Source organism: Brienomyrus brachyistius, chromosome 19 (genome assembly GCF_023856365.1).
Source record: "Brienomyrus brachyistius isolate T26 chromosome 19, BBRACH_0.4, whole genome shotgun sequence".
Classification (NCBI taxonomy): domain Eukaryota; kingdom Metazoa; phylum Chordata; class Actinopteri; order Osteoglossiformes; family Mormyridae; genus Brienomyrus; species Brienomyrus brachyistius.
Window position 1 is genome coordinate 13,649,163 of NC_064551.1, and position 72,089 is coordinate 13,721,251.

A 72,089-nucleotide genomic window follows, 5' to 3' on the forward strand; every position below is an offset into this window, starting at 1 on the left:
GCTGTCAGCTCGGCAGAATAGTCGCCCCTGGAAAATTAAGTAACCCAAAGTCGAACCACATGTCTTTTTTCCCCATTTGCTTCATTCATTTCATTTTCTATATCAATCTAATCATTGCTTGAAATATAAGCGTGTTCATTTTTCGCTCCGGAGGGGGATGTACTTTCATTGCGAAGTGCTTCTTCACTAAAGCATGCCTATCCTTCCATCTAGCCCTTTTCATATTTCTATGGCCTCTTCTCCCATCCAGGCTGGCGATCAGTCTGGAGCATATGAGAGAACGTCCTCGGCATGCGGCATGTTCTCACCTTCAACAGGATGCCAGTCCTCTGCAATTATTAATTTGTGCAACTAGTGGAAGAGCGGCAGCAGTGCCAAAGGTAATTGGGCCCGTCGTCATTGCTGGCTTAATGTACTAGTATGTTTTTAATGAAGAAACCTTGTGCAGACTGGCCATTAGGCAGAAGGTCCCACAACAGTGAACACTTGTAGAGTGTTACTGTTGTTACTTTAAGGCGCTGTTTCCCAACCCGGTCCTCGGGGACCCACACATGGTCCACATTTTTGGTAGGCAGCTGGGAGGAAGCAATACCATGAACCGTCTGGGAGTGGCCGACAACAGGATTGGGAAAGACGGCTCTAAAGTAAGAGGAGGAAAAGCCTGCGATGTAATGATGCTGTTTGTTGTGGCTCATATTCCCTGGCATGACTCACTGTGTCTTATTGGTCTCATGCATCATCATTTAATCTGAATATATCCAAACACCAGTCTGCAGTGTGGGCAGCACTGGGCCCATCCCATTCCATCCCATCGGGCTACGCCATTGGATGATGCTAAGAGAATATGCTAATTTAAATCGTGGCTCATGACTACAGCCACCAATAGGGCAATAACGTACTAATGTATTCAGAGCAGTTTTGATAAAGTACTGTCCATTATATATGCTCGAATGTAGGCCCACATACCTGGTTTACTGTCTGAATTAATCACTCAGTTTGTCAATATTCATGGTTACTGTGACCCCCACCTGAATGAACCACACGGATATGGTGTTTTATAGTGTAATTGTCTAGTAGTTATGAAACTGAAAGGGGTGTTAATTTCAGTGCTGTTGGTAGATGGTGTGGTGGCGCGATGCTTAAGTGCTCAAGAACTCCAAAAAAAGCCTGCTGTTGTACCCTTGAGCATGAATTGCTTCCGTAAAGTATCCAGCTGTCTAGAGCAATACATGTAAAAAAGATATGTATGTTGATTGGATAAAAGCTTTTCTAAGCATGTAAATAATAACTGTGGCTCCCTTCACATAACAGTCTTGAAGTAGGTATTAATCAGTGCCCTATTACTGCCTGCTATCAATCACTAAGAGCTGAAAAGAGACAGGTGCACTCATCAATAATTTAAAGGAATTCGGAATGGAAAAGTTCACAAGCTGCTCTTCTCGATACGTTCCGTAATTATGGGATGCCAAATAATTTAGCACCCAGACCCCGAGTGACTCCGGCCCCAGAAGCTCTGCCGGAGACGCCGTCCACAGGGGGAAGAAACTCGCCTCTTGATCCGACAGCCCAGAAGCGGGATGTGGTTTGGGAGGCTTGAACGGCTTTCAGCGCTGTGGATGGACTTTCTTCGCCGCATTTATGGATATCTCACTCTGAAGGACGACAAAGTGCTTTGGCGGCTTGTGGCGAGCAGAATCCCTTTATTGGTTTATTTGCGTGAGACACTATCAGGCTCGAGCATCGACTCGGATCTCCCGGCCCACTCTAGAGGTAACTTTATGGGTCCTTCACCTCGGCCACGAATGCACTTCACAGACGGGGCCTCCAAATCCGCCACAAGCATTCAGAGATTTGGGCCTGGCTCACGACGAGAGGAACAAAAGGGAAAATTCATATGTTCTAACGGTTTGCCAGTAGCAAAGCCTCCTTCATCTCGGAGCCAGCTTTGATGCGAATAATCGAATGCATTGGCTGCCGTTCAGCGCACGGTGATAGCGGGGCGCTGCCAGCGCCAAGCAACCCGTAACATGGCAACGACTGAGTTTGGAAATCAAATGATCTGACAGAAGTTGGCTTTTCCTGCTTCTCCTGATAAATGCCACTTACACGCGACTTTGTGGTTCTAGGAGAAGATACGGAGTGAGGAAGAGCGTGGGGGTAGTGCCCCGCCACAGAACTCATAGCACAAGGTCACGGCATCTGTCAGCGATTTAGCCGTCCGTGCATAAGCGACCTTATGTCCGTTCAAGCGTGTCTCCTCAATTAAGCGCCGCATTAAATCAAAAATCGTATTTACGCCCTTAATTGCGAAGAGGGCGTGAGGAAGCTGCTCTGACCGCTGATAATGATGCAGCTGTGTGACCGCGCGGGGATGTCCAGAAAATCGATCATCCTGCCCACTGGCCTGGCTGCTGGTGCCCGATACGCCATATATACACCTTTGCCCACAATAGATAACGTAACGAGAAATTTAACGTAAATTTCATCTTCCCATCATGCATACTTCTGAAGCACATCAGCATTCCCATGTCCCTGTTACAGTGTTGCAGTTAAGACTCTTCTTTTGTATCCTATGATAGAGAGGTGAGGCTAGGGGCAGGCAAGGGAGGATCCGGTCATTAACTTTTACCATCGCCATCACCCCTCCTCCCAGGTTTACAGCTTTTACACACCAGGGGCAGCCCCAAAGCCTCCAATACAATCCGATACAACCCAGTGTACCCAAATATCCACCAGAGAATGGCATCCTGGTAAAACCACTACTCTGGCATGTTTAAATGGTACTCATTTATGTAATCTCAAACTGAGTGGTTCAGAGGCACTTTGTTCATACACCTCCTGGGTTGTGGGTGTGTGTGGAGTTTCCATGCTCTCGCTGCATTTGTGGGGAGAACATTTGATTAGATGAATCAGTGCCCCTTAGTATATTCTCTTCAACAGACTAGCATCTCATCCTAGGATTGCATCCAGGATCAAGTCAAGGCAATGTTACTTATAAAGCACAACTGTGGTTGACAAAAGTGATGTACAATTGATAAAAAAAATATGCAGAAGTTAAATTAACACATACAGATACAAGAACAACCTCATGCTAGATTAAAAGCCAAGGATTACAGGAACCTTCTACCAGAACAGTACAGAAACTTAGGCAAGATGGTTGGAAAGTACAATGTTTAGAAAATACAAAGCATTGGTGAAGATGTTGAGTATTTACTTGACTGTAGGCAATCATTGTGCAAGGGTAATGAATTTAGTCCTTTTGACCGCTAGGAGCTTTGGCTATAATGTTCTCTCCTTGCTCTGAGACGTAGATTCTGGTTGTGGATCTGATGCCACATGCACCTATCTCCACGTCCCAAAGGAAAAGCATACATCCCCCAGCCCACTGTAGCCCAGCCTGGTGCTTTCTTTACACACCGCAGGTCACACTACGCAATCCAGGACATCTGGTGCCAGCTGGAGAATCAGTGCAGCTGTCACTGGAGCCGACAGGCAGCCCGCGGGCACCTGACAGGGCTGTAGGAGGCGCTCACAGGTGTGCGGCGGCAAACCGAGCCAGCCGACGCAAAGTCCTCCTCATCACAGTGAGAACGTGACATATTTAGAGAGTCGATCACTGCAGGACTGCGCTTAGCATCTAATGCTTGGATGCTTTTGCTTGGGATGGATGTTTCAACTTTCTTGAATGTTTTTAATATACCTACCGGAGTCGGCAGGAGAGGCACTCGCATCAATAATAATGACTTTTCTGAACGACATGAAAAGGGGCTTTTGTAAATTTGCCTACCAGACTTCTTGTTTTCATTATGTCTAATCAACCATTTCAGATGCAAAGAAATACATGAAAATGTTTTCTGCTAACCCTCCCTTTGTTAACAACTGTTATTTACATTGACAGTTATATCGACACGTTATATCTAGGTTCATTATGGACTGAAGAGGCATGGATGAATCAGGCGCATCTATATGTAGAGGGAAGGCAATTTCCTATCAGGCAAAGACAATAAATTATGGGGAAGGAAATGCATAACAGTGACTTGTGTGCGCTAACTTTCATTCTGTGCCGGGAATCAGAGTACTGCAAACCCATGTAAGGGGAGGCACAGTCTCCCTCCCTCTGTGAGCGGGAAAGAAGAAATGAATGTCCATGGGCAGCATGGAGGGCGGAGGCTTTCCAAGTGTAAATATGTTTCTGTGACCGATAACTAAAACAGAAGGGAATTTTCTCTAGAATCGCTATCAACACTATCTGTCCGCAGCTGCCGAAGACACGTATCGCCACCCACCACAAACCTTTACGTTCCAAAAAACCCTTTTGTGGAACCACGTCTTGGGTGGAACGTAGGGCATCAATGACAGAAAGCCATGCGGAACCCCATGATTAAAACCGAGGGGTCAATGCGGTGGAGGACCCAGGACCATTTTATACTTTAAGCAAACTATGTAAAAGTGTAAAAGTATCATAAAACATAAATTAAGGCAATGAGAAGTAACGGCCATTTTGATTTTGTGTCAAAGGAAGGACGCGGGGCTCTAAAGAAACCAATTCCCTCTCAATAAATCCAAGTTCCACCTTCTGAACATCTTTATTTCTGGCTGTTTCTGGTTCATATTAAATCCCGGGGAAAAATGACAGACATATCTATCAACGATACCAATAGTTTTGCTTCTGTTATTGGGCTTGTTTACAGCACAGTGAGGTTTGCTTAAGGGAGACATGGGGGGGGGGGGCTCCCAGCTTGGTTCATTAAAGGGAATCCATGTAAATTTGATTTGTGACACATAACGCCCATATGCTGTTACGGATTGGACGATGAAAAATGTATCCGCCATCGTGTTTACACGTCTGCCGGGATGCACTTGCGGCCCTGCTGGGGCAGGTCTTGGGTGTTTGTGTCAAATTGGCTTTGAAGGCTTCTCGACGAGCTGGAGCTCTCTTGAAAACCACTTTCAAGAGCTTTGGGGGGGAAGGGGGGTGGCGTTCAGCCCAAGAGGTCCTCAAAATTTAAAACGATCATTTTGATGCTTCCACAGCAATGCTTATCAGGCATATTTATTCAAAGAACTTACCCAGCATGCATTTTCAGTTTTATTTAGGCGGCTGCTTATGAAGGAATTTGCATTAGGTACCTGGTTCAAGAGAGGCCCCCTCCTGGGACTTCATATATCTCACTTCCCACAATGCCATTCTCCCGTCTTTGAACAGCAAAGACAAATACACCCAAGTCCATTATTAAAATGAACAGCAATTTATAGTTATTAATCCAGCTTGACATGTTTACTGACACAGCCTGGGTTAGGTTCTTTACTCCGAGGTCAAGAATGGCAGACTGTGAAATAGGGCACAGCAGCAAACTGTGGAAATACATAAACATCGCGAGGCCTTTGCATTGACTGTCAGCCAGTTCCTTCAGCGCTACACAGTCTGCTTCCACAACCGAACGGCCTTCTACTTTCATTTTAACGCTGTATTCCTATGCCACCATGGGAAGATGCTCGCATAACTGGGGAATCTGCTTTCTGCTATATACCTCTGTATGATCTGGGCATGTAGCAGTAGAAAACCAGCTTCTGCATCTTTAAAGAGAACCGGCCATTGGTATTAGTCCAAGGTGAGGATTTCAAATACTGATCCTTCTTGAATGTCACCGAACCTCCGTGATGGACTGGTATCCAGTCCAGAGTCTCCCCAGGCACATGCCCTTTGCTTCTTGGGAGAGGGTCAAGGCTCACTTACTGGATAAAATGTTATGGAAGATGGATGCATGGCTGAGTGAGCAGGTGGATGAATGAATGGACAGAAATGTATGTGATGTATCTACACAAAAAAACAGACCTGTGTGCCAGCATGCCTATGTCATTTCAAAGCAAAGTGTCCACATTTATTACGCTTTTGCTAAGGCGTCGGTAATTCCCTTTACAATCAATGCTCGCCGTCTCTCAGAAATGAAGATCTCTGACAGGTTTTTACTTACACACCAGCTTGATGAATGAAGGAAACATCGGCGATGTGAGGACAAACAGGCACGCTTTCCCCGCTGCTGAGATGATGAGGACAGCCTTGATCAGATTTATGGTTGTAATTTCATCCAGACGAGCTCATGTTCTCCATTTACATGCGGTCTATGGCACCCTGAGGCCATTTGCATAATGCGAGCTCAAAGAGAAGGCATGTGCCGCTTGGCTAGAACGTCGTAGCATCGGCAGTAGCGTCCAGTGCCAGCACAGCTACTGAGGAATCCTATAGGGGCCGGGCGATGCCTTTAAACGCACTAGCCAAGGCAATGAATATTTGTAATTAAAATTAAAGCGCTAACCAACAGACCTGGTAACTTTAAAAGCAAGTGATGTCACCTGATAAAGCAGTGGCCCCGGGAAGCTGCAAGGAGAAGCCCCTTACGCGTAGCTTGGGGTTACTGGCAACGGCGAGAGACTTTCGCAGTGCTGACTTCACGCCACTGAATGTTTAGCCGTCAGCAGCGAGACGCCAAACTCAATCGGAAAGAGCCTCTGCCAGGCGTCAGATAATTGCTGGCTGTTCAGGCGGCCGACCCCCCAAGGTCAACGAATAACTCAATCCGCTCTTTGCATGTGTTGCTTTCATAATTAGCCACAGAGGAGAGTTTTAAAGGGCATCTTTGGGAAACACAATCCCCTCTCCTCTTCCACCAACGGCCAGTCTGTCGCCTTCGCCGGCGTTCGCGGGCATCAGAGATGACAGCTTCTTTGAAAACAAACGTTCAGCGCTGTATCCCTCAAAGTGCCGGGGTCACCATTTGTGGATGGAGAGACCGCTGGCGAACGCTTCATGCAGACGGAATTGTTTCGACATTTTCCGAGGTCTCTCAGCGGTTTTCGGAGGGAAACAGCAAATGTTAACCTTGCCCCAAACTTAAAAAAAAAAAAGATTTTAAACATTTGGGTTCATATTCTGTGAAAGCAGTGAGGGTCGAACCTTTCACAAGCTGCCTGGCACAACGTCAGCTGGAAGGACACCGATTCTCCTCGCTCTGAAACCATGCATGAGATTCCTGCAGATATTTGCAGAAAATTTCAAAAGGATTTTTCTTGTTTTTTATAGCCTAGCTGACCCATATCACAAGAATGACTCATGTATCACACAGGTTCTGTTCAGCTGTATAATCCCTCACAGTGACTGGGACAGCCCTTAGTCAGGGGTCCGGACCCTAAAACGCGGAGCCCGCCACCTGTTTCCCAGGTAAGACTCTGACGTCCAGATAGCAGCGTGTCATTGGCACGGCACCGGACACATTGACGTGATGTGCCGGCGGTCCCCGGCGGTTCCCGGCACTCTCACCACGGTTGCGGCCGCAAAACAGACCCTCATTACTTGCCGGGCGCGGGCACCAGCTGTCATGGGCTCTCGAATGGCTGCACCTACCACGCAGTGTTCCTGCCTCAGCTACATGCTGCAGCGAATTCCTCCACAAGCAGTGGGGTGAAATATCTCCTGTTTTCATCGGTGTGTCAGTGAGGAATCCTCCACAATGCCCCCCCCCCCCCCCAAATCCCCGTCAAACCGGGGAGCGACGGTGGAGTCACTTATGTCTCTGATCAAAGGGCTCCAAAAATAAGATCATACACAACAAACCTTCTTCTGTGAAAAATACAGACAAAACACTGTTTGTCTTTGTCCCAATACTAATTACTACCTAAAGTACCTGAAAAAAAATAACTAATTAAACCAAACTAGGCATCTTGAAAGCAAGATATTCATACCTCTGAAAGGAGATTCAATTATCTATTTGCTCCCATCGCGGTCTTTTTTTAAATAATTTATTTCAGAGGGATTTGGCAGTTGTTAGTCTGTGCCGCTTAATAACATCACAGCAACATATGAATTCACACACAGCAGGCATAACGCAAACCCTTCCAAATGATCGCATATTGTTACCTACTGCAGTCCCTGTCAGCTTCAACAAATCTTATTAGGCTGTTCCTGTGCCACTTTGCATAATCCCACACACCCATAATTATATAGGCATTGAGGATGTCGTACAGTGAGCCAGCATCCTGGCTATGCTCATACCTAATGTATGCAAATACCATGGAGTGTGTTTAGTAAATATAGTAGGATTCTTTTAACGCACTCACTATTTTATTACACGTGTCATTTGACCCTCCCCCCGTATACATTTCATTTATCTGCCTCCTTATGAGCCGGTTCTAAGTGGGCGTATCTCACGCAGCGTCCCGCAGAACGCCAGGTGGCAAGGCAGGTAAACGGAGCACACACCGGTATTTTCCGCTGACTAACAGCGGCGCAGGCTGGCCATCCATGCGTCGCTGTGCTTTCCTGGGAAAAACCTGACGGCTCCTTCAGCGCTGATGGGAGACGGCCGACGTCTGTGCCACGTTTCATCTTCGGTCGGTTGCCGTGCATGTCTACGACTCGCACGCGTGGGAGACGCCAAAACCTGCGGCGATTACCGGCCAAAAAACACATATATTTGTACATACCAGATATATATATATATATACAGTTTCAGTCACGAAAGGGAGGCGTCTGCACCAGATCCTCTCAGGACAAATAGGAACCCGCTCTCCAAATGGCGAACCACGTGCTGGGCTCCGTTTTCCGGAAGACGGGAAAGCGAGCGTCGGCGAGACTCACCGCAGCTTATAGTGCTCCTGTCCGCGGGCTTCAAGCAGATGGCGAGCGGCGGCGGAAGCTAGCCTGCCGCTCGTATGGCCCGCCGAAGTGCCCGCATGCTAGGGAAGAGACGTGGACGCAATCTGGAGAAGGCTGCAGCCAAGGCAATCTCAGGGCGATAATTATGCGCAGCTGATAGCGCCTTTAAATGCATTTTTAGGGGGAAATTAAATCGAATAAAATTATGACAAACAACATGAGCGTGAGTTTATCTGTCACTCCGAGGAGACGTGTCTGTCAGTGTTAAAGATTTTAACAGTCAATAAACAGCTCTGTGAATGTCGCTAAGCAAAATCGAGCTTAATTAATATCACACACCGATATTGTAGTACAAAATACCTAGTCAAGTGCTGTTAAGATGCTGCAGCACCTCCTCCCGCGACGTCCCTAAGGTTGCCGCGGGACTAAGCGACTGCAGGCAACCTGAGATCCAAAAATCTGCACTTCCCTCCCCCATCTGAAAGGGCCGATATCACAGGGTACATTATTTGGTAACTTGAATTAACTTCAGCTTGTTTTCCGAATGTGGGGCTTGGGAACCCAGAGGAAACCCCATGACCAGATCATGCAAGCTCCACACACATGGGGCCATGGCGGAGATTCGAACCCTGGTCCCAGAGGTGTGAGACAACAGCGCTAACAACCCTGACCTCAGCCATTAGTCATTATCAGTAAGTAAGTACGCTGATCCAGTACAGAGATCCATCATTCTATATTAGAACCTCTGATTGGGTACGTGGTTGTGGGGGAGAATGTAGATGTTGGATCAGTAAAACATCTGAAACAAATGGCAAGTGATGAAACATAATAACTCAACAGTCAAGAGATGTGATGTCCTGGATCTTCCTTACTGATTTAATTTTTGTTACTTTATATGTATATAATGTATTGAGCTCAACATGTTTAACATTGTAATGTGCTGAGACCTATCATTACGTATAAGCCAACTGTATTTTAAGAGTACGTAGGCTCAATGGGTGTCACTCTTGCTTCCCCTCCTAGGTTTATGAGTTTGAATCCCACCTCCTTTGTGTGTGTGCAGTTTGAATGTTCTCTTTGTGGCATATAAGCCTCCTATGGGTTCTCCAGGTTCCTCCTGCGACCCAAAGACACATTGCTCACCGTGTATGACTGTGTAGGTGTGTACCTGTACAGTTTGCGGCCTGCGATGGACTGGCGTCCCAGCCAGGGTCTACCCAATCCTCATTCCCTGTGCTGATTGGATAGGCTCCGAGTCCCCGCCTACCCGGCCCCTCTTTGTGACCCTGCTCAGGATAAGAGCTGGTAGATGCATGTATCACTGGGGAAAAGATCTGATTTCTAGTAGTGAGCAGAAAAAATAAGCCGGGGAAGGGGAGATTTAACATTCTCACAAAATCAGCTTCTCGCCACAGACCGACTTAAACTCGGCAGCAGAGCTAAAATCCTGAGGAGCCGTTTCCATTCACCCGTTAAAAAAGGATGAGAGGCTTGCAGCAGATGATAGGTGCAGGAGGGGCAGCATCAAGCACGGGCCATTATTAATGTGTCGCTTTATTCGTGTTTATGCTTGTCATGTGATACCGAGAAACGTTTTCCAGGTTCTGATTGGCCACACTATTCATTAGACTCAATGAATCCTCGAGTGGAGCATTTTCATTCTAGGATTATTCCAGCACTTCAGCTCTTCCTGTGCATTGAGCCGAGCGTCACTGACGCCCCGCATTAGAAACCAAGCAGAGAGCAGAAAACAAATGACTTATTTCCATATTTGTGGGTGTTGACATCCTGAATATTGAAATTTATGTACAAAATTGATAAAAATCCTGGTTATTGCGAGCTTTTTTTTCCTGCTTGTATTGAGCATGATCTACACGCAGTCACCTCTCCACTTCGCAATCCGGCTACCTCCCCAGGAGTGTACGCTCTCATTAAGGTCTGGTAGATGTTTCCATGGTCACAGGAGACCCTAGCACTACACGGATCTTCATGTCTACATGCGTGTTGACACATGCTCGCTGGAAACATCACAAGTGACTGCCCCGCTGTTTATGGAGAGGGCTATCCTCAATCTGACAGCTCGGCAGATATGCTGAAACATCAGATACTGGCCTGCACATGGACAGGAACATGCATAAGGTCAAAAATATCCAAGAAATATACCTGATGTTTAGCTGTAACATTGTGCAATACATGTTGTCTCAGTGACTTGGACACTACTCTGACCCAAAAAAACCTGTGCCACATCAAATTATAAATACTTGTGCTTTAACAGACTCTCCTTCAACGAAAATATTTTCTTAGACAGGTTGTGAGCCATATTAATCCCAAAATCCCCAAGGATATAACATGTACTTTGCCTGTGTTATTTATTTGGCAAGTAGATGTCCCTATCCAGGTATCCGTACCTAGCTTACAACCTTTATCCGCTTGTACACCTGGATATTCCCAGTAAAACTGACACCGCCTTGCTCAAGGCTTGAAGTAGCACCTTCAAGATTTAAGTCTGTCTCAGCAACTTGTACAGTAGAAAAAATTATGCAACTCAGGTGCATCTGCACGTCTGGAATCGTCTGTGTTCTCTTTTGTTCCCCTTATAAGGCAACCGTAGACGAGACTGGAATTATGATACCACATGGCACGCTGTACATTGCTCCCCATACATTAATGGTAAAATGTCGAAATAGGTAAACCGAGGGGCTCTATTTACATGGAAATAGCACATCCTATTAGCAATACTTATCTGTATGAATCCTTAATGTCATTTATCGTCCCCTAAGAAAACAACAATAAATTCTTGCGATGCAATACTCTGCAGGAACAAAATAGCCATCTCCCGTGAAAAGTTATTCCTTTTAAGACTTTTTCCTTGCAAAATGTACAATTATTTGCTCTGTCAGAAAGATGAGTTCACCCTATTAGCAGAAGTAAAAAATGAATTCCATTATCTAGCCAATTCAAATGTTCTCTTCTCTGCATCTCTCTGCAAGCATTTTGCCGAGTCCAGAAAGAACATCTATTATTATGTATTTATTAAAATTCTTGATGCAAAAAACATGTATATAATCAAAACTGAAAACCATGTACGTCGATAAATGTTTTATATAAACCAGTTTCAAATGCATCCAAGCCTACATCAGAAAAAGAAGGAAGCTACTTATACACTTGTCTTTCATAAAAGCAATTTGCTAAAAAAATTACACATATACATTCCTAAACTGCATAACTGATGTTCCTGGGAGATATTGCCATTATTTAGAACCATTATTTAAGATGTGTGGGTATGTTTTCAGTCCCTGTAAACAGAAATGCTTACAGCTGTGGGAAACCTATGGTTACCTGACTAACTGCTTCAAGGAAACATCATAGTAATGTGTTTGTACACATGCTGCATGTATAGGAACACTGGCTACAGTCATTTTGCAAAATAGTGATCACTGAGATACGTCATCCATCCATCCAGCATGTGTTACAGGATTGCAGCAAATGATTTTTCAGGAAGCACGGGTCAAGAGGGGTGGGGGGGCTGCCTGGATAGGGTTTCACTCCATTGGGGGGGTACACACTTACACATGCAATCTCACGCTAAGGGCAATATAGCGACACCAGTTCAGCTAAAGGGCGTGTTTTTGGACTGCTCGAGAGCACGAAAACCGCAAAAGATAGAGAGCCAGCGACCCCCCAGCGTCGGGGATGCGAGAGCTACCCACTGAGCCAGTACCCCGCCCCCAAATATATTTCAGTCTGATTTAAATACATAGCACTTTGATTAGCCTGAAGTGCAAATCCCACTGATGCAATCACGTGAACCTGGGAACATAAAGTTTGCATAAACGGTGTCGAAATTGAAGCATGCGAGGAGTGCAGGCTCTCTGCAGTAATGCTTTGGGGGAATGAATGATCAGATTAATTATTTAAGAACTATATGTATTTAGGTTATTGCTATTCCTTTCTAGCAATAATTCCCTGTGTACAAGTAGAGGCATCAGTAATGTTAACATACACATGGGAGGGAATCCAACTGATATTATGCATTAAATGAAAATGAAAAAAAATATGCTTGTTAATACAATAAGTCAGAGCTGACGCAGCACTGAAAACAGCAGCACATTCTGCAGGAGTAAAACTGGAATTGATGATGATCTTGAAGTTTGAAATGCCGCAAGTCGTATGTTGGAAGATGTTAGTCCCGGCTAATCTGTCCCCGGAGCTGCCAGCTCTGACCCGTCGCTCGCCAGCAGAAACACCTATCGCATCGTCAAAGGGAAGTCAGGGAGCCCAGCTCAGCTCGCTGCATTCGGCTGCGTCGCCGACGATATTTTCAGCCACGTCTCCAGCTGTGTGTGCCAATGTGGTCATCAAAATGCATGACAGGAACCCAAACCCACCGAGCCCGGAGCCCCAGGCGGGCCATCGTGGAGCAGGATACGGTCCATCCTGAAATGGGCTTCTCTGCCGGTTCTGAGGTGGGACGACTGGCTACCTCTGCGGACTGCCTTGACAGAACCACCATGCCAATTGTGTTACACATTTACTTAAGCGATTCACAGTTTAAGCAGAAGGATCCTTTATTGGTCTAAATCAGGTTAAGCACCCGACTCAAGGGTACAACAGCCGGTCCCTTTTGTGACTAAAACTGGGCGACTCCAATTTCCAGCCAATGTCCCAGATGACATTACTACCAGCTGGCTGTAAGTCCTTAATCACTACCCTCCCCGGCTGATGGCTAAATCCCCAAACCTCCTATTCATCATGATTACCCCCCCTGCCCACACCGCCACAAGACCTGGCCTGATTTCTGTCACTATCTGAGCTGCCTATGCTGCTGTTGCCCCTATGAGTTTTAAGGGGACTGATTATCCGGTTATTGGTTTTCAGAGCGGAGCTGAGGGTGATTGGCACTATATTCTACAGGCTCAAACATTCCCTTTCCAGCTCCTCGCTGAATGTCTCTCTCAGGCGCACCGGCCTTAATTATACGCAGGCTATAAATCGTCACCTCTGAACTTTTCTAGCAAGAAAGGTAATATTTCCGAAGTACTTGTGAATGTCAAGGAGACCCTTCGGATTTCTCCTCACTGAAAACAGTTTAACAGATGCCTATAGATTTAATATGTGCAGATCTTCACGGCGGCGCCGCTCTGCTCAGCTTCCGACATTCGCTAATGATAAATTAACTGATTCTACGGGGCTCTGATGTAAGAGTGCGACATGCTCTCACAACAAATGACACCGTGCTCGCCTCTCTCACGAGCTATAGGGGCACGATATTTTAGAAGAGATTGTTTTCCATTTTTAATCTGCTCCGATTCCCTGTTTTGATGTGCGCCTGAGGAAAGTGGGGAGAAAGTGATTTATTTTTGTCTCCTGGAGAAACTTAAACCCTTCGGAGATGAGTGGCTTCTCATTCCGAAACCTCCTGGCACATTCATCTAGGAGCATCCTTGACTGTCCTAGCAGATGCTTTCTCTGTGGCAACATATGTCTATCCATCCAGAGCGAGGAGGGGCCCAGCTGCTAACGCAAAGCCACCTCTCACTCCCTTTCAGCCAGGCTTTGAGTGTTGCCCGTGATAGCCCCAAAGAGGCAGCTTGGAAGCGCTTTCAGAATAAATCACCTCAGTGAAGCAGTGTGCACGTCGAAGGAGGAATAAGCTACAGTGGCAGGGAAATGATGGGTAGCGACTGGCTCTCTGATGATTGGAAAGGGCAGCGACGCAGCATATCAAATGGTAACAAGAAATACAAAGGACTGCCCCACTCTTATCATTATCTTTCTTTTTTGTATTTTTGGAAGGAAAAAAAGAGATTCACAGGTCTTGCAAAATCTGTGTAATAACAAGTATTAATTCACCAGGCGTATGCCTGTGGAGTGGTTTGGACTTTAACATCTCCACAAAAGAGGAAGCATACACACACACACACACACACACACACACACACAGATTAAATATCACAACCTTGTGGGCACTCTCCATTCTTTTTAATGGATATAACCTTAATCCCATATTTGTGTGTGTGTATATATATATATATATATATATATATATATATATATATATATATATATATATATATATATATATATATATATAATGAAAATATTCTTGTCTAAAATTTTCTTCCTTGCCAATTTTCTAAGGTGAAGAAAGGCCAGGGATGTAAAAGGTCACAGACGAGCAGACAAAGATGTCAGTCGCTGAGTTTCTTTTTCTTTTTTCCATGAGGAAATGAAAAGCTGTCAGCAGCAATGGAATAGAAGTTCATCCTCAGTGCACATCTGCACGGGCCGGCGGGCGACGCCGCTGACCGGATGCGGGCCTCCCTGCATCGCCGGGGCTTCCCTCCCACACGGTGTTTCCGACAGGCGCCTGTTCATTCACGCGGTGTCATGACGCGATCGCTCGCGGCGTCCCGGTTATATTTGCATATAGAGCGTCCTTAAACCAGCAGAGAGGAGTCCCACTTATGGCTTTTCATACTGCAACAGCCACCAGGAAAAGGCACAACTTATCAAATGTGTCAAAAAAAAAACCATAGAGATAACTGTCCATGAAAGCCCCGATTACCATCGATACTAACCAAATTCTGAGCAGCATATACATTAGACACCCAGTTACCCACCCTGTCCTTGGCACCGAGAAAGAATCAAAGTGTGGTGCACAGGCTGCTAATGTTCCACTGAGCAGGAAGAGAATGCCACTCTCCACATCACACCCACACGTGCCGGCACACATGTATGTGCACGCATAAAATATTTACAAACACAACTGACATTTCAGCTTGTCGCCGAACAATTCATTACCTTTCCAAAACGTGCCGATGTGTCACTGCCATGCCGTCAGCGGGTATATTATACAACAATATCAAAAACGAGCCCCAGTGCACCGTCCAGACATCCGCCATGATTTATAGCTTTTGTCTGCTGCAAAATATTATATTTATCTGTGCTGTAGCGAGTTATTTACGGTCATCTTATCTGCTTTTAAGCAGACACTGAAGCAGTCAGCTGGAACAGTTTGAGAAAGTGGCAGATTTTAAAAATAATAACATGGCAAACATTCTCTTACTCAAGGCCTGCAAAGGCATGTTAGCTCCTAAAGAAATAAATAAATACATAAATAAATAAATAAATAAATAAATAAATGCTAATGTTAACTATGACAATTTTAACCCCCACCCAACCATAGCCATAAGTAAGCAAGTGAAATACAAGAGTTTTTCTTTGCAGTTTGAAGAAGTTTGTTCTTCATTGCAGTCACAAATTTTTATTAGATTAAGGAAACTGGTCCCTATAAGGGAAACACACATATAATAAAAAACAAAAACCGTGGACTAAATGTCGTCCAGTAGAATTACTGGAGGATATAAAAATGGACATACTTCTGAATCAGATCAACAGATGCTAGCAAGGGTCGCACCTTAAGGTCTTATTTGTAGCTGTGCTTAGCTCTGTGACGGAAAAGGATAGCATACATATAACTTGATGAGTCGTGTGATAAAAGGATAGAAATCATTATTTAATAATGGAATCCGTCTGTTCTATCCTCTGCGGATTCTACAGTGTATTAACCACCATGGGAGAACCCAAAGACAAATATGTGTGGCTATTCAAATGGATTAGCCTTTAGCCCCCAGAATATGTCCTGCGAATTTAACCACTCACTGCGTGCCTGCAAACAGATAATACATCTATTATATCGATCTCTGAATTCTTTAGAGCCCCTAATTGCAGCACGACTTCTCGCCTTCTCGGACAGTAGCACTTTACGGGGTAGCATGAGGATGCACTCACAGGATATTGATCATGAGGAATCCACACTCCGTGCAAAATTAACGAGACATCGCTCAGCAATCGATAAAATATTCCCTGTCCCTCCAGGAGTAGTTTTTATTTTGGTCATCTAATTAAGATTATCCTCGCCCCCATGCTGCCACCACATGATCTTTCACATGGGTTTGCATCTACATCCACCATCTACACGGCTTTCTTACCTTACAGGATAATTTACTGTTAGGCAGACAGCACTTGAGTGAATCTATTAAATTTAGACCACAAAAACATCAATGTTACATAACAATATATATAAATCGAAAATAGATAGAAACTGCTCCCCTTCTTCCAATCAATAAGAAATTATGTATGCAGACCTACCACAGTGTTGCAACAAAGCAGTAAATCACAGTGCAAAATACACAGTTAGGGTTTATTCTTGAGAACAAAACGTGAAAATGGTAAGACCTATTAAATTATATCGAAGGCCATTAATGATGAGGTTACACAACAATCAGCGCACAAAATGTGCTGTGAAGTCTCCAGAAATAGGCTCCATACCTGGAAATCGCAGCATACTTAATCAAATAGCCATAATTCTCACTGTGGGCATTTAAAGAACATTTCCCACGTCTTTAAATGGTCCTCGATGAACAGAAACAGTGTCACACTTTGACAGTTCTTTGATTGACCTTGTACGTGTAATACATTTACAGTATATATTCAGCAATAAACAATTAAGAATGCAGAATCAGCCAGTCCTCCCTGAAACAATTGGGGTTAAGGGCCTTGCTTAAGGGCCCATATACTCACAAATTATTCTTTAGAGTAGAAACCTTAGATGAGATTGCGTATCTAAAGCTTTGTGGGGACGCTCCATTCTTTTTAATGGATGCAACCCCAATCCTACCTATGCCAACCTTAATCCCTACCCATCCCTTATCTTAACCATAAGAAACCTAACAAAATAGAAGTCTTTTGGTGTTTTTAGTTTTGATGGCGTTCACAGATTTCTGTAAAGTTGAATTTCACCTTGTGAGAACTGAGAAAATGGTCACACCAGACACACACACACACACACACACACACACACACACACACACACATGCACTGTAGTATATGCAGGTCCATGCACAGGGGCACAGCTAGAAAGTCTTGGTCCCCTGACAAAATGTCACCTTGGGTCTAGTTTTATGTATAATTTTAAGAATTCAAGGCCCCTGTAAAATGTTGGGGCCCCTGAATCTACCAGTGTACCTACAGTACTGCACCACTCCCCATACAGTACACATATACTACCAGTGACACAGGCATGTGAACACATATGCAGGTTATTACGGTAATGGACTCAAGGCAGTCTGCTTGGTAGCTGTGAATGCGGGAGGCTAAAGCTTCCCTACCTGTTGTTGAATAAGTTTCACAGAGTATACCGTTCAGCTGTTACCTTGTCTCCAGCTAATTCCCATACATAATAGATACGACACACATGTCCAGTCATCTGCACACTGACTGCACGTGAATCCTTAAACGTCATCAAGCACTACAGACCATAAAGCTCATCACACAGCTACACCAGAACATTCCGATACATCCATGGATGGAGTGCTATTTCACTAAGTAGTTCACCTCAGTCAAAAGCAAGAGCATCCCATCTATGTGACTCTCATTACCCACACAGGTGAGCCTGATATCTCTGAGTCTCACGTGTGTAAAATGCAGCACTGAATACAGTTAAATGGTGAAATGGAAAGTGCCACGTCTGTGTTCACCCTGGACAGCTACTATGAGAATAGTGTTAGCATAGTGACCTCATCACAGCCCTGTTAATCACGACTTTCCAGTTTTTCTGTTTCTTTTTTCTGTTTACTAACATTATTCTACACATTTTGTCAGTCCTAAGTGATCTTATAAATAAGATTATAATAAATGTAATTAATCTGGAGTCTGTGAGCAATTATGCCTCACATAGATTTCCAGACATCAGAATTTGAAGTAAGCTTCTAACTACATGCATCCATCCATCCATATATCCATCCATCCAGGGGCGTCAGAAGCATTTTGAATGTGGGGGCGGGACACACTGGCATAAAACTGATATTTTATGTTAAATGTGGGGGAGGTCTAACAAATAATTATGAAATGTGAGGGGAACATGTCCCATCCATCTTCCATCCAGTTCTCCTGGACAGGAGAGGCTGCAGCTGGTAGGGAGCAAATCTATCTATCTCTGGGTGAGATACGTTTGGGTGGCAACACCAGCTATTCAGTCTATGTGTGCCTTACTCCTAATCACCATGTAATATTGAGTTATTTTTCCTTTCACAGACCTTAATGGTAGACTCTGCACACCTTCCTGAGACCCAGTAACAAGTTTGCTTTTTTATGTGTGTTTGTTCCTGTTCTGAGCCCCAGATACCTTCAGTTCTGTTCCTATGTGCTCCCAACCCAAAATAAAGTCCGTATCCTTTGCCACTCGCTTGTAATCACCATCCTGCCTGGAGCAAGTCTTACAACTACATGACCAAAATTAGGTTTTTTTTAGACCTAAGGAGACTTAAATTTCCATACACCAGTCTCAGAAAACTGGGTTATCCTTGCAATAATCAGTGTTAAACAGAACATTACTCTGCACAGTAAGTTCAGATAGATCTCTATCAAAGGGCTTATGCAAGGAAAGATAAAAATAGTTTTGTTTTCAAGATCAATAGGAGTCAGAACTGCCACGGTCGTTAAGCATGCAGGAGATGACAGGCTATTTACATTCCAGCAGCAAGGACAGCACTAGAATTAAGGAGTGCGGCTTCAGTATCTTGGTGAGGAAGCAGCGCGAATCGCCTACGCAGCACGTGGAAAGGCACAAAGAGCGCGAGGGTAAGCCGGATCCTGAAAGCTGCAGGACGTCCCATCCCGCGTGCCATCAGTTCACAGGCGTAATGCGCATGAGCAGATCAAACCTAATCATATCATCCTATCTAATTACGGGACGTGCGATCGTAAGTATATAATTGCACATAACACATTTCACAGCAGCATACACCACAAATTGTCATACTTCTATGTAAGACCTACGCGACTGACACAGAATCTGTGATTGTACAGGTTATCATAACGAGGGTTCAGGATGCTAATTCTCACATTAATACAAGCCTGTATGTACCGCTCACACTTACGATTTCAACTGCTTGCCTTTTTACATGAATGATTGACCTATATTAACTGGATTAATTGCACAGGGCGGTATGATCATGGTTATTGCTGGAGGAGGGAGAGCCGGGCACGCACAGTCACGGAGGTGTTTTAGTTAGACGGCGAACACCGGCATTCATGTGTGGGAGTCTCTGCCTTTGATATAGTCCATGTTACCATTTGTGGACGAGTCCGATCTAAATCACGGTGCCGAGACCTCTTAAGATTTCATCTCCATCTAAATAAGGGGGTGATCCCCGCATAATCTGCCGACGGATGCCTTTGCACGAATCACAAAAAAGCGCACTAAACTGAACAAGGCAGTTCTGTTTTTGTGACTTGTGTGATTTATCTGGCGAGCTGACATTTATTGCAAATAATACTTAATCAGCCGAGGCGTGAGTCAGATATTTTAATTAAAAAAACTAGACAACACTAAAGAGTGCGCTGTTTAACCTGACATGATACAGATATAAAGGACTGTGCTTCGTTCCTTTTTATTTATTACGATACTTAGACACACGCACATTAACTAGAATTTCTCCCCTTTTCATTTCCTGCTAAGTGAATCAGCACTGCTCCCCCCTGTGTTAGAAGTTATTGCAAAGCCTTCCAAACAATCTATTCATTAGCTTATCTCCGTGCTGGTCCCTTCAGAAGCGATTGGGTATAAATGTGATGTGCTGTCACCACGGAGAGCCAGCAATTGGACCATCAAGTCGCTGTTAACAGCAGTCATTTCTGGTGTGCCGACCATCACTCTCGTCTCCTGTAAAACTGTGACGTTCAGATGGCATTTTTGATAAGGGTAATAAACTTTATCAATACACCCCCTATAGAACACAACAGGGTAAATGCTATACAATTTGCGGACATAATGGACAAAGGTTACTGCTTAGAAAACAGGTCGTTGATATTGCAGACAATAGAATCTGATCATACAATTAACATGATTACAAATGACAAAGAGATGTCATGATAGCGCATCTAAGAAGTATGCTAGCAGGTAAAGCCTGAGAGATTTGCACCTGCAGGTTACATGTCAGTTAAATGGAGCAGCACTGTGTAGCAAAACCAGAGATTAATTGTATATCAAATATTCCATTAGAGATCACGCACACACACAAACACGCATCCATGTTTATATTTAGACCTACTTAACAAATGCTGTATCGGAACAATTCTTTTAATTGAAAGAGCGTGAAATTGTATATAATTTATGTTTATTCCTAGGGTATTGCAGAAAAAATATTGTTTTACTGTAGACGCTTTAATCTGCATGAATGCTGCGGAATCAGTAAAACATAATTAATAGTTAATGACTAACGGCCTTCGTTTAACTTTTATTCCCACCCCCTACTATGCTCAGGGGCTTCGGCTCAGAGGTTTGGTTAAAGGGTAATAAAAACACACACACACACACACGTCACAGGAAAACCCAAGCTCGCGGAAGGTCGCAGCTGGCGGGTGGAGGCATTGATAAATGTTTGCAAGGCGTCCGCACCTTCTTCCTGCCCTGGCTGCCGCTCCTTGACCGAGAAGAGGCACGCAGCGGCCGATAAATGCGGCACGCATTTTCCGCGTTGATTATAATCTATATTTATGCATTTGCTTGGTGTGAAATTAAAAGAACGGCACGCCGTCCGGAGCAGGGCCCCCGTTACTTCGCGCTCTCTGCCGTGCTGGAGAGAGCCTCGGCGCTCATTAGCTTTACACTAACGTTCTTTAGCCCCGTTCCCTACAGGCTTCGCCAGCGCCTCTGAAATCATTAGGCGAAGCAGCAATGTAATTTAAAACTGCCCGGGCAGACTGATGGCACTGAAGCAAAAGCCTGTTCCTTTTTTAATTAGCATTTTTCAAACATCAATATCCTTTTTTATTCTCCCAAGATTAAACTTCATCAAATGAATTATTAAAACCATCTCTCTCTTTCTGTCTCTCTCCTTTTTCCTGTCTTAAAAGCCCTCATGGTACCTAAACATGTATGAATGAATGTTAGATATATATTAGGGTGTGATCCAGAGGACAGCTCTTTGCTTAAGTTGGCTTTAATTATGTTTAGCTTGTTTGTATGTAAAACGTGCCATTTTACAGCAAACTAATCACATCAAAGTGCTGGCCCATTTTGTATATGTGTATCATTCCAGGGGTCTAAAAATGGCACACAGACTCAAGTACTTTTTAAAGGTACTATTAGCTCTGGCGTCATGCAGCAGGAAAACAGCAGTTGTGCATGAATACATATCTTCTGGTAGACGCGTAAGGATTTAAAGAAGGCTGCTTAAGTAAAGTCAAGGAAAGTGGTCAAATTGTGATTATATATATAGTACACACACACACACACACATATATGTGTGTGTGTGTGTGTGTGTGTGTGAAATCAAACAGCATTTGTTGCATGTCTGAGTCCTCTAACAAGCCATGTTAATGTTGTCAAGTAACTGTCGGATCAATAATTCCCTTTCATTTTACCTTGAAGTTTTTTTTGGGTGCTGTTCTTATGTGACTATAATGCTTTGAGACTGAAGACAGAGTTGGTAGTTACTGCATGACAGCTTAAATATTTTCCCACACATACTAGAAAGCCATTGCGCGTTTCCAAGGGGATATTCGAGATAAATGTGAACGAGAGGAAACTTGTGTTGGCAGAAAACTATATGGTCCTATCCTCAAGAAGATCTGCAGCCAGTCATCCATCACGGGGTTCGTGGGGGCAGGACTCAAACCCTCTTTGAATGAGAGGCTACAGTTCCACCCCCCGTAAAATGTTGAAAAATATGCTTCCTTAGCTCTCCCCCCACTAAATAAATAGAATCCTTTGGGGTAGAATGGGGCACCTTTTTGTGACATTTATGCATCAGTATGGTTGGGCAACTGCTTTTGACCAGAACCGTTTTCTAGATCCTTCCATATTCTGTTATTATACCATTGTATTATTATATTTTATCGTGTTTAATATATTTTATCATTTAAAAAAAAGTTTATTGTCTTTCATTATCTGCCCATTCCACCTCCATTCTCTGTCCACCAAACGCAAACTATGAACCGATAATGTTAAACTTTATTTAGTGAATAAAAGGTCCAGATTCCCTTAAAATTCCTGCAGGCATCTTAGACAAACATGGCACAGGATTCTGGACGTGCTGTACAGCGGGCAGTGCATGTTCTGCCCCACAAATAAACCCGGTTGTGGTAATTATAGCCTAACACCACATGTGTTTAAGGGAATATAAGAATAAGGATGTGGTCACATGCATGTATTCCACAGTAGTGCCTGATTTCCTGGCTGTCGGTATGTAGATTGCAATCTGCCCTAACCCTGGTGTTAATTACCATTCTTTAATGGCGATGCAAGAGAAGCTACCTCTCAGACACTATGCTATGCAAGCAAGGGGGTTATCTGGGCATTTCTGATATGCGATTTACCACTAAACATGCATGCTTGCTTCTTACTGAAACACACAACATTTCAGAGGCAGTTCAGAAATGTACTAACATTATAGCCTCTTGACTTTCAGTCGGCCCAGTGTGGTGTCTTTGATTCTCATTGCTGTTTGGGTGTTAATGTGAATATGCACCCCGACAGGCACTGGAATCCCGTCCAGGGATGCACTCCAGGCTTACCACGACCCAGTATCAGGTAGGCACTTCATGGAAATCGATGTATATTCTTTCCTCATTTTACTTATCTTTTTAACTTTTCCTAAGCCCATGGATTTTGCGATATTTCAGTTTATTTTTTCATGCTAGTCATTTTCCCTCAACAGTTATCACTGTATTTTCTAGATTTACATAAAGCGTGAATTTCCACTTGCTGTGCAGCAAAGTGGTTTCACTGCACCATTCCTGTACTTTGAAGCAGTAGCTTATTTTCCTACTTCAGCCAGCAAAAGAGGAAACAGGCTCTTTTTTCTGTATTTATCTGCTCTATTATGGGATTGACATACTTATGTAGCTTATGAGCCTTTGTGTTTTATATAATGTATGACCAATAAAAAGACACTAATAATAATAATAATGAAATACTTAAAATGAGTAGTTTGAATATTTCCGCTTTTCCTTCAGATTAGTAATCAAATGATGATGAGGTAGATGATGCTGATATAAAACAGTGTAAAATGACCCAGTTTTGTTGCGCTACAGCACATACCCCTTTCATTCCTTTCATATTCCTGAAGCACAGAAAAGCACAGGATCTGTGCAGGGGCGCGATTCACTCCCCTGCCTGAATCTTCTTCCTTTCACCTGGGACTTAATTACTCACAGCAACATTAAATAAAAAGCCGGTGTCGCTATCAATTATTTATTGAATCGTTTACTTTAGTAATAAATTGTCTGCGAATACAGTTTTACTTTGTGTCATGAGAAGAAGCGGCGTGTTGTAAAAGACCGGCTTCCTTCCTCTTCGGGAGACCGCTGCAGGTTTTACCTCTCTGTAGCCATGCTCATACGATGATGCAAACACAGCCCCCCCCCTCTACCCCGCATGTCTTTATGTCCATTTATTCTCCTGTCTCCTACCTAAACTCACTCCTTTCCATGCATATATGTGATTTTGAAAAGGCACAGAGTTGGTGGGCTGCCACCAGGTTCTTTCCAGAGTCCAGTCCTTCTGATGCTTAGCAGACTGTAAGCAACTCACCCAGGTTGCGGTTTAAGCCTTTAACATCCTTAACTAGTACACCATCTACTGGCAGGAGTAAAAGACTAATTCTGGTGGAACGTCTGCATCGTCCGTACCAAAAAAAGTATGACGAGGAGGAACACTGCATATGGGACCATTAGATTCATAAATACTAATAGCACCTGTGTGCAGACCCTGAGCGATGGGATGTGCTTCTTCCACTTCTGTCTTTAGGGTTGTTGTAATAGATCGACTCACTTATAATATAAGGTTCCTTATAGTTTTCTGAGGCAGGGGCACAGAAACAAACTAAAAGTGTTGGTAATTATATTCAGCAAGCGCTCCATGACGTTCAGCTGTATCTGAGTACTATTCTCTGTGTGGTTGCATGGTGGTGCAGTGGGTAGCACTGTCGTCTCGCACCTCTGGGACCCAGGTTCGAATCTCCGCTTGGGTCACGTGTGTGTGGAGTTTGCATGTTCTCCCCATGTCGGCATGGGGTTTCCTACAGGTACTCCGGACCCCCCGTGACCCAGTAGGATAAGCAGTTTGGAAAATGGAGGGATGGATGGATTCTCTGTGTGCAGAGCCACATTACTGAATACCAGGCTAGTCCCTTTGAAATATTATTCACTCTGTTTTGTCTCAGTGGGGTAATCTACCTTGTCAGTCAATTATTTCTGCCTTCATTACTCTCCATGATCCATCCGCACAGCTGACCTGTCCATCAGGAGATTGTGTGCCTGGCAGAAAATCTCTCACCCACATGATGGAATACGGAGCTGTAGTGACCATCACCCCCCCCGATTCCAAGTCCACTACCACTTTACCAGGCTTAAATGAGCAAAGAAATCCTCCAATCGCTACTTGCCTCTCATTTACCCCGCACCTTTTCCCAGAATTGCGCACTGGGAAAAAATTGCGTTCCCGTCTTGATTGCCCTCTGAGTCGAGGTAAATTGCGGTGGAGGGCATGCGGTAGGGAGCTGGGAGCTAGTCGCATGGGAGCTCGGCATGATGTGGGGGCTGCTGGGTACGTGCAGGAACATGGCCCTCGCCACATTAGGCAAGATGGAGCCATCCACACAGCGAAATTGCCGTTTGACAGCCTGATCCAAGCAAGACAAGATGAGACATGCAAATGTGAAATTATAGTATGGCTGTTCTGTTACTTTTATGCACTTGATATTGTGTGAAGTTTTTGGCCATTTTGGTTAATCTGCTCCTCATTTTATGCGGCAGTTAGCTAGCATAATACAACTTGTTAGCTACGAATAAAGAAAATCAAATCCCTGCTTTCCAATGAAAAACGTGTATTTCCAAAAACTCATTATTTCACAAGTGTGGGAAAAAAATGCATTTTCTCATAAGTCACCCTTATCAAAAGAAATTGAAACCTTTTCACGGCCATCAGGGAACGGTTTAGATTTTAAAATGAACATAGGTAGATTGTTGTCAAAGAATCAAATATGTCAGTATCAACAAGATACAAACTAAATTTGCTTTATACGCTATATTGCCAATAGTAATGGGACACCCAAATTTAGGTTTTCCAATCATTCCATAGCCACAGGTGCATAAAATCAAGCACCTAGGAATGCAGACGACTTCTACAAACATCTGCAAAATGAGCAGTTAATTCAAGCGTGGTACTATGGAGGCTCATATGGGCACTCATACGGGGGCAGCGTGTGGCTCTGTGGGCTAAGTCTGTGTGCCTGTAATCAGAAGGTCGCAGGTTCAAACCCAGCCTTAGCCTGCGGGTCCTTGATCAAGGCCCTTAACCCCCAGCTCCCTGAGCACTGCTACGGGTGGCAGCCCTTCGCAGACAACTTACTCTACGAAAATAAAGCAAGTTGAGGGAGGCGTAAAGGCAATTTCCCTATGGGGATCAATAAAGTATCGATTATTATAATGGTAGGATGCCACCTGTGCAATAAGTCCATTCATGAAATTTCCTCGCTACTAAATATTCCACGGTCAACTGTTAGTGGTATTATAACAAAGTGGAAGCAATTGGGAACAACAGCAACTCAGCCACGAAGTGGTAGACCACGTAAAATCACAGAGTGGGGACAACGCATCTTGAGGTGCACAGTGTGCAGAGTCAATAGCTACAGATCTCCAAACTTCGTGTGGCCTACAGATTAGCTCAAGAACAGTGTGTAGAGAACTTCATGGAATGGGATTCCAGCTGCATCCAAGCTTTGTATCACCAAGTGCAATGCAAAGCATCGGATGCAGTACCTTAAAGCACACCAAGTAGTGTGGACGTGATCTCTGGAGTGATGAATCACGCTTCTCTGTCTGGCAATCCGATGGACGAGTCTGTGTTTGGCAGAAGCCAGGAAAACATTACTTGCCTGACTACATTGTGCCAGGTGTAAAGTTTGGTGGAGGGGGGGTTGTGGTGTGGGGTTATTTTTCCAGGGGTTGGGATTGGGCCCTTAATTCCCGTGAATTCTGGAGAATTTCATGCTCCCAACTTCTTGGGAACAGTTTGGCCCCTTCCTGTTCCAACATGACTGTGCACCAGTGGACAAAGCGAGGTCCATAAGGACATGGATGAGTGAGTCTGGTGTGGAGGATCTTGCCTGGCCTGCACAGAGCCCTGACCTCAACCTGACAGAACCCCTTTGGGATGAATTAGAGCGGAGACTGTGAGCCAGGCCTTCTTGTCCAACATCAGTGCCTGACCTCACAAATGCTCTCCTGGAAGAATGGTCAAAAATTCCCATAAACACACTCCTCAACCTCATGGACAGCCCTTCCTACAAGAGCTGAAGCTGTTATAGCTGCAAAGGGTCAACTCCACATTAAAGCCTATGTATTAAGAATGGCATGTCATTAAAGTTCATGTGTGTGTAAAGGCAGGTGTCCCAATACTTTTGCCAATATAGTCTATTCTCAATTAACAATTATGTTTGTTAGCTAACTATCAATGTTAAATTGTTAAAGTTTGCGGTATAAAGTAATGCATACAAATGACCATTATGAATACAAATGTTAACTAGTGCCCTGTGAATGGCTGGCCCCCCACCCTGGGTTGTTCCCTGCCTCGTGCCCATTGCTTCCGGGATAGGCTCCGGACCCCCCGCGACCCAATAGGATAAGCGGTTTGGAATATGGATGGATGGATGTTAACTAGTATAAACACAAATATTAGTTAAATTGATGACTTCATGAAACATCTTGTCATTGGTCAATTAGATATCAAACAATATCAGTATACGGAGGAGAATGGGCTTATTCCATCTATAGCTAAAAGTCACAATCATCAAAAAATGAACATTCATAGTTTTTATAGATCAGTGACAAAATCTAAACTTGTATTTTTATTTGTCTCAAGATGATACACAACCAAATCTCGCCAAAATTCTTCTCATCCAAATATTTGAAGCAACACGCTGTTTCCGCAGCAGCTCCCCAAAGATGACACACAGGCCCATTGAGAGTGATACATTTTAATCTTACTAATAGACTCCAGCTGTCAGTTCCAATTAGGATTGATCCATACCCATTAACGGGCTGAGCATCATAAAGCTACTGTGTCACGCGTCCCGCATGCTTTCAGAGGTCGCCTTTCAAGTATATGCTTTTTCCTCTTGCTTTTCATCATTTACAGTAGGTCTCGGTATTTCATCTCCTGCTGGAAACGGCATCATACAGACACCATACATTTTCTGTGACCTTTCATACCCACTGCAGTAGATATTGGTTGCTGTTGAAGATATTGCTTTTCGAAGAACCTGATTCACTCTCGTGGTATGTTGTCAGCATCTGAGGACCTCAGAATATCAGTAATAGTTTAAAAAACATGGTATCATGAATGTTTATGATGCCAGCTGTATATACTTATTATTACGTTAAAGAAAATTTAAGCTAATAATTAATATGCATCCTGAGAGTGGAATATAATCTTAAGCAGAAATACAGCCTCCAAATTGCACAGTATGGCCGCGTGCGACTCCCAAGACTGATTTAGTGCCACAAAGTGACTCACAGAGGACAGGGTTATGGAACTTGACAAGGTCAGGTGATCAACAAGCTGGACCCAAGACAGAGCGCAAAACAAAGAGAAATGAACCGAAGTTGATCAGAACCAGAATCAAACAAAACCAAGGAACCAAGAGATTGAAAACAAATTAAAAATGCCAAGAATGCCAGACCAAGAAAGCAGGACATATCTGCTTTTTAATTTTAATTAGAAACTAAAGTAGAAATAGTAAATTAAGTTAATTTTAAAGAGCACTATTGAGAGGGGCACCTTTTGTGCTCTTTTATGAAAAATGTGTTTACAACTAGCAATTAGTATGGATTACACATTTTACACATCGTTGGATACTCTTTTTTTATCATGTTAGACGGAAAACTACTTTGACATCAACATTAATATTCAGTTTTTTATTTGAAGGCTTTGGGTAAATAAAAGCTGATTTTTACTGGAAACACATTTTATCTCCCACATTTTACCAGCTAAATCTGTAAAAATATCCCACATATTATTTTTTGTGGAACATACCGTATTAGGATTGTAAACTAAACAGTCCTCATTTCTTTTCCGAACTAATAAAATTCACATGTTACCATCTTTTTGGCATGGGTGTAAGGATAAGAGCTGTTTTTTTCATAGATTCAAGGTGTCACCAGAAGCTATGGATAGCCAACTAACGGGATGTATGACTATGGTTTGAAAAAGTAACCATAAACTAATATTTTAATATCAAGGGAAGAATATTCAGTGGATAAATAAGTATTAGTTGAGCTGTCAAGGATATTCCATGAATACATAATAGGAAACAAACCTTATTATATCAGGAAGGCCTAAGAATCCGGATAAGAGGATGGTAGCACTGTCTAACGTTGGCTTCACAACCTTCAGGACAAGCAGAATACAGTCAAGACGGGCTAATCCTACTCAGCTGAATGGCATTCCTCAAAGAAGCTACTATCTCAACACTGCAGGTAGGCTGAGCCCGAGAAGAGATGGAAAACCAAAGTTTTTATTCCCCCCAAGACAAAGCCAGCAAAAAAAAGTCATTGCTACAGCTCACAGGGGCCTCGACATTTAAGCGTCTTGTAGCCGGCGGCGAAATTGGGGGCACGGAAGCTGCGAGAGCGGTGGTGAGGGCCACATTTCATTAGGCGGCTCGTGTGGGGCATGTGGCTGGAAGGAGGTCCGGCGTGTGGCCATCTGTGCGCTGACTGGACCCAGCACGGTACGGCGACATGAGGTCACGCGGGCTTCTGCCGCACAGCAACAATCTGCTCTCGGAGGGCCATGATCGGCTGACGTCTCCCATACTCATTATTTTCAATGAAGCATGGACAGTCCTCCGCAGATCCCTGGGCCTTTATTAGACTAACGGCGCTTTTCCACTACCACCAAGAACCAAACCATACTGCAAAGAGACGGTTTTCCATTGTAAATTATCTGAGTCCTACCTGACCCGTACCTGAGCTGACATGGCCTTGCTTACAGGTACTAGCAGGGCTGAAAGAGTGACTAAACTGAGCTGGTTGCCTCACCATCATCTTATCATCTGATACCAGTGATCTGTGACGATAAACAAATACAGTTTAATCCACTTTTAGTGATCACATCTGTGTGTGTGAAATTGATCACTATAAGCAGATGATCATTATAACTAATAATGCAGACTACTTGATTACTATAAGCAAATTGTTTAAACAATATCTGTACGGGAATGATTCTGTCCCAAGCTTTTTGATCCATATAAACAGTTGATCACTATAAACGTGATTACTATAAGTGCTTTCCACTGTTTTTATCTGAAGGAAAAAGGGCCATATTCTATATACTGTATTATTAATTTTTAGAGGAATCACATCACAATGTATTGATGCATTCCAGATAATTCACAACCTAAAAATTCCCATCCTCCTACTTAAAAAAATACAGGAGAATGGATTTGTAATGCAAATATACACAGGCTAATGCTAATTCCACTAGTTTTGATGGTAACATAAGACAGCGATTTTTAGTGGAAATTAGCACACATAAATCATGATGTACACCACATGAAGAGTAAATAAGCATCTCTACGGCTTTATGTCACTGTCGCTGTCCAAACCTGACAGCGGCTTCACCAAGCCGACGCTTCTGCAGTAGAAGATCGAAGTAAGCTGGACTCACGCTATAATTAGTGTCTCTTTGCGGTATGGGTCAGGTACAGCCTGGTTCCTGTTTCAGTGGAAAAGTGCTATAAGTACACCATTTGACCTAGAAGATCATGAGGGAGGGAGGAGGCGGACACCGGTACTGACTGAGGTGTTACTGCTTTTCAAGAAGGGCTGCTCAACAGACAATATTTAAACATTGAAGCCATTTTCCCCCTGCATAAATCAAGTCCCCTGCCTCATCTTTTTGCAGGTGATGAATTTCTCAGACACATCATAATGCCACAATTCTTCTGCAGAACTTTCCTGGTACTGTGTGTTTCTTTAAAAGCTCAACACTGTTGATGACCACCTAGTATTAGCAGAGCCAGAACACAGCATGTCCTCTTTATCAAGCCCATTCCACGGCACCTTATCCAAGTGTCAAAGGAGATAAAGACCAGTCAAGAAGTAAGAACTACAGGACAAATACCTTTCTCCTGCAGACATTTCTGACGTTTTAAGTCTCCATTTACTGGCAGCTTAGTAACTGCCCGGGCTAGAGTAAGTATCTTACAAAACGCTGTAATGGGGGAAATTGACAAGGATATAACTGCATTTCTGGAACAAAAGTGAAAATACACTGGAAGCCATGGACAGAGAACAGCCATAGGACAAGCACAATTACAATCCTGAAATGAGTACAGGGTGTATTTATGTCTTCTGTGATGTCTCGTGTTGTGTCCTGCATGGTCCGTCACTCAGAATTTTCACTTTTCCTTGGGGAAACTCATACAAAAGAAGGAAAAAAGACATCATTACAAATGGAGTGACATAGAGGCTGACATACAAGTTTCATAGGAATACGGGGAGCTGCTTTTAATAAGATTTCTTGGCACGGTGCTGTAGTTTGTCAGTCTGACTGCGCCACAGCTAATGAATTCCCAAAAGCTAGGATGCATAGCAAACTCCCACTGTTTCCCGCTGGAGATAATCACACTTTTTTTATCATATCTTTTTTGAAAATCAGCAACTGCTGAGGGGAATACTGTGATGCTAATTGAGATAGGCCGCAGAACCCGGATACGCCTGTCCTTGTGCACACTCGAGTCGTCACGGATTACACGTTTACGGTGGCTGCTCTGATGTTTTGGATGATTTCCTTTGTTTGTTTGCTTTTATATGTATATAAAATCTTCAAAAGACATTGTAAAAGCGATGGATAACTAAAATGTTTTACTAAAAATGAGATCTGTGCATTTCCCAAAACTGAGATCAAGGGGATTATCAACCTTTTCCTGACATAAACAAAGGGTAACCTCATGTAGCAGAAGTACATTTTAACTGTACATTGTCTGCTTAAAAATTGCCCCAAACCACAACATGTTAACATCCATGTCAATAGCCAAAATTCTTAGCCAAAGGAGCCTGTGACTTCTGAGGAGAACAACCTGTGTTATCCCTGACTGTGTGCACTCTCTCCAATTGGCCAATAAATGCATCCAAGTGAGAAGGGAATGGGAGAACAGAACATGCCCCTAATTTGCAGTATAACAAAGCAGGAGGTGGGGGCTGGGGAGGAAAACAAGGCAGCCATTTTGGTTCAAGCAGAGAGAAGCAGGCAAAGAACCAAGACAGGTGTCAGAACCACAGGCGGGTGCAGGTCCAGACATCAAGGTCTAGACACCACATTTGCGACATGGGAGGCTCTTTTTTTATTATCAGAGATTAGCTACAGGTACATGGAAGAGGTCGGCACATGACTTTGTGCTGCTCTACCTCTGCCCCAACAGAATATAACTGAAGCTCTATTTGTGAATCGCTCCCTGTTACCCAAATAGTAAGCAATGTAGTGAGTCCACCAAATCTGACTCATTATATAATGCACTATAAAATGCCTACAATGCACTGCAAATTGCACAGAGGATATACACTAGTGTGCTGTGTGAAGGTGATGCCTGCTGTCAAGTGACCTTGAATAATACAAAAAAAGTGTATAAGCACATTTATTTTAATTTTAAAAAGTAAGTTCTGATACTAGCAAAATCTACAAAAACTGACATTTCATTTTTAAATAATAACAATAAAATACAGGCTTACTCATCCATATTCACGTTATCTCCTTTATTCTGTTTATGTTGTCAATATAATTTGCTATTTTCAAATGTCAAGTTGCTAGGATACCAACATAGAGATCGGAATGTAGTACCTAGAACCATTTCTGTTTTCACTGAATCATTTTTTATAAAGTAAGCTATGTAGATTTTCCTATATAGGGGAAAGTTAGTGAATGAACTATTTCAAAGGCAGGGTTCCCCTTTTAGTTACCATGGCTAGTGCCCTATGAACTAAAAACGACCTTCTTTTTTAACACTGCTAGTTGACATTTCCAGTTCAGGCTATTGACAGCTTCAAAAATCCAGCTGAACAAAAGAAAACCTTACAAAGGCTCTGCTTCAGAAACAGCTGGCCAAAGGACCTGCAGCACAATAGCAGTTACTCAAGAGAGAATGTTTATCGCCTCTGCAGTGATAAATGCAGTTGCTGCATCATTGCTGACATTGGTGACACGCTATTCATTACGGTCCAACAGCATACTACCTCATGTCTATATGCAGCTCTAGAGTGGTGTAGAAAAATAACATGTTTGCCCAAACAAGGTGCAGTAACTACTCAATGCCCACTGAATGGATTTGATTAAAAACAATTATCCAAGAATTAAAAATATTCTGTCATATGATTACTAATTGCGCCAAGACTACTGTTAAATTTGCAGCACACTTACATTTGTGTCTGCTACTTGACAGCAGTCTGGTTAAATGACTGAGGAAATCTAGTGGGAGTTTTTTTTTGCATGCAGATTGCATTGTGGGAGTTCATGCTCAACAGAAAAGCTGACTGTTAGAGGATGTTTACCTATAATTGTAACTTGTAGGGAGCAAAGTATATTAAGCTCTACATGGCAAGAGACTCCTGTACACTAGAACGGGGTGAATCACAAGAGATCTTTCACTTAGATTACTTAGAAAACCCTGTGTTCTACCTCGAAGTATTACATGGAATTTGGATAAAATGCTTAAATTATGGCAAAATGACACTGGGATCTGGATGGACTAAAGCAGTGTTTCCCAATCCAATCCTCAGGGACCCACAGTCGGTCCATGTTTTTTTCTCCATCCGAACTTCCTGCCAGATAGTCCACATTTTTCCTCTATGGGTCTCCTAGGATGGGATTGGGAGACACTGAATTAAAGAATTTGTAAAATTCGAATAGGGAAGCCTGTGATATGTCGATCCATCTGTCTGGGATTCAGTTTGCTACAAACACAAATGCTTGGAAACTAAATAGCTAGATAATAAGTATATTTGTCTGAACAAATATTTTTAATTAATACATCGTAATAAGTGACATCTTTCGCTTCTATAGGATCACTGTATCGTAAAACAAAAGAAGATTCAGTAATGCTTAACATTAATTATACCTTCATAATGCATTCATAGAACATTCATAAGCAGCATGTAAGTGCAGTATACCTTAATATCCTGACATAACAGCTTTACTATATATTAATAACAAACATTACATGATTATACAATTATAATGTTTCTATTAAAATATAATAATGCTGTCAAGTTATATTAGGATATTAGAATTAGAAATATTAGAATTATATTTGCATACTGCTTATGAATGTTCTATGAATGCATTACTACTGCATTTTGAAGGTGTACTGAATGTTCTATGAATTCATTAAAAAGATATTATGAAGGTGCAGTTAATGTAAAGATTTCCGAATATTCTACCAATTTTCGGTAACTTTTTACATTAACTGCACTTTCATAATGCTTTTTATGGTCAGGACCATAAATATCTGGACAGAGACGAAGTTTTTCAATTTTTAAGTTCTGTACATCACCACAATAAATTTTAAAACAAGTCAGATGCAGCTGAAGTTCAGACTTTCAGCTTTAATTCAGTGAGAAAAACAAAGAGATTCAATAAAAATGTGGGGAACTAAAGTACTTTTTCTACAAAATCCCTTCCTTTCAAGGGCTCATAAGTAATCGGACAAATTATTATAATCGCAAATAAAATGTTCAATCCTAATTCTTAGTTGAAACCCCTTTGCAGGCAATGACTGCCTGAAGTCTTGAACTCATGGACATGAGCAGACGCTGGGTTTCCTCCTTTTTAATGCTCTGCCAGGCCGTTACTGCAGCAGCTTTCAGTTGCTGTTTGTTTGAGGGTCTTTCTGTCTGTAGTTTAGTCTTTAGCAAGTTAGATGCATGCTACTGTAAATGGGGTTGAGATCATGTGACTGACTTTGCTTTTTGGCTTGCTTTTGCTGTGTGTTTTGGGTCATTGTCCATCTGTATTACGAAACATCGCCTAATCAATTTGGCTACATTTGGCTGGAAATGAGCAGACATGATGTCTATGAACACCTCAGCATTCATTCGGCTGCTTCCATCCTGTGTCACATCATCAAGAGACACTAAAGACCCAGTGCCACTGGCGGTCATGTACGCCCAGGCCATCACACTCCACACCATGTTTTACAGATGATACGATGTTCTTTGGATCATAAGCTCTTCCAGCCCTTCTCCATACTTTATTTCCATCATTCTGATGCAGGTTGATCTTGGTTTCATCTGTCCAAAGAATGCTGTTCCAGAACTGTGCTGGCTTTTTTGCAAAGTTCAATCTAGCCTTTCTATTCTTAAGGCTTATGAGTGGCTTGCATCTTGCAGTGAACCCTCTGTATTTGCTTTCATGTAGTGTTCTCTTTATGGTAGACTTGGTACACCTACCTCCAGGAGAGTGTTGTTCACTTGGTTGGCTGTTATAAAGGGGTTTCTCTTCACTATAGAAATGATTCTGCAATCATCCACCACTGTTAGACATCCCCGTGGACATCCAGGTCCTTTTGCGTTGCTGAGTTCACCAGTGCTTGCTTTCTTTCTTTCTCAGGATGTACCAAACTTTGGGTTTTGCTACTCCTAATGTTGTGCAATTTCTCAAATAGTTTTGTTTTCTGTTTTTGCAGGCTAAGAAAGCCCTACATACTGACCGCATGTTGTATGTTCACATCTCTATCTTCCACATGCAAACAAGATACCTCAAATCAACTCCAGGCCTTTTATCTGCTTAATTGATAATGAAATAACGAAGGAATTGCCCACACCTGTCCATGAAATAGCTTGTTCAATGTCCATGAAATAGCTTGTGAATTGTTCAATTACTTTTGGCCCCTTTAAAAAGAGGCTGGAACATGTTAACGAGCTGAAACTCGTTCATCCCTTCATCCAGTTTGAATGTGGACACCCTAAAATTAAATCTGAGAGTCTGCACTTTATGTCCATGCCAACTGTATAACTTCAATTGTGATATATTTCAGTAAACAGGAAAAATAGTTAAACTTGTATCAGTGTCCAAATATATATGGACCTAACTGTATATTACATTCATAAAATGTTCAGTGCACATTCATAATGTATTCATCAAGCATTCATAAAACATTCATAAACATCATGCATGTATACTTTAACATCCTAATTTTCCTTAACAGCAATAATAAACATTAATAACAAACATTATATAATAATAACAAACATTATAGTTGTATAATCATGTAATGTTTGTTATCAGTGTATATAAAAGTGATGTTAGGAGTTTAAGGTGTACTTGCATGCTGCTTTTGAATGGTCTATGAATGCATTATGAAGGTGTACTGAATGTAAAGCATTACCCAATTTTCATTATCATCAAGGCTATGTATAAAGATTTTTTGTTTGGCCTCTGCACCTTGGAAAAGAGAGTTTTAAGAGTATAAAAAGCATGCATTAGTTCCACCCTGAACACTCTTTCTTAACCCTGTAGCTGCTTGCAGTCAGAAAGTTTGTGCTCATCTGTTTCACATGCAGCTACATTCGACAAGATGTTTTAGGTTAAGATTGCGTGGTATATTGAAAACAGAACCACCCCCTAGTAGAGATGGAAAAATCTTCATATGTATGGGTTATAGAGAAAGGGTGTGCATAGCTTGGGGCAAGGGCATTTTTCCAGTGCACAGGAAAACCATTAATGGAGGCTCTTCTCAGGGAATGGGAATAATTATTCCAGATTATGTTCTACGAAATGCGGTCGCAGTCCTGAAACTGGACTTTTTTGCTGTCGATCGGACTGGCTGGCTCTGTTGTAGGGACACTGGGGGTCTGTGGTCCTCCTTTACTGAAAGGCATTTCCCTCGGCCAGCTTAGAAATCTGTATTCTCATCTCACCTCCCACACTTACCTCTTTATTCTCAACTTGGAATGAGTCACTATAGAGGTGACTTGTGGATCCAGCTTAAGAGAGCTACTAATGTATTGTTCATGCAATATCGAACTTCAAAGACCTATACTGGCAGCCTAAGACAGACCACTGAGGAGTGGCAGTGACTGAGAATAGCATTAAATGTAGATAGAACTCATCCCAATCAGTGCCATGTTTGAGTCATTTTCACAAATTCCTTACCATGACATCAGTTTTCTCTCATTTTTAAAATTAGTTTAAAGATCCACTCATATGATACAGGTTCATTGTCTAAACGGATCATTTTGCTTTTGGGGGTAATCAATTTTATTATATTAACATTGATTAGGTGGGGAAAACAGATTAAACAACATTATATTGGAGCAACAAATGACAATTTTACTATACATAAAACTTAAGGTGTTGTTAATTGATCTTCATGAAAAGTAAACACTGTATTTTATTGTAGCTTTTTTGGTAAAAAAAAATTCTCACATTCATGACTATAACCCATTCATATGTTCTTTGGCAGTCGACAAAGCTGTTTTTGACTGTAAGTAGTACCATAGTTGTCCATTAGCTCTGTATACCGTCTTTTTGTTGTGACAAAGCTAAAGCTGATTCAAACTTGAATGTATAGCAAGGATGAAAACAGAAGCTAAAACACCGACTTGGTGCACTGTATAGTAGCTTTGTATAGCTGTCCGATGGCCAGATACAAGGTGCCAGGTGATTCACAGATCTGGCACACAAAGCACGCACTCTTTACATCCCATTGTGAGAGCTTAGCATTTGAAATACTGCCACATGGACAAAGGAAGAATTGTGTGATGTGTACTGCCTTTTACAGCAGAACCTGCTAATACTATCTTGTTACCAAATCGTGCGTCCTTATCATTGGCTGAAGGCCCTACTAGAATAGGTTTTTCATTTGTTTGTGTGTTTTGAACATATGAACTTATATTTTAAAATTAACTAGTATCGGTATGTATTTCCATTTGGTTCTCTATTTCACATTCCCTGTTAGTGTTTAGTTAAGTATTTTGTTTTATTTATGTATTTCACATTCCTGTTTTGTCACATATTCCACTTTAGTTATGTATTTGCATAGTTATGTACCATTCACTCAAGGTAGTCTCATTCCTGAAAAACAGACATTTCCACAGCTAGTTTTTTGTGTTTATAATCATGTATTTTAATATGTGCCTGAATACATCTAACATTTGTACGTAATCCAAACAAAATAAGATGGCAAAATGTAATAAAAAAAGCAAGAGAAGTATCATGTGTCCTTATTTCCCAGTTTCCTTCATGCCAAGAAACTTGAGTAAAAATATTGTCTACTCTCGATCTGAGCCAGACGTGTAATCAATACATCAAATCTAAAGTGAAGTAGATTTATTCATATTAAAGTCAGAGTTGAACATATGAAGGAAAAAGGGGTGAAAATCTACCAACAAACCACGGAAAATGTTACTCTCTCGAGAAGAAAACAGTCAAACACAATGGTCGAATGGTAATAACAGCTATAAAAGCAGTTTTCTACAGGAAACCCAACCCATGATGATCTCCAAGATACAGTATGTATAGTCCTTTGGTGCTTCTTCGAGAAAAGACCCATGGACATTCAACTGTGGGTGACAGAACATGCTTACATGGTTCTTCCTGAGTTAGGAGAACTTATTTTGGTGCTAAGAGTTAAAGGTAGAATGTTGGGTGAACATATAAAAGGATTATGTGAACAAGAATTGGATTATGAATGAACAAAATAATTGCAGTCCCAAAGGATCCATTTTTCAGAAACTGTTACTGTACATGTCTTTAGGTGGTGCTATGAAATTTCGCACTCAAATATTATTAGCATATATTGCAAGCACCCTTTTGAATCCAGTCAACGGGTTTTATCGTTGCCTGCAGAACGTTCCATAAACCATGTGGAAACTTGCACATTGCTGGCTCAGAGGGGGTGTCCATAGATTGTTAATGAGTTTGCTTTCCTTGAAAGTTTGGTTCACGGGTACAAACTCATATATTTGCTGTTACAGCTTTCTGCTGTCCCCACTTTACAATGTAGAACAAAATTTCAGTCTTTAAGTGCTTCCTGCATAATGAAATCAGTTTGTCTGAAAGCTGGATCAGCCTTGCCCTCACATCTACCTTTGCTTAATATGATCTTTAATGGGCAATGAACACAGAAGTTTTACTTACACCAATATTTTCTGTGGGCAGAATGAAAAATGGTTCAGAGAGAGAACCAGTCAGATTATAGAGGAGGTGGGTCTAAGCAACTAGAGGAGGCAGGACTAACCAATCAGACGTCTTGGTCCTGCCTCCTCTAGTTGCTTTCATCCACCTCTTCTACAATCTCTCTCTAAACCAATCATTTTTCGTTCTCCCCTCAGAACATGTTTGGGTAAGTAAAACTCACACAAGCCTCCTCACCAGCAGAACTCTATGCCATTGACATACTAAAAGTTATTCTGAGAGTTGCCGCCGCTTTCAATCGGCTACAGCACTTGATTAGAAGCCTTATTTTCATAACCAGACTCTGCATTAAATGAGATGGTTTCTCTATGGCTATTTTAAATTTAGGTGCTAGAGATATTAAAAGACTGCTTTCCACATCAGGAAATCAAGTGCATGTATCCTCTTCCCTTTATTTAACTTCCACTCATTGACACAAAGTCTCCAGTGAATAGACTCCTTCTTTAATACTTTTTTTTTATTGATTTAGAACATACTGGTGCAGTGGGTGGGGCGGCATGGTGGTGCAGTGGGTAGCACTGTTGCCTCATACCTCTGGGACCCAGGTTTGAGTCTCCGCCTGGGTTACATGTGTGTGGAGTTTGCATGTTCTCCCCATGTCATCGTGGGGTTTCCTCCGGGTACTCCGGTTTCCCCCCACAGTCCAAAAACATGCTGAGGCTAATTGGAGTTACTAAACTGCCCATAGGTGTGCATGTGTGTGTGAATGGTGTGTGAGTGTGCCCTGCGATGGGCTGGTCCCCCATCCTCGGTTGTTCCCTGCCTCATGTCCATTGCTTCCGGGATAGGCAACGGACCTCCCGCAACCCAGTAGGATAAGTGGTTTGGAAAATGGATGGATGGATGGATTTAGAACATACAATAGGACATGGAAGATAGACAGAAAAGTAATTATCTCCCTTAGACATGCTGTACACAACTAAGTAAACTTCTGCAGTATGAACCTGCTAGTATGAAGCCATAATTATGGCTGCAATCTGGAGAACTTTAACCATGTTGTACTCATAGACTGTCACAACTGAATAACAGTCCATGGGGTACAGTCTAAGTCCATGGGGTACAGTCTAAGTCCATGGGGTACAGTCTACCTGGGATAGAGTACAGCTTCAACTGCATTGAGCTTTTGTGAAGGAGCCCATATTTAAGCTGGGCTCCTTCATCTGCAAATGTAGTTGCACAGAGTAAAACCCCTCTAGTCCCATTTTGGGAACAAAAAAGGTTGGGGGGCCATTAGGAACAAGGACTCAGCTATGAAAAATTAGAGGGGAAAAAAATCATCTACATCCAGTGTGATCTTCGCTCTCCAGAGTGCACCACCTTATGAGGATGGAATGTGGTTTGAGACCAGGGAGTGAAATCTGATTGTTTCAAAGCCATGGTTGAATTGAGAATAGCTTTTAACCTTTGCAGATATCCTTAATTTACCTCAATATGTCTCCATAATACCAAAGCAGGCAAATCACCAATGCCCAAACGTAATACTTAAAATTGGGTAAAGACCCGTCTCTTACTGACCTCTTATTTCAGGCTGGAGAATCTGGGATACCTTTCTGCGTGGAATGTTGAAACTGAAAGATCAATGTTTTTTTTTTCCAGTATTTATTTAGTGGATCAAGGTTACAGTGCTGAGAAAAATGTATACGTTGGACAACATTACTTTTAATAATGTGAATGCTGGCAAGTAGTGAATTATGGAGAAACAAACATTTTGAAAGGTCAGCTTCTATGTGACCTGGAAACTGTTTAAGTCAATGGGGGGTGGGAAAGGAGAGTTAGTCATGTCCAAGCTTTTAAACTTTCACCAAGGGAATATATGCGGATATTGGGGAGCATTAGTGCCAAGAAAAAAATAATTTTTACCAATTAAAGGTGGTACATGGGTGGCATCAGCATAGGAGTGTGTGAAGCCAAATCACTTACCTTTACATACTGTGCATCTTCCTGGATTATAAGACGTCAATCTGAATATTATTAGATTTCAGGAAAAACAATGCAACTACTAAACTTTTAGGGTTAATAGAGAATAACACTGGAAAATTATTTGGGCTCATAATAAAGAATGTAGCAGGCGCAGGGTTAAATGTGCATTGTGTAAACTTCCTGGTAAACAGAAGAACTGACCCACATTCAAGATGTGTATTTCTGAGAATGGGCTAAAAAGCTACAATTCCCAGCGCAAAACTCCTGTCTCAACCTAATGGGACATATTGAAATTAATTGGAAGATAGAATCAGGGCAGGACCACGGTGCCCCTGTTTGAGAGTTTAGGGGCACCTTAATGAACATGACAGCACCAACTTTCCAACAACACAACATAACTAGGACTATTGGAGTTATAAATTAAAGCCATTAGCAAGCTAGCATGCTACTGGCTGCATGATTATTCATGAAAGCATGTAGTCTGTTTACCTCTGCTGTTAGCATCCAAGCAGTTAATGCAAAAAAATGTTAGGAAATGCCATGTGGTCGAAACCTTAAGAACATAATGCGTGCATGGGATTTCAGATTTTCCCTGGCTTGCTCCCCACCATAACCACAAATATTACCCACTGGCTGAGATGGAAGTATTGGAGAGCGCGACTAAAAAGGCACCGTGAAAGAAGTGAGACTCCAGTCCAAAACCCAATTCGCCCTAAAGAGAATGTTGATCTACCTAAAGCTTAAAAAGAAGGTTAAACGGAATGTCGTCATCCCCTGTGCCTGTGCATAATTATTAACAGTCAGTGAGCCCGATTAACGGGGGGGGCAGAGTCCTGATTCTCCCAGAGACACTGCCAGGCTAGGGGCCTAAGAGCTGTGAAATTGGGGGAAGTATGTTTTAATCGCATTGTGCTATCTGTAACATTACAGAGTGAAAGCATATAAAATGTGATTGTTGAGGGAATGCTGATATTCCAGTGAGGCGTCCAGGTGCTCTATGGATGTCATCTATAAATCTATGGATGGAGATGTCCCATTCTGACCGGAATGCAATCTGTATAATGTGGATGTATAAAGCATTTTTAAACTTATATAGCACTTCCTGATTAAAATCAGACTCTAAAAATCAGGCAATATGTATCATTTGAAACAAGCATTTTCTTACATTATATACTTGATTATAACTGGTTATGCATTCCTGTATTTACGTCTCAAAAAATAAATATTTAACTGTAGCTTTATTTTCCATTTATTCACATATGCCCTTGCAATGTCAGAACCGATTTCAGGCGGCTGTGGCAGTACCAGGGCAGCAAAACCATGCTGTTATTTCATTTCCGCTTTTAGGTTTTGAAATGCTAATTCTGCATTTAAATGAGAAAAACCAAACAATACTTTTTATCGTTTCCTCTGAAGCTTTTGCGGCATCTAATATATATGCATATTTAACGTCCGCTGTCCTCTAATGCTTTTTTTTCTTCTTCTTCTTCCCACTGTTAATTTTGCTATTACTGTATTCATAGTTTTTTTTTTTACCAAACGGTGACTTAGAACCATCTGGGTCCTTTGATGTATAAACAATACACTAATTGGAATTTTGTCATCTTGTATTATAATTGCTCTTTATTATGCAAGATCATTCTCCGCGTGCCCTCTCCTTACAACCATCCAGTTTTTAATTCCGCATTCTGTCACGGGCGATCACGGCTGACATGGACACTGGGTGCAGCCGGGACGGGCTCGTTTTGGCGCCGAGTTCTCCTCGCTGCCTGAAGTGCCGACGACTCTCACGTCAACAAAGGAAATAAAAAGTAGCGATTTTGTCCTTTAAGGGAATGAAACCCTTTCCTGTTAGACTCATCAAAGAGAAAAATGCGCTGAAAAATACAATTTTCATTTTGAAGAGAATCTGAAATGCCCTAAAAAATGAATTAGTCAATGATGGGACTTTTTTTTTCCAATAAGGTTATTTAAACAGAATGCAAACCCATGGCTTATAGCATAAGTCTGATTTCAGAGTGAATATTTAGCTTTTAATCAATATTGTATTAGGCTGCAAACCTTTTTTCCCCATTTCTCTTCAAACAGATACTGGCATTTATTTGCATATTCTTAGATATTATCTCGGCTGTCTGATTCTAAAACATTTGCCTGTCTCACCACTGGATAATGGCACTCCTTTCTCATTTTTAGTTTTAATGAACGGGTGGAGATATATGACTGGTGATGCAACTATTTCTGTGTATTTAAGCCAACTCAGGGTAACAAACAGATGTCCACATTTGATTAAAATAAAACAATCTGGAATTATTATTCAACAACTCGGCGACATTGCTCGATCTTTAATAATCCGTGTTTTCGTGCCATTGCAGCAATAAAATAATTTTAGCGGTCGCCGTAGCTGTCAGAATGGTGTTGATGTTTTATATGTGTGGGGAACAGAGAGGGTCTCGATACACAGGATGGAAAACAATGGACTTCTGTGGACAGAAGCTTTCAGCACTGTTGTGATTGGTGGCTTTTTTTTTTTACAATCCTTCACCGCTTCCCCCCCATCTCCATCCTGTCACAGGTGCGCCTCTGGCCCTTCAACATTTGTCACAGATTCAATGCCATCTGCGGCGAAGAAAAAGCAGTTTACGCTCAGTGTGTGAATGTCTTCCTGGGGGCTGTTCCGTCATCACAACAGGCAATTAAACGGCGGCTGAAGGATGCCTCAGACGACTCCACCGTGACTACGCCCCAGGAACGATCTGCGGTTCCGCACGGCGTGGCCGTCACAGGTGACGGGCCGGTACATTCAGTCTAGGACTCCTGACTCCACGGACTCTGCGGAGTCCAGAGATCTGGTGTGCCTTGGCCCGTAACGGAAAACCCGGATTAACAGGGATAAAGTCCAAAAAGCAAAGGCAGCCAGACCCAGCTTAAAGTAAGGTCAGGTACAAAGTACCATCAGAATTCCGTTGGAGAGATGGGCTAAAAACAGTCTCTACGTAGAATCAAGGATGCACGACAAAACTGACGGTAACACTTACGTGAAGCAGTTATATAAAAGCATTATAGATACCCTCACAATGCAATATAATAGTCAGTATAATGCATTATGAAGGTATTTATCATTATAGACAAGAGCATTCATAATGCATAAATAAATAAATAAACTTAGATAAATAAAATCAATAAACTTAGATAATGTGCATTGTCTTATTGTAAATATGTATATATATTGCTGTGTTTATAATACTTTTTGAATGCATTATAATGCACTATGAGGGTATGTATGTATAATGCGTTTATATGACTGATTTAAGTGTTACCAAACTGACTTTAATCACCAAAATGTGCACATGAAGATAATACAATTGGACACATTGTACTATTGTTACAAATAGATATTATTAAATTATTTCTAACATTACAGGTACCGCAGGTGCGCCCCATGCTGACAGATGTACCTGAAATCGCTGCTGTTGATTCGTCTCGAACGACACGGAGTACACACACCACCACACACGTATTCTCCACCATATATGGCACCAGAATCCCAACAAAAACATTCTCATTTATACAGTCCTCCAGGCAATAAGCCCCTGGCTTGTCAATAAAGCACTAATGCACATAATTAACTCTGTTCTACTGGTGCGAAACAGAGATCAAATTGAAGAGAGGGACTGAAGTCATTGGGAATGAAATTACTGATTAAATCATATTGTATTGCCTTGCTTGCATATAATAACATCCATCAAGTGAAGAACATGCCAGAAGCCTTTCCACTCCCCCAAACCCTTTCTTCACCCCCCATACTTAGACTGCTAATTTCTCTCGTGTACGAAGATGGCTTCAGAAACGTGTTCCCTGCAAAAAGAATCATAAAGGAATGCGTGTCTGACTTTCGTGTGTGTGAATTAATATGCTAATAAGATTCATTATTTTCTGAGTGGTGTACTTGGTTTAAGTGCCGTGCGCTTGGTGTCACTATTCTAAAAATCCATCAGCGTGTCATCGATATCTCACTGGAAGAAAAAGGTTATGTCCACGGCGTTTCATTCAACTGTCACGCAAACAGAGCTGCAAGGACGCGTCCGTCAGCTATAAATTCCTGCTGCTAAATGTTTATTGTGTATCTCGCATCGACTTGCTTTGACTATTTAAAGTAGGAAAGAAATGTAGTATGCAAACATTATATTAGCCATCGGATTATTATTAATATGAATCTTTTAGCTTGGAATTAAAATATTTCATATTTTAATTTAAAAATGTTCCATTATGTTTGTCATTTTATTTACCACTATACAGAAACATGGTATAATTATAAAAATATTTTACATAATTTTACAATATTATAATATTACAGAATAAAGCAATTACATGCCAGATAGGCAGTTATTAAATAGCATGAGATGTCTATGAGGTATTAGTGCAAATATCCACCTATTAGTCATAACCACTTACCCACAGCAAGCTTGAAACCTATCCCAAAAAAAGCCTTAGATACAAACCATAGAGGGATTTAGAGACACCAGTTCAGCTAAATTGCATGTATTTGGACTGTGGGACAAAACCCACGCAAACCCAGCAAGGACATGCAACCTGCACTCAGCGAAAGTTGGGTGGGGAATCGGAGTCCCTGGCTTGCAGGTGTGAGGCTGTGCCGCAACCCACTGAGCATGTGCAGGCAAATAACAGTATTAATGATTTCGGTGAGAGCATGAAGAACAGCAAATTAAACCAGAGGCCCACCACAGGTCTGACAGATCGTCCCAACATATTTCCGTTTTTTTCCACCTCACCTTCATTAAATTACGGATGGTGTAACCACGTAGTAGCTGCTCAAAAAACTTAAAAATTTACGAGGACAGAAGGTAAAAACAACAGTTTATTTAATGCCACATTTTTCACAATTAATGGCACTTCTTGAGACATGCGGTGACATTGCCCAGCGGCGGATCCGGTCAGGCAGAGGCCCTTGAGAAGTCAGACAGATTGAACATCACAGCAAAGTCTGTCCTTTTAAAGTATGACCCATCTTCACTCTCTCTCCATTTCCCAAATGACTGGAATTTTATTTGACTATTTCATGACTATTTGTCTAACTCCTCTTGCTTTTATCTACCTGCCATGAATTTTTTTTCCCACAACTTACATTCCATTAATCCTTTTAGCTGGACATGGAGTGCAGTGCTTTGCCCTAGGAAACATTTCTGTAGCTTGAGTGATGGTCCCAGTCTTAATGTGTGTAGCTACTATAGCATCTCTGTAGCATGACGGCGACAAAGGACACCCTGTCACAAGGAAGATGCGAGTGGAAGATGAAAGATCAGGTGCACACAAACAGGAGCTGTGTATTACAGCATCACAGCAACGTGGAAACACACGACCAGCCAGCATATTTTGTAAGTGGGACAAAATAATATGTTTGTGTGATGCACAATGTGCAGATCTCTTCAAATATATTCCATCCATCCATCCATCTCCGGTAACTGCTTGTCCTGTTCAGAGTCGAATAGATTTGAAGTTTTTTAAAGCACTCATTATAATGCATCATAGATACCTTCATAATGTATTATAATGCATTCATAATGTATTATAAACAGGGTGGGACAACAGTTATAGGTAATCCCTTGGTCAAAATTATATCCCTCAAGCAGCTGGTGCCTAAAAATATAATCTTCCTGTACCTGAAATCCTCAAAACACAATTTATAGAATATCAAAGAGTACTTTAAAGCCAGAGTATCTAGTTCAAAGGCTAAACATTTGCAGGTGTTTTCTTGCTGGGTGTTCGGACTTCTGCTCTTCGCACGGACACACCCAGAGAGGTACAACCCCAACACCACTAAATGTCAGCAATGACGGAGTATAGATTCCGAGAGGAAACCATGAACGCATACTTTAGAATAAATGATCACTTTTGTCTAATATCAACTGGGGTTTCATAACACAACCTTTGAAAGTCTCTGGTGTTCTGTTATTTTAAGGACAAACACCTCCCCTCTCTACATAGTGAATAGTATAGTGAATATTAGAAAGCTCGCAAAGGCCTCATTAGCACAAAAATCCCATTAATCACTGTCTGGTTAGAAGGTGATAGTCTCTGTTCACTTCTCTTTGTGAATCTGGAAGGGCTTATCGCATAACCAATGACATTTGAGCAGGTATGACCAGCCTGCCAGGTGCAAACAAGCCCCAAACGCTGCATAAAATGAACCCAGCACTCCTGTTTATCAGTTCCAGCACTAGCTGCTTACTTCTGTTCAGCTGAAACACTTGAAGGTTGGAAACATAAAGACCCATCTCAGATATTGTTGGTAGTCTGCAGTATTCAGTCATGTCCTGCTAGACTCATCTTCTGGCCCTTTGGCAGCTGATAACTGGATGAACAGGGCAGAGATATCGATTGTGTATAACACTGATGGCCAAACACATTGCAAAGCGTGGAACCAGGAGGAGAAGGATGAAAAAAAATCAGGGTGTTTCAACATCCTCCATTTCATGTATCTCTAACGATCCTGGAGCAGCCTGTGGAAGCTCCAGTGGAAACTCATCTCCTGAAGAAAAGGTGCCTTTCATGTGGAGACGGGGAGCAGGGTATGGGTGGAGCGTGAAACATGCATGAGAGATGAAACGTGGAGAGAGGGAGCAGGAACTGCAGTCATCTTGACAGAGGGGGTGTCATGGCTTAAAGCTGCATATGACTACCAGTCAGAAGATGACTTTTAATTGTTTAGGTGATGGCATTCAAAGAAACTTACGTAAAGCACCATTAACTGCTCCCTAATCACAATTTTTTACCCACATATTGTATATACATATACACCCAGGTATTTCTATGTACACACACACACACACACACACACACACAGAGACACACACACACACACACACACTGCGACAGCATTCAGCTACACAATTCACCTTTGTAATGCATTAAACTTGCTTTCCTGACAAGCAAATCTCACTTTAAAGAACATTTCATTTAAAAGAAATCACTAAAATAAGATACAGTGCAGGATAGAGCACGTTCCAGATAGATGTAGATTTACAGTTACATTTACAGGGCTGAAACAAAGACGGATGTCAGTTTTACAGTTTGGAAACCAAACTGTTCAGTGATGCTAAACGTAGATCTATCCACAAATTCAATTGCCGGAGCTTAAACTAAAATGCTTGCTTCCGGAGAGCTGTAAAGCCATGCGTACTGAAAACTCATTTGATACAAGCTCCTGATTGCGTTACCTGTGCGTATGTTAGACTTAGCCAGCCAATGAAACACTGCTCAATGAATCTACTGAAAAGCTAAAACTTCCCTTCAGGTATTCAACAGAACATTCATTACTCTCCTGTTCCCCAGCTTCCTATAATATTGCGTCAAGTCTGGAATCGGGTGCGTTTTCTTCAAACATCCTGCTAGTCGCTCACCTCGCTTCTGACCATAACTGGGCATAAACAAACACTTTTTCCAACCCTGAAAAGGTTCCTGCTGATTAAGGCGCAGCAGATGTGTCTGTGCGCCGGGTCCCTGCCGTGTATTGATGTGACTCTCGGCGGCGGTGAGGGAGAACGGAGCCCAGCATGGCGGCCGCAGCGAGTGAACAGCGCAGCGCGTCGTTCCCCGTGCAGCGGCTGCGAGGGGGGGGGGGGGGACGCGCTAAATTTAGCGCTCCTGGCGACCTCGCCGGCGTTTCCATGAGAACTCACTCCTGTCCGTCAGACGACGGCGGGCGGCTTGCTGGCACCAAAGGCAAGGAAGAGCACGCCGTGAGCACACATACGTGCGAGCGTTTTCGCGGCTGACATCGCACGTCGACGGCAGCACCGCTTCGGATGTCGGCGTGGGGCTCAACTCTGATACGTCATTACATAACACCAGCTTTTGGACATGATGTCTATTTTTTTGTTGATTTGCTTTCGTTCCCCTGCAATGTAACACTGCAACTGCCAAGTCATTGCAGAAAACTGAAGAACTCTATGAAAAATACAGCAGGCCCTTATAACCTTAAATGGATTTGTTTACAGGGACAAGGGTTAGCAGCCCACAAAATGTCTCCTGAACAGCTGGTGAGGCCCTGTGCATAATGCTGTAATGTGAACATATGTACCTCTAACTACCTCTTTTTGTCAGTAAATTGGGACAAAATGTCCAGGCCCTAATGCCTGATCTTTTCCATATCAGTCAGGTCAGAGTTACTTCTAATGTCTGGCTTCTATTCTATCAGAATGTCAGCCAGGTCCTGCTCTATTGTTCCCGCAATGCCCACTAAGGATAACCTACAAACTTCCGGCAGAATAAAAAACTGAGGGCTTAGAATAAAGATCATATCTTTTAATTACATTTCCTGAGGGGGGGGGGATATAATACCGGGTACCCCTCAATCCCTTGCCCCCAGTATTTTATCAGTGGGAACGCGGGGAGTGGGAAAACTGCTTATTGCATCTACAGCATTCCTCTGAATTCCTGGACCTCAGTTTCTTTCTCTAACGAATATAGAGGTGGGCAGTAAAGGTTTTAAAAAAAAAACCAGCTTAGACTGCAGAATGCAGAGCTAAGCTAATTAGGCTAGAATATAATATCATAGAGGAGTAGTATAAAGTGAAACACAGGCTCCTATCAGGCATATATATATGAATATGTAAATGATATGATTTATTCTTCCTGGACATTATAATGGCATCAGGCTTTGATCTTAGCTTCAGAACTTCCTTCAGCAGCAGCACCGGTAAACCTGACGCTGGCATCCATATTCTTCACGAGCCGCAGGTTGTTTAATTCATGCGTGTAAAACTAGAACCACTCACCCCCGATTTCTCCAGGCTGACGGCGTTTATTGCTGCGAGATATGGCCGCCTTAAGGAAAGTTCACGGGTTAGCCCAAAGTATTAGCTCTGGCTGGGGGGGGGGGGGTTCCTCAGTCAGAATATGAGCCGGAAGGTACCACACAAAGCTTCCATAAAGGCTAATATAAATGCATGAAGTATATAACTTTTCTGTTGACGCGAGTGAGCGGCTTGCTGTCACTTTTCCCTCTGTGCCCTTTTGTCTGTGATTGCCTCGGTCACAGCCTGTCTGCTTTTGAGAGGTACATATTCAGAGGGGACAGATGAGCACTCAGTTTAAAGCAGTTTGATCTTCTCCCAGCTTAAAGTGGCCCGGTGTCAATCTGCTCCTAACGGCCTATGAGGCTTGAATAACTTCAATAGTTATTTTAAACAGCCCATGAAAGAAGCGAAATAGTAAAAAATTCAGCAGCTTTTGAAGGTCTTACTCGCTCCCTCGCTCCCTCGCTCTCACTCTGTCTTGCTCTCTCTCTCTCTTGTTGTCGTTCTCTCCCGCGTATGAATCCTGAATTAGCGCCTATTCAAACATTCGCCGACTTTTAAGTTGCTGTTCTGCTTTCATGTCATCTCAGGTGAAAGACACCATGTTTTACGTTTGTGGTTTTTAATTGCGTGTGTTTTTATTATCATCTTCATGCCCATTAGTCGTCGTTTCTCTGCCCCACTTGCGCTTGGCTGAGTCTAGCGCCTCCCTGCCATATGTAGCAGGACGCGCGGGGCAGCTGGCCCTTGCTCTTCTAATTCACACCCCTGCTGCCTGGCTTTCTTTTCCTGTACGGCGAGTCAAAAGGGGGCGCAGTGTGGGAAGCCGGAGCGCCTCTTCAGCCGCTACGTGGACACATAAGTACCTGGCACGTCCCGGGGTTGGGCTGGCCGCACAGCAGCCCAGCAGCCACCTTGGCTGGCCTCGAATCCCGGGCAGGGCGATGACGGAGACGTGTGCCAGGTGTGTGATGCGAATGAGCGATTTCATTGGCCGAGTGACTTCTGTCGCACTGCAGGGAAAAAGCATTAAAAGGCACTGACATTCATTTAAAACGAACTGGTGTATTACTCTGCATTATCATTTTCAACAACATCGATTTATTCTTCGATTATATATGTATATATATATATATATATATATATATACCTTTATATATAAAATGTATCAGGGTATTTATAATCTAATAAATATTCTGCATGCACCACCCAGAATTTATTGTCCATTTATTCAAATGACTCTGCAATTCCTATTACGTCGAAGCCTTTGAACTGCAGGGTGATCACTCTCGTTATTTCCAGACTATTACTTTCTTGCATTTTAATTATCATTCTCAAACAGATTAATAGTGGGAATCTATCCATCTCTGGGTTTATTTCATTTACTGTGCAAGAACAAAATCAGCACATTGAGCAGTTAGACATTATAGATACGAGTAAAGCACCATTTTCGTGTCCATCCCCCATGTAACATGGTAAAGGTTCGCTGATGATACAGTCTTAAGCTCGTTAAAGGTGCAGTTACAGTACGAGTTAAGACACACATACTTATGTATGTGTGTGTGTTTAAACAGACATAAAGTTAGAGAAAAACAATTTTAAACACAGTATTCTAAGAGGCACAGGGCAGGAGACTTTTGTATTCCGTACAAGTTGCCCGTCAGTCACAGAGCAGCCCCTCGCACAATAGGAACTATTTAGAGTCAGGAGTCCACCTAACGCATGTCACTGGGAACCAACCCACACAAACACGGGGACAACATGCACGTACTGGGAACCAGTGTGGCACACCAACCCAGCCAGCCACCAGCCTCTCTATTATTAATGCCGGTGTGCCACAGTGTTACAGAAAATGACAGTATATTACATTAAATACTAGTGCATTATATTTTCCCACTCTAAACGCTTTATTTATATCAATGGACATACCGAGTAGTGGCTAACTAATTAGGAAGAAGACTATGGTGCTTCCATTAAATACCATTAAAGGCGAATACTTGAATGCGATAAATATTTCGCTGTACGAATCGTTTATCGATGACAATCTAGAGATTTCAATGAAAACAATCGGTCCTGTCATAATGACCTTGCTTCTATCCCATGCTTTGGACTCACTGGGTGCCTCATGGGAGAGCTGGGGGTAAAGACTCACCGTCAGTCCTGGAATACAGGCCTTCGCGGCCGTCCTCCATGAGTGACACTCAGGCGGCCCTCGCTCCCGGGTCTGGCCCTGTAGGCAGGCTTTTGGCAGCTTCAGAGCAAAGCTTTTGGCAGGTCGTTGTGGAACTCCACAGAGGAAGAGATTTCACTGGGGATTTGCCATCCTTTCCTATTTCCCTTCAGACTGATAATACAGATAATAACATGAAACACCCGCTATATTTTGTATGTTTTCTGTGAAAGTGGGACGAGCCCTGGGACTCGAAATCATGCCCTTCAGTCTTTAACCACCAGTCTATCTGTGCTAATCTCCTTATTTTATACATGCACAAATGCTTATTGCTTGCTTTGAAATAAAATGTTGATACTTTCCCTCCTGATATCCTAGACGTAACTCAACACCTATTTCATAAATTTCAACTCTTTCACCTTTCTTCATCCACATGGCTATTTCAGAGATTATTTTTAAGGCCTTTTTTTTAATGAAACTGTCAGCACTGTTTAATCATTCAATCATTCAAGCTAAAGTGTGACTAGAATGTGTAATGTAACATTTTAAGACGTCTGAAGTTTGAAAAAAAAAAAATTGCAGGTGACAAACTGATGGAAATTTGCACCGACCTTAATTCCGGCTCTGAACACTAAGCTTTTATTTCGCCATCGCACTTTCTCGAGAGGCCCAAGCACTGGGGAACATTATCTTTTCTTGGTTACCTCTGACATTTTGCATTTAGAGTCTGTCACCCATCTGGCATGGCTACTAGTCTGCTTCAAAGCCTAGCTTCAAAGACCAACAGAGGATGGTATATAAAGAAGCTCAGGGGATACATAGCGTCAACGCAGCTACGGCGACATGACGCGATTTTAACTGCAGAAAACCAAGCAAAGATTAGCTAGTTCTTTTGCATGGGACTGCGGCAGCATTTCTACACATACACCAGCGTTGTGATGCGGTGGTTTTGTGCAACGCCTCAAAAATCACACTCCACGTGGCTCTCTGGACGATAATCCAATAGGTTCAGCTCTGCGGGGAGCGGGATCACGAGCAAGACAACCGGGTAGGTGTGCAGTTATCCAGATTAGCAACCTGCCAGTCTCCCCACGAGGTGCTTCTTCTAAACTCAGAAGTTTGTGGCCAAAACTCCCCTAGCGCATACTACAGACCATTATGAGTATGTGAGGAAATGTAAAAACACGTATGAGGCCTCTAAATATATGGCATGATGTAAGAGCCTGGTGTAGGTGCTGTGTTCATTTGTCTGCATCTCCCTCACGAGACATTTCTTTCAGGACCTCGTTATTAATCTTCATTATTAGAGCAGAAATACGCCTGTTTGTCTGAAGCCGTGCGACAAAACCATGAGACGACAGGAAAGTCAGTCTGCATACGTCTAGACGGAAAGCTTTGTCACTCAGCTTTATGCAAGCTGACTTACCAGGGCTCGTAGAGAGGAGAGCGGGCGAATTACACATCTTCTGCGAAAGATCAAAGTCCGTATGGTGGCGCAAGGGAAGGAAACATTCGCTGTTAGTTACGTTGACTCAGAATTTATCATCAATCGGTATAGGATCCTCATAGAGTCGTCTCTGATGAATCAGATCGCATCATTGCTGCTGGATCTGCAATATTTGTTCCGCATGCACTTTGATTACCGTGATTGTTCTAGACAAACAATGGAGAATCACTTCCTACCGAAAAAGAATCGTATTAGCGCTGTTTTCCGGTTGGAAACCACATACTTAACAAAATCGAGTCAACATAGGTGAGAAGCAAAACTCGAGAATCCATGTGCAGACTGTGATTATCAAAAATGTATCCAAGATAGTAAAATAAAGACGTTTGAACAAAACAGCAGCAGTCACCTGGGAAAGCTCATAAAAGTAAGTTTTGAACTAATATCCTGTTTGTGTCCAGCGTGTCCTGTTTTACTGCGCCTTTCCCATACGGCACGAAAGCGGCTTGGGGCTATCATTAAAAAGAGCCAACGGGGGCAGAATCTTTCAAGTTTTTTCTGAAGACACCATTCTGAGGATGGAAAACCTACAATATAAAAATAGAATCTGTTAAGACTCTCTTACTTTATACCCTCATTGTACAAGTTTCTGGGAAACATTTAACTTAAAGCTGTCATCTATACTGTACTATAGATACCTTCATAATGCATTATAATGGCAGGGATAAGAATTAATAACGCATTACAGCATCTTCTATTGACAGTCATAAGGCATTATAGTGTTGATTATAATACTTCATAAGCGTCAATGAAGGTCTCATCTATAACGCACTATAGAGACCTTCAACATGCATTACAATGATCAACATAAGAATTAATAACACTTTGTACTGCATTATAAAGGTATCTGCAATGCATTATTGATGAGAGCTAAGTAAAGAATTCATAATGCATAATAAACATGGTTGTGTTATTCCTTTTTATAAATAATTATAGCCATGTTTATAATGCTTTATGAATGCATTATAATGTGTTATGAAGATGGTTCTTATAGACATGGCATTCATAGCTTTACCAGCTTTTGTTATGTTAAGCCTCCACGACAAGCAACTGATATTTAATGTTTGCCAGGAATAGCAAAGAACTAGAAAACTGCAATGATTGGACCTCCTTCCAGAAGTACTGCTATAATTCTTTAATGGATGATCCACCCATCAGGGAATTCTAAACATAGTTTATAATTCATGATTCACAGAATGACCATATTAAATAAGGACAAGAAAACTTTGATGTATATTTATTTATTTAAGTACCAATTAGAGCCCTGTTTCAGAAGGACCATTTAGATCTAACATTTATACCTACTGCCAGTTTATAAATTAGGATATTTACTGATCCACTCAAAGTGAAGCACCTAGCTTGGAGATCCTACATTAGTTGCATGCAGTTCTGTTTTGCAATCCTTTGCTCAAAAGCCTGGCTCCCTTAGCAGTAATCTAATTCATCAGCGAGCGAGTGACCTGCCAAGATAGCGCAAGAGGCTTAGGGACCCGTACTGAAGGCAGCTTACTTTGCTCCTTCCTTATTTTTTAAGGGCTAGCTGTGTGAGATGAAAAGATCCATTCTCTTGGCTAATCTAACAGAGGGAGAGTGCATCAGCCTTTGCTTTGATGAAGGGCTAGGTTCCATATTTTGGGGAAGAATTCTAAGGAGAAAAACAGGTTCAGTGAGATGTGAAGGGAGAAGATCAATGCGCAAATAGGGCTAAATTGCTCTGATGGGTATGTGTCATCCGCAGCTATCTTCGCTAATGTTAGGGAGATGATGCTATTTGCCGACATACTTAGCCAACTGTATAATCTATTAAATGCGCTGCTAGCTATTTACAAATTATTACCCTGTGGCATTTTAGCGGGCCGCATCCTCGTCAGAGGTAAAGACGCTCTGCAGTTTTGTAATAAAGCCTGCCAAATCTCACAAAAAAATAGCAAAACCGCAAAATAAGTACAGTATTGACTTCCAGGCGTACTGGTATGAAAATAACCTATCGCAGCAGTGCGTTAATAATATGATCAGTAAGCGCAAGCAAATGAAACAAGAAATTGTCATCTCATTAAATATAACTTGGCTTCAGCTCAGACTGAGTCACCACTGCCACAGAAGTGCTTTTCTGTAAGTGTTTGATATTAATCAGCACATTTCAGTTCTGGAATCGAGGTCAGCAAGGTAGTTGGCATTCCTCGCTGGAGTCCCAGTGAGATTGTTCCTGATTTGATCGTTCCTGGTTAACTCCCATGGCCAGAGCAACCCATTCAGAGCAAGTGTTTCAAGCACATAAAAAATTTATGTTGGATATTCTTCCTAAAATAGTCATCTATATTATAATTTACATTTATCTTATGCATATAATATAGATTAAGTGGGTGTGAGGCTACTGTGAGATCTACTGTGGCATCTAATATAAATATATATAAGGGGAATGTTAATTAAAATATAAATAAGAGGGCAGCATGGAGGCTCAAGCAATAGCCCTGCTGCCTCAGACCTTCAGGGATGGAGGTTCTATACATGTAGAGCAGAGTAGGGTGGTCCACGGAAGTACAGAAGGTGATACCTCATCTATTTTTGAGACTAAATTATGAAATGAATAACTCTGCTAGAATTCCGTTGTCATTTAAAAACACATTTTCATTCTTCTTTTGGGAAAAACTACTGTAATATTGTAAAATGCATAATCTTCTTACCTTCGCGATATTTTAATTCACTAGCAGCTCCTGCAAGGTTTCGCTGCATCTGCATAAGTTTCCTCAAGTACTCTGGATAGCTTCTGCCCTATAAAAATGTGTGGTTAGGGGAAGCTGTCTCTAAATTGCCCTTAGTGGTGCCTGTACCATGCAATGGACTTGAAATCCAGGATGTGCAATGTCTTGTGCAGTCTGCGTATAGAGACCCCAGACTCACTCTTCCGTTATACTTAATATGCATTTGGATGATGGACATATATTTTATATATATATATATATATATATATATATATATATATATATATATATATATTCAGCTCATTATGGAAGATTCCATAATGTTCCCAAGCTAGCTGGGAGAATTAATGCTTACAGCATGCCCTGGGTCATCCGCATGACCTCCAGTCTGTGAAACGTGCTTAGAAAAGCTCTCCTGGGAACCAGCAGTATCCAAACAACCTCATTTGGCGCCTCACAATCTGAAGGAGCAGCTCCTTTATTTTGAGATCACATCAAATTTCCAAGTTCCTCCCCCTGTTTAGGAGTCTGGGTCCTGCAACCCTGAGATTAATCCTTATTTCGACGACTGATACTCACAACCTTGTATTCACTACTCACCACCATAGGTGAGGTCAGCCATATTGATTGACCAGTGCATCGCTAGCATTGTCTGATGACTTAACTCTCTCCACATAACCATAGACATTCCATGTACCTGCAAAAATTCAGTGACTGAACCAATCCTCCTGTCAGTCTCATAGCGACATTTTAGTGCTGCTAAAGTGTAAGTTTTAAAAGTGTATCGACAATAGCTAACGGATCATCAAACTGTAGCATTACGGTGAACCCACAAGAGGTTAGCATTGCTAACGGATAAGTAAAAAGATGCCCCAGTAGGCATGGTGTGCACAACATGTAAATGTCCTGGTTGGTGTTTCACTGGCATCTTAACATGCCATGGTAGTAAGACTCAGAATGTGACACCCACAGACTCTGGCTGACATCCTGGATGACAATTAGATTTCCTGTACAAAGTATAAAATTAAAAGGGCTTAATTACCAAAAACCACTGTGCTATTCTGGCACTGGAGTTCAAACCAGCCAAAACATTCACAGGGCAGGAGTTTGCTATGTATGTAGGCAGTGGGTCTAATTGCTCCTGAGTCCCCCATAGGAGAACATCAGACCAGGCCTTGATGTATTTATTTGGACTAAGAAGTTCTGATCAAAATCAGACCTTTGCTGCACCAGCTGCTGCCAAAGCGAGTCCTTTAAGGCCCTAATAACCATTTCACACTCAGTAGTCCATTGAACTTTGTGAGGCAAGTGTTTCTTGGTCAGCTCAGTATTTACTGCAGTAAGAGGCTGAAAGGTTAGGGGTAAAACATGAGGACTACCCCAAATATCGTAAGCAAGAACAAACCTCTCATAAAAGCTTCAGCTGTCCTCATTTGTTGCCGGATTACACTCTGACACATCACAAAGAAAAGGCATGACACCTTCTCACTGGCACACTTGTCTTGGTGAATTGTTAGTCCAGCCCCCTTGATTCAGGTCAACATCTACTTCAGGTGATGGAGGTATTCATCCCGCCTGCTGCTCTAGATAGTAACGCCATCAAGGTACACTGCTTTAAAGGCTTCTCTGCCCCTGAGAACCTGGCACATTAGTCTAAAAAAGGGTAGCAGGGGTCTCATCCAAATGGTAGAACTGTGAATTGGTAGCTTCCTAAATGCAGTGACCCCCTAAATCTGGTGGACTTTCTGCAGCAATAAGTACCTACCAGTATCCTTTACAGAGAGCCAAGATACTCCACTATTGCAGCCCTAAACGTGGGTTAAGGGTTGAACTTGGATCATGCATTGACTTTACAGACGTACAGACAGAAGAGCAAGCTTCCATCTTTGTAACTAGAATAATTCTATCAGTGATGCTTCAATCACTCCTAGTCTTAGTATCATGTCAATTCCACCCCTAAATAACCAGCAGGAGGTGTTCAAGCACCTTCTAGAATACTTTCCCAAGTAGCTGGTGATTCTTAATTTTTTTTATGGTGTTCCACCAAATTTGTCCATCTGGTTGTTCCAGGAAAAGGCAGTCTGGAATGGCATGACAAAGCTCTCCTTCTTCCTTCAGTGACAGGTGATATCCAACTTCCTTCCCTTCTGTATACCTGAAAAGTACTGCACCAGAATGATGGCCATAACATCCACTCACTTAAGTCATACTCTTACAGTACCATTCGCAGAACAGATTTTTCAGGCATAAACAGAGCTACTGCAGGGTCTTATCTGTGTTTACCTCCATGAATATATCTTCTGTCTGTACATCTCTGGACATATCTCATACTTCCTAATCAGAGCTGTTGGGCTTTACCAGATAGCTAATTCTTTGCTCTTCCCTTATCCCTCAGCATCTGACTTTCAAAACATCTTTGCAGTTGAATAGGAACCACATCACCCAAGGATGGTGTACTCACTACCAAGTGTTGATCAGGTTATAGCTCAGGCCCTCTCCTCAAAATACAAAAACCATGACCTAATGTGAGATTTTCATTTAAAAATACATTTAGATATTTAGCAGATACTTTAGTCCAAAATGAAATATAAGTGAGGCAAATTGTCACGATCGCCGTAGCTGACACAGGCGATCGAGCGTGCAAGGCGGGCAAGGAGTAGGGAGACAGGCGGAATACGGGGTATACGGGGATTTAATGGCGAATGGGGGATCAGGAAACATCTGACACATACGAACATCAATGACAGACAAGGGAAACAGGTAAGACCAGGACTTAAATAGGACAGGACTAATCAAAGTAATCGGACACAGCAGGAGACGATCAGGGAATCACACGTGGGTAATCAGGGGGTGTGGCACACACGAGGAGCGGACGAGCCGGGCATGACACAAATAGCATATTTTAAACATTCATGTAGATGATATGACTACAGAGTTGACTTAGCGTGCTCTACACACTACTCGCTCGTGCTCTACTTGCCCTGGAGACCAATAACAACTCACCACTCAGCCATGGATCTGTGAGGCCATTCTTCCCAATCAAGCCCCTTTGGCTGGACATTCTCAAATTGACTTCTCCAGCAGGATAAAACTCTAGCTGCATAGCCCTCAGTCTGGGACTTGTGAGACACCCTCTGCTATCTTTCACCATGAGGAACTCCAGCCTAGAAGAGATTTCACCCCCAATCCAGAGGTCTGGCTCCATTTCCCTCCATGTATGCGGAAGTAAGGCCAGTATAATTTATATCCAACGGTATCCAATACCTTTCTGTCTCTGCACTGAGTCAGGCTCTTTCACCACCAGAAAGGTCACATTCCACATCCCCAAAAGCCAATGTGCTTTGCCAAGGTCTGACCCATCTGGGTCCATTGCACTCATGACTAACGCCAAAATAATGCTGCACCCAGGGGCGTCGGAAATGAGGGGGGTGGGGGGACAAACCTGCCCCCCCCCCACCCACCCAAAAAATTGGCAGGACCTCCCTCACAAATAAACAAACAAAGAAACAAATAAATAAGAGCATGTTCCTTATCTTTTATGATTAATTTGCACATTACTGAGGCCAATTTCCCTGCCCATGCAGAGCATGATAATGAAACATATACCTAACCAACTATAATATACCTAAACATATGCCTAACCAACCATAATATACATAAACATATACCTAACCAACCATAATATACCTAAACATATACCTAACCAACCATAATATACCTAAACATATACCTAACCAAAATTGTAGTCCTGGATCAGGCAAAATTATTTTATCATATGGATCAGTTATTTTCTTAGTTATGTTTAGTTTTGAAACTGTACCCTAAACAGTGTTGGTCTTATTTAAAATGATGAAATTATTATTTATAAAAATATCACTTTAAAAGCTCTTCGCAATGTGAGTATACAGTATGTGCCAATTGCGATGTCAAGATATGGTGAGGTATGGTACACATGTTCTCCTTGGTTCCTTTCATTGGGTTCCAGATTGCAGTTAGTCTGGCATCTCCCCACAGAGGTGTTCAGCAAGTGGGGCTTTAGTTCCAAACAACATAGCTCTGTGGATCATAAAAATCACACACATGTGTGTATATTTAAATTCTGTGTCACTTTAGTAAGTATACTTGCCTACTACCTTATGCTTACAGAACAGCCTAAATTCATTGCTGTTTAAAGATATAGAAGCTATAGATATAGAGGCAGTTTACTCAATGACATTCTCCTGCTAGTAGCATTCCTGTTAGCCTTCATCAGTCTGGCCACTCCCCCTCTGACTAATTTCACTAATGTCACGTCTTCATTCTCAGAACTGTCACTGACTGTGCATTTCCTTTCATTTTCCTCACCATTCTCTGTAAACTCTACACTGTGTACTGGGTGAAAATTTCAGGATGCAGGAGATGCCATAATCACCACGTCTGGCAGTAACAATCATAAGGCGTTTAAAATCGCCAAGGTCACACCTATTGCCCATTCTAAAGCTTTTGTCAAAAATCAGCTGAGTCTCTTGACCCTGTCTGTGCGCTTCATGTATTGTGTCATAGCCACAAGATTCTTTGCTTGTAAACACGGGTTGTTGGTGTTAACAAGCAGGTGTACCTATTAAATACATATACATAACAAACTGTCATATATTCATTTATCTCAGTGCGCACAACCATAATAACTAGCTGTAATAAATAAACTAGCTAATTTAATACGTAAGCTAGCTGTAATAAATAAATAAAGCAATTGTCTGCTTGAAACAATAGAGGGATGCTAATTTGAAGGGCGTGCATATATGGGTTTATTGAAAAAAATATATTAAATATATTAGGTTTCCCTGTCTAAGCATTAGATTGCTATCCACTTACAGTACAGACGGGAGTCTACTTTGGAGCGAAGAGGGCATTTTATAGTCCAAAGTGTCAAATAACAGGTGTTAACTCCACTGCTGCTGCTGTACAATTCAGCTTTGCTAAAACTCTTGCTTTTAGATGGATTTAAACTGTTCACACATTTCATTTCACTCACTGTTAAACAGAGGTACACAAAACCAATATTCTAAAAATTTTACAGAATTGCAAATATCAATTATATAAGGGGAAAAAAAGCTAATATTGTTTAAGTGCTGTTTATAGTGAAATGAGACAGTCTCCCTCCGTTATCAGCTCTATAGTCCTCAATTTGCCATTTGTTTTCCAACCCATTACCTTCACTTCATTAATTCCATCAGCTAATCATTTCTAGCGATTCAAAGGCAGGGGCAGCTAGCGAGTGACAGAGGAGGGTGCAGATCTATGATTTAATGTGTTCTTGGACAGAAACATTGTCCTGGGTTGTGAACCAGAAGAACAAGCTATGGCTAACAAAGGGTATTGTACAGTGCAGGCCTGTTCATTACCTCTTAAATTAATGAATCCTTCTTGGTATTCCAGTCCAAAAGCTAGCGCTAACAAAGGATTTTAACAAATATGTTATCAGAAATATTACATTTATCTATGTTTCATGGCCGGCAGATCGCGGGGCTTGGAACACGTCCATTTTGTACACTTCATCATTAAGCAGTGTTGACTGTTTACATATGATAACATAATAGCATGTTAAATAACAATACGGGGGGGGTGGCCCCCAGCCATCTGGTAGAGGCGACAGTCACATGACCAGTTTTATAGGTTTTATTTTATTATTTTATGGTTAATCTGTTATGTTACATTTTAGTTTATCTTTTAACCTTGAGGTCCAGGTTAACGCCTAGCCCTCGGTACAACTAACCTACCCATGTGTCTTGGCATCCTTGTTCAGCTCTGAAATGTCCAATTTTGGTATCATTTTCCTATTTTTTATTTTTTTTTGACTTTTGTCTTCAAGTGAATGTTGCGTTGACTCCAATGCCAACGAGAGCTCATCCGTTCCCAAAAAAGATCTTTACAATAAACCTGTTTGTTACTGCTAAGTCTAGAGTTCACATGATTCTCTCCACAGTCCTGTCTTACATATGCATTTAATGAAAACTAAACACAGAAACCTGATAGTATCTTTGATGATATTACCAGTCTGCATGTTTTAACTATGCAGTCTGCTGAGGCAACAGTAACGCATTGTTTTTACAGTATGAACTTAACTTATATTTTATAAGTAAAACAGGCGAAATCCGCACAAAAAGCCAACACAGCAGCATATCTAGGAAATGAAATGCAGACTGCAATCAGTGATGTAGCGTGTAATTAAAGCAGTTTCAGCCAAAGAAAATATATTATGTTCATTTTCACATTTCACAGACAATGTATTGCATATCCAACGCAACACAAATAAAGATTTTGTTTTTTTTATTGCAAGTCTGGAGAGCAGATTCAATCAACCGTGCTGTGGTCAGTTTTTTTTTTAACAATCTCAGAATAAGCACTGTCAGTCGATGTGTTCAGCTTTTGAAAAGAAGTCAAACATTTCACTGTCTGTGTTTAAAGAGGCCAGTAGTCTGCAAACCCACAGCTGGTGGTCTACATTACAGCACCATGGCGCAAAACTGCCAACACTCATTAAGTAAAAGACACTCGGATCCCACAATGTTAATCTTTTTATTTACGGACGTGAAATCTAATGTTTTTGGGATTCTTGCTCTAGTAAACATGCATAGAAAGATATTCAATTAGAAAAATATTGGTGAAATTCCCCATTTTAATGAACACTGCCAGCAGCAAGGGAGATGTTGAATTTAACTATGCTTCGTAACTGCTGAAGCACATTCAGTGCCACGTAACTAGATCAATAAATAAAATTATGAAAAAAATGCATAAAGTGTGGCGAAATGTGCCAATTTTTAGCAGCCGTTTACGTTTCATTAGAGTATTTTTTGCCTCATTTGATAATAGCATGCAGATACTGTACTTGCAATTTCTGTCTTTTTACTCAGAGATGTTTTTCTTATTCAAACCTGCAGCTCTCAAGTTAAATGTCAAAAAAAATAATCTTGAAAGGTATTTGTGAAGCTTGAATTTATCAACATATCACTAATAAGCACTATAGTGTTTGCCTTCCTTTGAAAAAGTCTGAAAACAAAAAAGTTAAAAGATGTGTGTGACACAAAACTACATGTAAGATCACCGCCTGTGGCTAATCTAAAGTTAAAATAACACTTTAAACCAAAGTTTTGATCCAGCAGGTATCTCAAAACCCTGAATTCATTCTCGTCAGGTATATAAGTCAGAACTCAACAGCGTTTGGTGAAGGAGACGGAATCTTGACTGCCTAACTAAATAATGTGTTTGGGTTATTGGCGGCCACCAGTTCAGCGAAGCAGAAAATGGGAAATAAGGGCAGACCAGCTTACGTGAGTAGGAGGCACGGGCATCCATAGACACCTTGAGAAACCTCAATGAAGCATCTTAGAACTGAGGAACAGAGCCACCTAGCTAATTATAGCTTGATTAATCGAACGAGTAACCTTGTATTTACTTTCATCGTAAGTGTGTGTGTGTGTTCAAATACAGAAGAGGGAAAGGGGATGCAATGGAGAGCCTAGATTTCTGCCACGTTCAGGAAGCTGTGCTTATTCACAAGTGAGAAGCATACCAACACCTTCATCACTAGAGACAAAGTCTCACAGCCTGACATGTCTGTAATCCATGGCTCTGCGAGAGGTATCTTGTCGGAAAACTGCCACATTCGGGCAATTTTTAAGACTGGCTTTCTTTCCACCATTAAAATTATCGAATGCATGAGGAAAGGAACCAGAAATGTGGGCTTTCACTGAAGGCGAAAATTTGCATCTTCTGATTAATAATTAAAAACGAATACACGGCATTAATACCAGATGGTGCAATGTTTATGCAATGTAAATGTCTTGAATAAAAATGTCCTCCACAAAGACAGGGAACAGATAACTCAATGCATTTAATGCAGAACCTCTTCTCTGCAAGACACTAATACTTCCCCACATAATCAATGCATGACATGTACCTGAAAACTATTGCATTATTCACATTGAGTCCTCCTGCCAACCTCAGAGGCGCAGTTTTGTAAAATTAAGAGGAATTAAGTGGGGCTGATATTTACATATTGAATTGAATGTGTGGATGGGATACAAGAGGAAAACATTCATCCAAAAAGGCGCGAGGCTGGAAGCCTTTGCTCGGGGATGGATATCTGTTTTCTGTGGGAAGTACTCATGGTGAGCTAGATTACATTCAGCTCGGCGTAAACTGTGATTCAGAAGATACAAGGGGTATGCATAAAAATGCATTTTGCCTTACAGACCTATGCAGGGAGAAACATGCCGTTTGAAGACTCACTGACGGTTTCAGTGCGATTTCATCTCCTTCTCTCAAATGAATACAGAGGCTCTTAGTTTGGAAGATATGGGGCAGAGTGTACTGTACAAAATGATTTGTACCGCACTGAGTGTTTACATCTCAAATTTTACACAGCCCCATCCGTTTATTGAGGGTGATGTGAAATTCCACTGTATTCTTCAAAGAATCCTCCTAAAAAATTTCTAACTCAGTTGCATAATGCTCATTATCTGTCATATTTTCACTATAAAAAATTTGTTTAAGAAATGAAAGACTGAATTATATTAATTTAAGTTTGCTATTTAGCCATAAACCAGCTGTCAACTGTCTTATGAAAAAATACAAAAATGAACGGGTGGGTGTTTTTGGTTTTAGAACAAAAGGGTTTTTATTTTGGGACAGAAATGCCTGTGAGCTTTGGAAAAATCACGGACCCTAAGTGTTCTCGTCCAAGATGCTCGTACGTGTGCTTACAACGGTGACTTAATTGGAGTATGTTTTTAGCCGCTGAATGCTCTGCATTTTGCTAGCACTGTGAATAACAGATCTGAACCAGCGCCATGCTCCGGGCATTTTTACATCCCCCCCATAAATTCCGAGGCCTGCGTCGAAGTTACATGCGAGGACCTTCTGCATAGCATTTGATGAAACTGGTTTATTAATTATAAAAAAGTGTCCCATGTTGAAAGTTTAGCTGAGGCCTGTGCTGATATCATTTTTCTGGCATCCACACGCCTTCTGATTTATAATTCGCCCCCCTCTGGCAACAAAGGGATTATGCTCTTTAGTTGTCTCGAAAGGGTTTTAAAATCTTGGGTTGCTAGATGGAATTTGGCAGTGAGGTGCAGCCCGGGCTCGCGGGAAGCTGGCTGTGAAAGGCCGTGTGCCCATCCTTTGAGTCACTGCAAGACAAGACCTGCCTTCATAATAAACCAGCCCCCACCCTCCCCCCACAAGGCAGACCCCAACTTCAAATGGCAGGATGACAGCACCACCCAGCGCTCCTGTAAACATTTGGACGCCTGACTTGGCTGGTCAGTATGACAATGCAGACCCAAGCCTTTGGTGAAGGCCTTTTTTTTTGCTCATATCAAATTCCCGATCTTTTTTCGGGAATGGACAATCACAAAAGTGGAAAAAAATACAAGATACAGATAGGGTAAGGCCCAGTAGCAAGGTCAGGCTCACCGTAGCCCTCAAATCAAACCAATTAGTGTTGGAGAACCAGCAGGAGACCGTACTTCAGAGGCAGGCCTGAGTACCAGAGACGCAACAGATCTGTTATACTTGTTTTGAAATCCATTGATCTGATCTGTAGACTTCCAGGGCTTTCCTGGGGCAGCAAAGAGTCGGGTGTTTATGGAGACCTGACTGACCTGCTGTTGAATCCTTGAGTGAGGAGTTTCACCTGAAAGAGGAACCATCTAGCGAAATAGCGTGCATCGGATTAAGCGTTTGTTAAATAGCGTGTTTATCCTTTTTGGCACTAACAAGCATCTCGATGCTCCTCTGTGGATGGCTATATTGATTTTGCTTTTCCTGTGTAAATCATATATGGTTTAAAGGTTTATGGTAGCTGGGACCTCAGTCAATTAGCTGTCCTTGATTTTTTAGAGCATATATGGTCTCCCCTTCACCAAGGTAATTGTGGGAATGAATTGTCTTGAATTCTCCAATAAATAAATATTGCATGCTGTTTGTTTGTAGTTTTCTTCAATCAGACGAAGCTAAACCTCTTGCTGCCATTAGCCACCTGCGGTGGTCAAGTATATTTACATCTGTGATGTCTTTCTCTAAGAATGCCTTTCTGCTTCCATAGCAACAGGAAGCCTTTTGGGACTTTAAGGAGGTGTCTGAGAAGGCTGAAACAGCAATAGGTTTGCAGGTAGCTGTACCTTTATTAACAGCTTTTTGAGATCCCACTGATTTTTCATCTCTAGCCCTTAACCAGAGGTGTCACAAGCCTGGGGAATTTGAGGCTGAAACCCAGAATCAGTCCAAACGAGTCCCAAATTATTTGTTTAGCAACATATGTTCTAACAAGCATTCTCTCAGTTTAGTGACCCTCAGACGGTTTAGGTCTCTGGGCTAAGCCCGAGATGTCCTAAGATCCTAGCAATTCTTCTGCCAATACCACATCTCATTGTACTTTTCCTTTCGCTCCAAACATTTATGCATATTCAATACAGACACCTTAAAACCTAATTAAACAACTCAAATGTTTGAGTATGAATGAGATGGGGTCAAGTTCTCCTACCTTGTTGGAAGCGGAATTATGGAATACTTTTCTCGGTCATAGGTCACCTGCTAGCTCAGCACAGGCCGGTTTACCAGCTGGTAAACAAGGCAGGAACATGATATATTTCACTCTTATTCCCAGACAGCTCGGGCATCTCCCTGCTGGGTTCCACTTCTCTCTGTAGGCCAGCAGTCTTCAAAACCACATGCTGAAATGAAAAAACAATGTTTGAGGGTAACCGTAATCAATCATAATTAAATGTACATGTTGTGAATTTGTGAAGAGGTATTGAAGGCAGAAGGAATGGCTGTGCATGCATAGCAGCCAGTCTGTCTCTTCTCTCCACTGTGTTTTCTTGTTCAGTCCCCCTACTCTTTATTTTAGAGGGCCAGGACTGTATGAAATGGGGGGGGACGTGTATCCCCCAATATTGAATTTGGCTTCATCTACCCCCTCCCCCAATGAACAGTGTTTAAACGGTTAAGCGGCCCCCCCCTCAACATCAGTCTCTCCTCTGTATTATTGACTGTACTGCATGCTAGTTACAGTATTGCCAAAAGATTTAACTTGATTTCAAGTTATTGCCGCTATGATAAAAAGAATAGGGTCATAAAATAATAAGCAATTTTCTTTTTCTGTTTTGTTGTCCTCTGCTCCGTTCCAGGCAAGTCCCCTCCTTCCACTGAAGGGTTCCTGCAGGAGTATCGTAATATGGTCCTGCTACAGAACAACCTGGCCATTAAAAATACTCCCAGCTAAGCAACATCTGTTCCTTCCTAACTTAAAGTAATGGAGTTGCTTCACTGGGTATACAAATCATAAAAATCACATAAAACAAATTGAATCCTTGTATAATTATTAGATAGACCATTGTCTTCATTGTAGGTAAGGTTCATGCTCTCTGTGTGTGGGGGGGCGGGGGCTACAGTATATATATATATATATATATATACTTGTGCAGGGAAAACACAATAAAAAAAAATATTGTACAAATCTAAATTTTACAAAAAAAAAAGTAAAAATGCTAAAAGTCTTATATTTTGTTTGGTTAATTTTGGCTAAGGCTAGGGCTAGGTGGGGGTTAAAGAGTGTGTGTGTGTGTGTGTGTGTGTGTGTGTGTGTGTGTGCGTGTGCGTGTGTGTGTGTGTGTGTATGCGCGTGTGCACATGCTTGTGTGACAATGCTCTCACATGAGGCTCTCAGAACATTCCAGAACAAATGAGAATGTACAGTACTATGCAAATGTGTTAGGCAGTCAAAGAAAAAAGATATTTGTCTGAGTAGTAATTGTATACTTTATCAGAGAATAACACCACAATTTAACATTAGAACATATGCAAATGAAGTCTAGCACAATAAATCTTCCATTCTTATTAATATTTAGTTGGATGGCATAGAAAAAAATCACGTCAGTTCCCAAACCGCTTGTCGGGGGCATCTCAGCCATTTCATGTGTTCGTCAAATTTCACCGCCAGGTCACTTAATTAATTTAATTAGTTTGAAAAGTCAGTGAGGTATTGATTAGCCATTTGAGGTTTGCTAATGGTCGGGTTAAAAAATATATGAGTGTATTGGATGCTTACTGCAAATACTGGGGTAATGTTTTGAAACTCCTAAGCTGACACACTTTGACATTAACACAAGGGTCATTCAAACATCATCTTCTTTGAAGGCCTAAGACTTTTGCACAGTACTGTATATCCATCTGGTTTTCTGGAGTAACGGTAGCACTATGAGTTTGTAGGGATGTGAGCTGTAGAGCTGTGTACTTGTCGGCCTGTGAGTTTGTAGGTCTGTGAGCTTGTAGGTATGTGTACTTCATAGACATGTGTGTTTGTGGGGCTCTGAGCTGGACGAATGAAAGCTATAGAAATTTCAGGTTATATGGACGTGAGGTTGTAGTGATGTGAACGATAAAGCTACGAGCTTGTAGGGGCATGAACTGTACAGCTGTGAGCATGCAGGCATGTCAGTTTTTAGGGATGTGAGCTATAGAGCTATGAGCATGCAGGCATGTGAATTTTTAGGGATGTGAGCTGTAGAGCTATGAGCATGTAGGGATGTGAGTTTTTATGGATGTGAGCTGTAAGAGATGCCACTTATTAATCCAAAGGAAACAAGACACAAAAACCTTTGTAGTCAGCAAAAACCGCATTGTTGTCCTAAACCTCGTACAAAATATGCAGCATAAATTATTCTGCGGACAGGATCCAGTAATTACCAAGCGTCCTCTCTGATGGAAATGCAGATAGGTAAATCTCATTCTGGGGAGTATGACTTCAATGCCGCAGACCATTCAGGCTAACATACAGACCACACATTAATGGATATACATACCCCTATGGGTTATAGATTATTCTTTATATAACAGAGTGCAGACAGCTGCATGTCTCATTTACTTTTGAATTACTCTGTGATGTAACTTGTCACTGAAAAATTCAACCCACCTTAATTTATTATAATATACAGAATATTTCCATCCATCTTCCAGCCAATACAATTATGTTCCAAATTTTTTAGGGCCCTTGAGCTGGAATCATCCCGTCTTCCTTTGCCTTTCGTGTGCCCCCAGTTTTATGTACAATTAGCAGCAATAGGGTGACGTTTTTATGCATACTGCCTTTGCAAATATTTCAGTTATCAGATGTGGTTACTATAATCACAATGCAATGAACATTATGAATCATGATAGCAAGCACAAGGTTAACCAAATTTCAAGAGGAGAACAAGATTTTTGTTTGACCAGTGCCTGAAAACCAAGCTTATCCCTCCCTAAACGAAATAAATAAAAGATATATTTTGACATGGTGTCCAATTCAGCCCATCAAGTCCATTAAGTATTAAACAATCTCGTTAATGGAGGACAGAAACCGCAAAGTGAACATTTCCAGCAACAAACATTTTTTGTTTGCTTCAAATGAGAGGTCAGCTGCCAATTGATCCAATATGGACTGACCCTCTTGCATCATTAGTCAATATGCTCTGAATAAAACATGCGTATGATATTTTATTTGTGTCGAGTCAATATCTCATTATCAGTTGACCATGGCCAAAGGGAGTCCGATGAAAACTAGGTTCAAGGATTCTCATGTAGGTACAGACCATGTGAGCCAAGTTCTTCCTCTGCGTTATGAAGTCCCCCTGGACGGCAGCTCATATGATCCATCAAGCCCAGACTTACCTATTTGTACGATTTCTCCGACACCACCTCTAGCTGCTGTTAGTTGCTGTTTTCTTACCGTGGACCTCTAGTGTTGGCCCCGCAGTACTGCGATGACGGTGTTGCTTCATAATTGAGCAGACTTCATTATCTCTCCCCAAATTCCGTCTGAAGCTTAGCTCAATTTCTTAAGCCTTCAACCGAAACCCTGTTTCTCCTTGTCGAGTTACAGCTTCCTGCACTTAGAGGCAGATTTGTCATAACTTGGGTTTATGCTCCATTCGACTGTTCTGGACTTCATTGTCTCTCAGTCTCTCTAAATTGTGTTGTGTCTCTCCAGTAGGGACAGTCTTCATGCAGGTATATTGATTGGCTTGGAGGGTCACATTGAATCAATGGATATTGCAATTATAGTCACTCTTCTGTGCTTCTGCCTGGGTTTGGCTGATTACGTTGCTCTGCAAACTTCATCTCAGAGGAGCTCAATTTATTTCTAACAGCAGCTACTGTACTTGAGGTAGAGCTATTTTAGGTTTCTACTCAGAATGCATTCTGCCCTTTTATGTTCAGTGGAATCAAATAAATAGGAACACTATTAAATAAACTGCGAATTGGTTTCACTGAGATTACAGTTGTCACAGACGCTGTGCAATTCCCTCGTGATGAATGTAGGTATCTTATAAGCATCCTGGTATTTTGTTTTCCTGCAGAGGCAGAAATATAAGACCTCTAAAGTTCAATCTTTGATTCTGGAATCGTTTACTCAATGCCATCACCATCTATTCCATCAGTGACAGATGCCCTTAATGTTTCCGCTGCATGTGTATGATGGTTTGCATAGAACTTGTGTTTTCTCTCCATCCCGAGTCACAGGGAGGGGAAGCATCAGGGAGTAAACTAATAAAACCAAATTAAACATGTTCATTAAAATTTTGCCTTTGAGTTACAAATGAGTAATTAGTGATGAAGTTGCACATTCCTGTTTGACGGTATAAGTTATAGTTTGCATTAGAGAGTGATATGAGAGTGATATGGGATATAACACAATGCGTAATGAAATGAGAACTTTTAATGTATTCATGTTTTAATATTTTAAAGGCTCTGAGATCGACTGGCATCTTATCCCAGCTGTCCCCTGTTACTGTACATGTCCTGTACTTTCTCCAGTCTCCAGGCTCACCACAGCACTGCATTGAATAACAGTTAACATGTAATGGGGATAGGCTGCATACTGTAATAAATAATGCTGGCTTGTATTATGTTGTATCTACAGTGAGGAGTTACAAGCACATGCAACATTTTGGTCTTTTTTCGGATCCGGCGGCTCGAGACGGGCCTCGTCGGAATGCCAGGACGGCGTTCGGAAGCCAGGCGATCCTGGAGCGGTGACAGCGCAGCCTCGCCGTGAAGCTGCACGTGAGGCAAAGTGGGTAATAAGCGCGGTGAAATGAAAACGCAGCTGCCGCTGTGTGCAGGAGAGGCAATAATGACGCCGTTCAGCTCCCTCAGCGCGCTACACACTAAGCAGCCAACCTTATTAAATCCCCAAGGGAAGAGACCGGCCAGCTCAGCCCGCACCGTGTTAGGAGCAGCGCTGGGCTGCCTGTCACCAGGGAAAATGAGAAGTGTTCAAAAAAGAAGAGCATTAGCTACAGACGACGGCTCGACCTTGGCACGGGGCGCGACAAAAGTCAGCTTGGATAGAGAACGGTCTCAGCGCTCTGCTGAGTCAATGTTATTGAAATTCGAGCTGAGAAAATCTCGCACTTGTGTACATGAGAAATGCATTAATTATGTCGATACTGCACATCAAAAAGGACTGAAAACACAAGTGCACCATCTCCTTGGATGAGCCTCTCGTCCCTGGGACGAGTCTCCGAATCATAATCGCGCTCATTCCTCGAGCTGAGCCCACAGGTGGAAAGTTGGCCGGTGGTGTGGGTCGCACCATGCACACGGCCACGGTATTTTATCAGCTTGGTCTCTCGGATCATTTAGCTTCACCACGTGGCCTTACTGACGAGCGTGGGGGGCAGGCATCGGCGGGTGCAGGGGGGGGGGGGGGGGGGGGGAGGCACAGAGGGGGTAGGCATGTGCCTTTACAGCGTCGGACGTGCACACAGAACTCATTTTGCAGACGTCATGTTGAATAATGGAGCAGTCAGGAGCAGCCTGACATGCTGGCGTCTCCGTCTGCCAGCCCTCAATGCGGGGGGGGGGGGGGGGGGGGGGAGAGGAGCCCATCCCCACCCCCACCACCAGCCCCATTATTGCACTTCTTCAGGATGGACACACTGTTTGATCCTGAGCCTTCGATGCCCTTCAGAGGGAGAGTGACAGCCCCCTCCCCATTATTTCAGCTTAACCCTCCCCTCCCCCCCCCACCCCATGAGT

The 72,089-nt window shown here is 42.1% G+C and overlaps 2 long non-coding RNA genes across 2 annotated transcripts in view; one reads left to right on the plus strand and one right to left on the minus strand.

The window, feature by feature from the left end:
- Positions 1–8,778, minus strand: part of LOC125714827 (uncharacterized) — a 17,973-nt gene extending 9,195 nt beyond the window's left edge. The window contains exons 1-2 of the long non-coding RNA XR_007383863.1: positions 8,636–8,778; positions 8,258–8,438 (exon numbers count right to left, since the gene is read on the minus strand). This is a non-coding gene — a long non-coding RNA (uncharacterized LOC125714827). The remainder of the gene's footprint in view (positions 1–8,257; positions 8,439–8,635) is intronic.
- Positions 8,779–23,220: 14,442 nt separating this feature from the next.
- On the plus strand, positions 23,221–44,721 carry LOC125714921 (uncharacterized). Its single transcript, XR_007383887.1, has 3 exons — positions 23,221–23,252; positions 43,408–43,618; positions 44,257–44,721. It is a non-coding gene; the product is annotated as an uncharacterized LOC125714921 (long non-coding RNA).
- Positions 44,722–72,089: the final 27,368 nt, after the last annotated feature.